Here is a 72,089-nt window from a genome sequence, read left to right on the forward strand (position 1 = left end):
CCCTCTAGCAAAATATTGATTAGAATAACTGTTTTTTCCCCACTTTTGTAGCCGCCAACACCCCTGCTTTCATTTGCCATGATTCCCTCTGGATTTCTATATAAGCAGACATGTGAAACAAGGTGGTCAACAATCCTTAACAAAACAGATTGCTTTTGCTTTCCTGAGTGTTCCTCTGCTTACATGACCAAGTGTGTGTTTGTTGTTGGTACATCAACTGCATGACTTTGGGTAACAGAGGCTCACGTTATACGGATCGATAGATTTTAACTGGATGAATAAACAGGCTGAAAAAAGGCACAATTTAAACGGTCAATTATTAACTATCTTGGCATATAAGCTGTATTATGATGCGAAAGGTACAACCACATTTTGATTGTATTACAATTACGGCTGAAAGAGGGAGATTACATAGAAGATGTTACAATTGTTCTTTCAATTGTGAAGCTGTGAGTGATTTCTACTTTTCTCCGTTTTTGATTAAATACTTATAAGACTAACCGAAAAACCATGCCATTAAAAAAAATAATCAGTTTCAAGGTCCATTTATTGATTGTCAAAGGATATCTTTAAAGTCGATCCCTTTCAGGTTTTTTCTGCATGTTGTTGCGTTCTGTATGTGCGTCTTTCTTGATATTTTTTTCCTTGACTAATTTTTCTCCTCACTTGCTGATGCTTACTGAAGAGAACATTTGGAGAAACAATTGCTGCTGACCTTTTTGACGCCAGGAAGTAAAACCCTTCTGACCGCCTTGATATTGAATGGAGAGGTGCCAATACCCAGCCCTACCGTATTCTGTAGAATCCAACAATATAAAATCAATCAATCAATCAATCTTTATTCATATAGCACCTCCAAGACAAATTCAATTAGGGTTGAATGAGAAAAGTGAATTATTTTAAATGATTCAGAGAGAAATGCACACCTATATGAACTCAATAACATAACAATAAAATATAAGTTGGATGATAAAAATAATAAGGGACCAGAGATAGCAGGAAACTCAGGGTTTAGCTGCGGTCACTGGGCCAGCTAAAGATAGCTGTCTTTGTACAAGGCAGCATTACAGTAGCTCTGTTAAACAATGACAACATGTGATAGCCGTGTATATTGTGCAGGTGTGTGGCTATGATTTGCCAAAATGGATATACAGACAAAGGTGCCATCATTTTAATTTGATAAGGCAAACATTGACGTTGGTGATGACTTTGCTGTCTGATTAGGAATTGTTTTAACAATGTCAAGCAAGGAAGAACTTCAGAAATATAGGTTTGAACTGTTACCAGCAGCAGAAAAAAAAAACAGAAGAGACATAAACATAATTCCTGCAGCAAGTCGGTTGCATAGAATGGTTTGCAAGCTAGATGGACAAATCATATGAGGAAGATATTCTGAGCAGACAAGATAATTCTCTCCACTTTATAGTTCCAAAACTTTTGGATGGTATATTGAAGTGATTGTCAATCATTTGCAGTCTATCACATGGCATTTTTGACAAAACAATATTCACACACAGCTGGAAAGCAAAGCACCAGGAAGCTTTTTGTTGTTGACTGACAAGCAGGTTGGAGTTTTGGCATGAGGCTTCACTGGCCTGACAACCCTTGCAGAGACAGGTTTATGAGCTTTCCTAGAGAGAAAAACACATGAAGGAAAACACACTTTGGCACAATTAAAAAATACACTGAATGTACTCTGAGTTTACTTCAGTGGAAGCTAGCATTTATGTGAAAATCTCTAAAGCTTAGACCCTGGACAAAAATCTATTACTGCTCCGTTTTTTTGACAGATTGAAATCATTAGCTCATTACACACTACAAGCATTTGTAAAAGAAAATACTGTTCATTTTTAACAGATATTACATTGTTCGCACACTTTTACTTACACATTTTGTGACGGTATTATGATTTGTATTGAAGAACCCGAAACAGTGCCAATGCTTCACATTCAACCTACTCAATTGAAAACAGTATTTCTATTCTATTCTAGTCTATTCTATTATTCTTTTCGATCATTAGCTCATGCTACAGTAATTGCTTTAACTCGGCAGATTAGCCACGCTACACCTCCTCATCTTTGCGGCGAGGGCGAGTAGCTGTTGTTAACACAGATAAGAAGCGTGACACTGTGAGCGGCTGACAGGATTTGCTGTCATGCCGGCTCAAATCACAGGGCATATACATGTGTTTACATTGGAGAGATGGAGGCTGCTTGTTACACTCCTCACCTGTGACAGTCATGCCTACAGCATATTGAAGGGAGGCTTCCTCTCTCTCTCTCTCTCTACACATATAGAGCGCGCCACAAGGATGAGTCCTAAAACCCGGAAGTAAGTTAGCATTTGAGCGCCATGGGGTCTAACGTCTAAAAGTCAATGAGGATTTTGAATGGGTTTGTGCTTAGACGTCTGAAATAAAGTCTGTGGTTAACACAAGCTTAAGAGATGTTGGCGTTTTGTTAGATGACATAAACTACGTTAGGTAATACCCCCACTTGTGAATTTTGAAGTTTTTACGCGTCTTTAAAAAGGCGGTTGCTAACAAGTGGTTAAATGTGACTACGGTGGTTGTCGGGGACATTAAACGTCATCACGCCGATGTCTCATGTAGGTTTAATCTTAAGGTTAAAGGTCCCATATTATGCTTTTTCTGGTTTTATATGCCCTTTAGTGTGTTTTCCTACATAGATTAAATATACAAACCCCAAAAAGGGCATAATATGGGCTCTTTAAGACAAATATTAGGTTAGTAAACAATTTATTAAGCTACGCGGATTAGTTTATCGGAGATCGTCTGGAGATTGCTGAGTGTGGCTAACTTTAGTATTCCTTGCACCGCAAGCCTGCAGTCCTTCTTGCGGGTTAACGTCCACATGCTAAATGTGCTCAAGCATGGCTTTGGTTAATGGGCTAGTTTAACTACCAAAAAGCGCTGCTCCTAGGAGATGCTATCTGTTTAATGTGCTTGTTTACATCTAGACAGTAGAACAGCCCCTGCTTTTGGCGGGGGGCTGCGGTACAATTAAAGCACATTTGACTTGCTTTGAGGGCCAACATATTTAAATATTAATACTTTTTTTAACCAACTATTAATCTTGTCGCCGAGTGCCGACAAGTGAGGGTAAATGACCGTTTAGTCAGCTAGTTTTACACATCCCTTACAGGGTGTAGCTTATTGTGGGTTACCCTGTGATTCTCACTCCCATTGTCAATATTCATTTATTATGTTCTGCAGTCAATGCCAGGCCAGCAGCTTCTACAAAACCATCTGAACACTAGAAAACAGAGAATGCACTCTATTGCCAAAGCTGCACAGACTCCAGGATTTGTTGTTGTTACATAAGAAAATGTAAAGAATAAAATCAATGTAGAACAAAAAGCAAAAACAGCCAAATACAAAAATGTGAGATTCTGTATTCCCAACATACATGGCTGAGCTTTATTTCAGATTGAACTGAAACCTGTCTTGACACTTTTGAGATACCCTTCTTAGGAGTACAATGGCACACATTAAGGGAGCGCAAACATAACCTCAGTGGCAGAAGTAATTACACTGAAGGTATGAGGGAGACAGGAGGGTTCCTAATCAGTTTGTCAGCATTAATAAGACCTTGTGCCTGCTGAGAAGAAGTAATCTACTGGAAACTGATTTGACTGATGAACCTCCAAATAAAGCACCAAGCCAGTGACTCCTTCACATTATACAGTACATCACTGCAGTGTTATTATGGTGATCACAGAGGTTAGAGTGTCGAAGTGTCATAACTCTGGCAGTTAGTCTGTCATGTTATTACACCTTAAGATTATTTATGATCCCGCCAATGGCACCTGGTAGGTATGAAATTGTGCAGGTTATAATAAGCTTTGTTATACATACTCCTTTATAGACCTAAATGTAAATTATCTGATTCAAAAGCTGCATTTTTTGGGCACAATTTTATATGAAATGCAAATTTTTTTTTAATTTGAAAATGTATTAGAATGAACTACTATCAGTCTTTTTAAAATCCATGTTGTGAAGGTCATTCAAAAGCAATAATGTTTAAATAATATTCTTCCATATTCAATGTCAAAATGAGTTTCTCCCTGGTGATTTGATATCATCTTTATTCATGGACTACGTTGAACCTGACCTGAATGAAATCAAGGTGAAATGTTAGGCTTGAATTTTGAGGATAAGATGAAATCATGATACTCAGAATAGCATCACTGCAGTTGCTCTCCCCTTCACTACTGCATTTAAAAGCACATTATAGCTATGATTGAAATCTGCTAATCATGATTGCTTAAACTCCCATAATGTAGGTCACACTGACAGAGGTTCCACAAATTAAAAGATCGCCGAGTGTGCAGTGTGACATGATAAACATGCAGTTAAGGGACCATCTGCCCATATGGCGGCCAATTATACCACAGTTTAGGCTCTGTAATGGTGATTAAGTGTGAGAGAGCCTAGAAAGATACACTGTGCATGACAGGTAAATGACCCATGTGGTCAGTGGGTTTAACAGGATGATCCACTGTGGGTAACTTTTTTTTTTTTGCACATGTAAAACATAAAAGTATTTCCTTGTTCAATAATTTTTTTCTGTTTTCTGGCCTTTCCTGAGAAATAATGATAATGATAACCTTTCTCAATTGGTTGCTGCTGTGCTCCGAGAGTTTAATGTTCTCTCTGCAGACATACTGAAAGGACCTGCTGTGTATGTATTCAATTTGAGTGAATGAGACTTGTTAGAATCCTAGTGTCATGTGGCAAATCCTGACAATTGTTTTGGACAGGGAACAGTTGCCTCTTTCCTGGCAGTGTCACACAATATAGCCATCTGCAGCCCACATGTCAGAGAGCAGCGGCCAACATGGTGGCAGACAATCGGTGAGGGGGACGAGCTTAGGCTGGAGCAGGGGTCTAAACACACTGGAATCAATTAGCAAGAGACGGACGAACAAAACAGCCATAAACACATTTAAGTGCGCATGTATATGAAGGCCTATAAATATGGAGCACGTGTGCACACTTGCGGTTCCATTTCGTCCATGTGTACAGCTGGAGAAGCCTTCAGAGTGTGAAGGTCTCTGAGTTATTCATGGCCTGCAGGGGGCCATCATTCTTATACATTTCACTGCACCATTTGCTTCCATTTAACATCGTTCAAGTGAGGTAATGACAAAAGTCAATATGTAAAAAGGAACAAGGAAGCCGTGCAGGACCAGGAATGTTGATTCACACGGTCTTCATGTATTTGCAGTAACAAGTCATGTTACGTAAGCATTTGTAAGAGATATTTATTGCATGCTGGGACTGATAACAACCCATTAACGTAAGTGATTGATTACCCATGCCATGTTGAAACTGATTTTTCTAGGATGCACGCGGTCAATTTGTTGGGTGACATTTTTCAAATGCTGCACATTTGCGTCTGAGGGAATATTCTCCCAACACTTTATTTTGAAGTGACAACATTCTCCCAGAACATCAAGAAACAAAAAACACCCAAATACACACTCACGACACACAGCGACACGCACCCAAAAGCTATCAAATAGCAAATGACAGACAATCTGTCAAAACTTGCGTACGTCTCATTTATCTGGGAATTAAAACAGGGAGACAGCTGAGGAGGCTACGACAGCAATCTCTCCCTCAGACAATATTCCTCCACCACTTGTATGAGCCAAATGATTATTTACAGCCTGCTGTCGGCTCTGAACGTATGAATAAATTCATGCCAGTGCTTTGGAGTGCATGAGGTGCAAGAATCAACTTGCTCGTCTTCCATGCATGAATTTAAGTTATTGATTCGTAGATGAGAATCATGTCCTGGATTCTCATCTTCCCATGATCCAATTAGAAGTGAAAAAATGACTTTTATGATTTATTTTCTTATCCTTGTCTTTATTTCTCATTTGATTTTTATTACTTTCTTTCACTTTGCTTCTCTGAAAATATGCATCTTGTCTTTTTCCCTTGCATAGTTTGACTAGCTAGCTCTCTTAGTGTTGATTTATGTTACCTGTTTGGCAGTTTTGCAAGCTTGATAAAAAGTCAGACAACAGTGTCTGGTCCACAGCGACTCTGTAAGGCTTCTTGCCAAAGTTGTGCGAGCTGGCACACAACAATCTTTTATTATGCAACTGCTCAGGGCTTTCCTCCAAAGGCGGAACAAAGATCAGCCTTTCCAGTTAAACGGTACCCATACATGAAACTGGTTTTTCTTAGTGTCCTTGCACAGAGTTCTTGTTTGTGTACTACAGAAGAATATAGCTCTCACTTTCTTTGATGAGCTGATCCTGTACCTGCCTGAAGACACACAAACAGGAACATTTAGTCGAAAAGTTAAACCTGTTAGCAGAATTTGTGGGATTATGTGAGGGTGTCACTAAATCTGGAAAGCCGCATTGCTTTCATCAGATGTAATCTTTTGCTGAGTTCAAAACTTGAGACGACACTGAGTGCATTGTAATGAGGCCTCAGATTGTAAGCAGAGCCAACACCTGCAACATTTCATTTCAAAGGGTTAGAATAACTATAACCTAATTTGCGCTCCCCCCTTTCTAATGAAGGTCATCCAGAGATGTTTTACTCTTAACAGCTTTTCTGTTTGTAAACTCCCTCTGTGCCGTGTTATTTTTTTCTGTTTACGCTGCAGCAGCTATGTGCATTTTTGAAAGTCATCCAGAAATCTACTTATGTGATGTTTGCTTTATCACAGCCAGCAGCCTTAGATAGAACACTTTTGAAGCTCACAGAGAAGAAAACGTATTTTTCACACAGTGGATTAGAATCAATGCTACACTGTGACTTCAGGATGCATTAATCAAATACTCGCAGCTCGACAGAGAGTTTATTCAAGGGCAACTGTTAAGTCTGCATTCATCAGCTGCAGTATCTCTGGCTGTTCAGCTGAATTAGATAAAAGTCCAGGATGTACACTGTACATATAAGGCCTTTAGTGAATTCGAGATACACATAACATTCTTGTGCCTTAATGAAACGTGCGTATTACCCTATGCGCCTATTCTCTACTGTAAAGTAACTTAATTGGCCTTTTGACCCTTAGTTGCCACAGCAACCAAAACAGCGTTGCCACCTTCAATAATAACTTTATTGAGAGTACACTTCAAAATCCATATTGACAGTTGCTTCACAAAGGCAGCAAAATAAAACACATAAAATCATAAATGCAGTAAGGATTAAGACATAAAAAATACATTTAATTACTAAATTAATTTAAAGTAATTCTAAAAGACATTAAGTTATTTTAAAGTATATTTTAATTGAATAAAATTGAACAAAAAACCAAGATAATTCAGGAAAAAATGGTTCAACAGTAAAATGATGTCTTAAGAAGAGACCTAAAAGAAATGACTCACTCAGATGACCTGATCTCCTATAGGGCAGATTAATAGTAATAATAATTTATTAAAAAAAAAAAAAAACGCTTTACAAAGTGCTTTGACATACAGCAAAATCATAGAAAAGAACAAAGCAAAATAAACTGAACACAGAAGAGCAAACGCAGAAGAACAACCCAACCATCACAAGACCAGTCATACAAACCATCATAAGAACCCAGGCAACACAAGGACCCAACAACACGATCTGAGACCAAGACTTTCACGCTCCTATCTGCGTTCTGCAACGTCCTTATGCCATGTGAATTCACATACTTGGAAATCAATATTGTACTGTTACGGATGCAATATGTAAGCACAAGCGACGCAATGACAGCCACATTTTGTAACAGTGCAGTGTCTTGGGAAAAAAATGCCTACTCTCTCTATGGTCACAGATCTATCCATTTCAGAATCTTTGTCCCGACATTCAGGACAGGAACGAGTACCTGTGGCCTCTGCTCAGTGTAGAATTTCCTTCCTATCCTGGTGGTCTCACAGTCAACTGGTGCTATGAGAAAGTGTCCACTCTGATAATGGAAAGGTTAATACCATAACAGCTGCACAGCATAGGAATCCAAAATAACAAAGCAGACTACAAATAGTAACGCACTTAACCTTTTCCACAGCTTTTGCCTCATTGCCCCCATGAGCATTGCTAAGCTGATTACTTATTTAGAAATGTGTTCGAGTTCTGCATGTGTGCGTTTAAATGGAACACCTTGACCCTCTCGCTCATGAGAGTGATTGACCCTACATTTGTCCTCCAAGCATTTGTGACCCTTAAATGAGGATTTGAAGAATTGATTGACCACTTTAAGGTCTTTATGGGATTAGTAAGACTAGACTTAGTGCAGAGTGAGATCCTCTAGTGGAAAGAAGCAACTAAGCACTTTGTCTTCATTTAAATTACTTTTGAAAAAACGTCATTTTGATTCATAATTATATCCTGCATATCTGTTGATTGACACCATACATTTTTTTTACATTTCATCTATACAATTTTCTTACTGCATTTAAAATAAATAAATAAGAGTGCAGTAAAAGACGAGCTACAAGAAGAAGAAGAAAGTGTATTTATAAAGCACATTTTATTACAGGTAATCTCAATGTGCTTTACACTGATGACACAAACACGGGAAGACAAGAAACAAGCAGTGATTTCAACAATCAGGAATAAGATACAGAAATCAAATGACTTAAACCCTCACCTCCCTGTAGCGTACCTTGCTTCACCCTTGTAGTGGTCAATTCTTAACATAGATATATGTCATCATTCATTGTCTAGTAGTATGATGTTGACCATCTTTGTTTAACTCACTGTTTGGTTATCGCAACACATCCATCATTACAGAAGCAGCAGCAGCAGCAGCAGTGACAAACTTTTCACTGTGACTGACTGGTTTTGCTTCCAGTACTGCCCTCAACTTCAGACTCTGACAGTCCAGTTGAAATATGGATTTAGCTGAAGAGGGACACAAAGAGGAATTCTTCTTTGTATTTTACCAGCTTCGGCCCCTTTGACATACAGAAGGACATCCTGGTGTCGCGCAGAACAGATACCACACACCCCTATCAACTCCCCTTATAGCTTTGATTAATGACACACCTCACACTCTGTCTGTGTCCGCTTTAGAAGGGGGGTTAGATGTGTCCATTCGTGTGTGGTGATATGTGGAAAATATGAATACCAAGACGGATGACAAGGACTACAAATAGTCACGTTCCTGAAACAAAACGTTCAGTCTTTGTTTTCTCTCTCCGTTGACATGTCCTATATGTTAGAGGCATGACCATAAGCCAAATTGATTCTTTACTCCTCCCTTTGTGACATCTTCATGTATAGTGGATTACAAAGGAGACTGATAAATTCACTGTCATCATGTGTCATTCCTCCCTGTCCTCACCAGAGTCATAGTTAACACATCTGAGACAGAAAGATTTCTCTATTTTAAAAGGGCCTGGCAACAAAATAATCTAAGCCAAACCAAATGATGCATAATGCAACATATGTTTTAATTTTTAATGAATGCTTGGCCTGGGGCCTTAAATTATTTTAAAGAGTATATTTAAAAGTATTCATTATTGATGCAGTACATAAAAACAAGACCCAGAAGTGCTGCTGTTGGATCTGCAAGTTTTTTTTTTTTTTAATTCTCATTTAACAGAAAAGGGATAGTGAAGGGTCTACTTTTTCCCACGATGTTCAGCCATAGCTTCACTAGTAGTGTGCCCCAACAGAACTAAAAACATCAGAGCAGAAGTTCAAGAAACAGATGAATCAGGCATTTTGTCTGCTCTTGTAAGTTGTTATTGCCCTGCTGACTAGCTTACAACCCATAACTAAGTATTACTTCCAATGTCGAGGAGCACATAATTAATTCCCATAACCCCCTGGGGTAAGGATAGCCCTGTATTCAACAAAATAATGTATACCCATAGTAAAAGTAGCTACTGGGATTTTACCATCTTGTTGGAGTTGACAGAGAGTGTAGAGTAGCAGAGGGGCATCAAGGTATATAGCTGAGTTTGTGCCAATGGCCAAATCATCAGCTGACTTATTAGAGTTTTACAAGCTTTGCTTACAAGCCAGGTATGGTGAGGGCAGTACTGATTCCTGCTAATTAGTTCTAATATGATAAAGTACTCATACTTATTAGCAGTAAACACTGGAAGACATACAGTTTTGGTTGTAAAATTATCCTAAAGGCTCTAACACCACACACACACACACAGCAGCAGTCCAAGCAAAGGTGACTAGAATAAGCACAAATTAGCTGATGTATAGGGTTTAGCTGACATCTTGTGGCACCCACTCATGACTCAAAGTGTAAGTTAATATGCATAACTTAAAGCCTTAATGTAATTTATTCTTAAGTTATACTTCAGCCCCCCCTCCCAATCGAGACCTACACTTTGTAGCACGGCGTAAATGTGTATATTTTGGCTGTAAAGCTGAACAATGTATCGTGGGATTCATGGTGATTGACTCATGAGTGGCAAATTCTTGAGTTTTCAGCTTACTGTGGTGTTTGAGTAAAGTACCATGTCTGTTGTTGGGATCAACTGGAATAATTTGCCAGTTTTGCTTTGCTTTGTTTTACTGTTGTGCTTCTAGGTGGCAGGCGGCGTGAGTGGAAAAAGGATGGACAACCAGGTGGCAGATTTTCTCAGTTGAAACGGAAATGTTTTCAGACACAAAACAAGAAACATTACGACAAAATTTCTTCCATCCTTCATCAAACGTCTTCTGCAGACAAAGCACAACAGAAGTTAGAAACTGATTCTCCTCACAGCATTCTCCTCTGAAGTGACACACATCTACCAACCTGCTCATCTCACACAACTTATATTCCCTGTTACATGTCCTCTTGTGCCAATCAGAGAGGAACTTCGTAACCAGTGCCACATTGACTTCAGGTGTAATCAATCTCACCTTCCCCTTGGAGTGAATGAGACTCGAGCATGATTGAACAAAGGAAAAATGCAAACCAAATTCCCTTCTGAAGTTTAAACAAAGCGTACAAAGAAATACAGGCATGTAAACATCTTTTACCTAAATCAGGAATACAGATTTAATTCATGGATTACTTTTATTCCTGTTAAAGAACAAAAATCCTCTACACATATTTTTTACATAAACATTGACTTATGAGCGATCTTATGAAATGTATTAAATGCTTTTTATTCCCTTACTTCCTTACCTTTCCCACAGAACTCACCCAATGTTCAAGTCCTCTACTGTGTTGAAGCCATTCATGGACTGCTGTCCATTTCAGACTGATATTGTGAGCTCTGCCCAGCTCTTTATTGGATATAGGGGTGGGCAATTTGACCTCAGATTCATATCACTGTATTTTTTTGCTTTTCGCACTAACATATTTTATCAAGGAATTAAAAGGGATCGCACACATGAACACATATTCACGCACTTTGATCCCCCTTCTCCCCCTCAAACAAGCCTGTTTGATGTGATACTCCACCCCTTTTCTGAGCATGAGACCAAGGAAAGTTTTTTTTTGTAAGTCATCTTTTTTTCAGATCTCAGCAGCAGAACACACCACTAAACAGAACTTACGGTGTTTTGCTGCCATCCTGACACAGCTCCTGGGTGTTTTCACTCCAAATGTCTGTTCACTGCTGTCGTACTCGTGTGGTACGCCAGCTGAATTTAATGACAGTGTGCGTGACTTTTTTTGGCTATGTTTTGCTCCTCGGTGCTCACGCTGCTGTTATTGCATGCCGATGCCGTTGTTGTTGTTGTTGTTGTTGTTGTTGTTGTTGTTGTTGTTGTGTGAATTCTTCTTCTTCCGTTTTAGCGTCTATAGCGATTGGCGGCTAGCTTTCTGGTGCATTACTGCCACCACTGGACTGGAGTGTGGGACAATCTAGTTGTTTGGGACAACATGTCGAAGCAAATTATTCATGTCGACAAATTTATGTCGTTGATGACGTCGACGCGTCGTTCCCAGCTCTAGTTGATGTTATTTGCTGACATTTGGAGAGATGCAAGTTTACCTGATCACTGTGCCACAATTCACTGTCATTGTTAACACTGATACCTGCTCTGACACGAGGCGGAGGCGGTGCCCTTTGATCAGTGAGCATCTGAGGCACCCTCTTCTCCGAGTGTCAGAGCCAAACATGCAGAAGCCTGGGGGGACTCAATCTGAGCCATTGTCTGTCACAAATCATTATTTAACCCTACTTTTAGTTATCCGCCATTGTTGCTAAGCAATAGGTGATTCCTTGTGTACGAACTAGAACCAAACATGTGTATAACACCAGTGATGACGGTATTGCAAAAATCCACATCATGGCTGCATACCCCTAATAAGATTTAATAAATGTTTCACTCTGAAGTGACATGAGGTACCAGATAATACTTGTTCAGTGCAAATAGGCAAAAGACTGTTTTCCCATTATTCAGATATTAATTTTAACATTCAGTAATGTTCATTTCTACTGTTCTAACATTTAAAAAAGCACAAGTTTTAGTCCAAAGCAATGTACATCTGAGAGTAAAAACAACACAAGCAAGGTCTAAACAGGAGGAAACATCAGACCGTGCCAACAATTGGACACCGGTATTGAAAGGCACAGAGGCTATGCACAGGATGTATAGATTGTTCTCATGTTTGTTTGTTTGTTTTTTGGAATTTGTAATGAAAAATAGTTCTAGAAAAAGACTTTCTGTTATAATAAATAACCACCTCATACAAAGTCATATGATTGTCTTGCTTCGTTATAGTAATTAAAGTGTACTCCACGTACAGTTAGATTTTTTGACATCTTAACTCCTAATACTCTGTGCAAGCAAAATCTCTCATTTGACCCAGTTTAGCCCCAATTAACTGATCCTCTGCATGCCGAAAAGGTCAAGTTCTAAATCTCAGGTTGTGTTAGTTCTCACAGGCTTTCTCAAAATACAAAGATTTTGAAACGTAGCCAGTTATTACAGGAGCTGTGATGGATTACAAGAAAATTGTGTATGTCCAGAAAGCATCAGTCAGTTTGGTTTAATGAACTCCAGAGGAGAGAGCTAGAGCAGCACTTTCGGAAGTTCTCTTCAGCTTCACATAAAGTCAAGGGGAGCGGTCCGCAGGAGTGGGTTCATGTTTTACTGACCTTATATCCTGTATATATATATTATTGGTCCAACTGTGGATAAGTCAAAACTGGAAGTTTTGTTCAACTGAGGCTAGGCTTGCAGGCTTTTTCCTGGCTCAAAATGAGGCCGTGGTGTTGGTACCGGTGTATATGAACCGTGCATACAGTGGCAACATTCAAATTCTAATCAGTATGTAATTGAAGAAAAGACAAATCTCACATTAAAACCTAATTTATTGTACAATATGTTCTGTTCAAAAGTAAAAATCAATACAACATAAAAGCTTATGTAGTAATTTCCATTGTTAAAGCAAATATGATGAATTAAATTAAGCATGGGGGTCTGGGAGTCCTTCCCCTGGAAACTAATACTTGTCATTTTTGGGCATCAATTAAAACAAAAAATTATATGTATTTTCCCTTTATTTTTGTAAATGGAGAATTAATAATAACTATCTCGTAGTCCTGCATGGATGTCAAATTTAAAAGTGTAGCAGATTTAAAGTGTCATCAGTTAAATGGAGTCTGATGATGAACATGAAAGAGACAAAGAGATGTTCACTTCTTCACCTTTCTCACCCTTCATAATTATAAATTAGTCAGATTTGAACTCAAGTCACTTTCTATATTTTTAACTGCAGTTAGAAGCTTTTCGAGAAGTTTCTCCACTATAGACATGATCTGATTTCTAACACCGACTGACTGTGTAATGAGGAACTCTTTGTCTCTGAGTGTGAATTATATTTGTGACAATAATGAGTTAGAACTTTTTATCCATTTATCATCAACATTTTTTTGGTTCTTCTACAATACATCGGCATGCCGAAATTTTTTAATCACACGCTACAACGATGTAACCAAGACGTGACGGGGCTGAATAACAAATAAATAGGGGTATTATACTCCGAAGCTGCAGCTGAGAAGGAGGAAAATAATCTGCATCTAAACAGATGTGCAGACACAAAAAGAAAATGTCACATTTAATCAATGACTCTGTGTGACTCTCAGGTCTATCAGTGTAGTTTATTAAATCTGCTGCAGTCTGGATTTTCTAACGGTCACAGATGTCTCAAATGAACGATCCCTCCGCAGGCTGAACATGCATTCAGAGGTCTGCAAAGATGTTTATAATTTTAGGACGTGTGAATGTGTAGGGCATGCTTGTACAGCAGTGAACTGGGAAAAAAAAACACTCTTGAATTAAACTTTTAAGATCTTCCTCTCCTTTCGGTTTTTCTTCCTCTTTTGTAGGTTGGCAGCGGTTTTTCTGGTGCTCTGGACTAGTTACGTCACAGCACCATCACCATGTCAGTGTACATCATGTAATTGCACTTAGAAATGACAAATTCACTAGTCAAACTGTTCTGCATGAAAACATCTGTCTGACTTTGACGAGGGTTAGTGGCTGTGCAAAATTAGGTTGTGGTGGCTGCAAGTTTTGAATGCAGGAAAAATCTGCAACCTGTCAGAAGAGGCTAATGTTTGGCATTTGGATGCTGCATTATTTGACTCATTTCATGAAAAGTCCTTAACCTTGGTTTCATTGCTAAACTTCTCAGAATGGCTTTTCTTAGGAGAATTATTTCAAATTAATTTCAATTACAGCAAGCGATGAAAAGGTCAAATACCTTTCAAAGCCTATTGGTTAATTAAGATAAGAAGTTTATATTTGAACAAGTTACATTACATCGTAAGTTTGGCTATGCACAGAATGCATGCAAAGATAGACCAGATGTCACTTTTTCCTGCATATCAATAAAGACGTAGATCAGTCATAGCATGCACTGCAAAATTATTAACGGTAGAAGGTATTTAACGCTCTTCTGTACCTGTTAACTTCATTCTTATGTACCTGGTGTAACATAACAATAGTGCCTTTCACACATGCACTGCAACCTTGAATTTAACCAGAAAATAACCTGCAGTAGTTGTAACTAAGGACACTGAAGTCCTCAAACAGACCATATTCAGCTTCCTGATGCAAAGTCTGTTTGAGGTTGGCATCAAAGTTGATAGCGAGGCAAGAAATTAGGGAGAAGTCCTCCTCATGCAGGCTTTGCCCAGATACCCACGTAGCACTCAAAGTTATGCAAAGAATGAAGCCAGTTCTCTGAGAGTTACTTTATCCATTAGTACATTTTTTTCACACCCTTTACTTTAGACAATCAGAATGTGAGAGAGGAAAAAAGAAGGTCAGGAGTATCTGACTAGGAGTAACTGTAGAAACAAGAAATTAAAGATGAGGGACTGAGACAGTGTAAATATCCACACGATGAGCCACAGCTTTCAGGTTTTCTCCTTCCCCTCCATCAATTCTAACATTGCACCAGTTCTGTCCTGATTTCAAGTCTCCTTGTAACAATTTATCCACTTCTCCCCCTTTGCAGAGTAAATTTGCTGTCCCTGTGCACCTCCTGTGTCTGATGACTGGGTAGGTGGTCTTGAAATTAATTTGAACACAGCAGCTTTCATCTTTCCTGCTCCTCTCTCCTCGCTGTCTCTTCCTCCTGCTGCTTCACAGGGTTAAATGGTTTTAAGAGATTGCTGGCAGTGGCAGTAAAGCATGCTGACAATGGGAGGCAGGCACAGGGGCTTGCATGACAGGCAAAGGGTATAGGCGCTTTGCTTTGCTAACGTTGAAGTGATGTGGAACTCAAGACCTAATCAAAAAACTGGAAAATAACCACATACAGAGGATTAAACTGCCTCAATTTGAACAAGTTTACACATTAGGGGGGAACAAATCCAGCAGTAGTTTTGATGTCTGGTAAGATAAACTCAAATTCATAATGTGATGAGTTATAATATCATTTTAAGAAGTATCTGTGGTACAATCATAAATATATTCTAATTTTTAGAGGTATTAACCTCGTCTTTGGATGCACTTGCTGTGTTTCACTCCTATGTGACCGCATGCCCTGCCCTGATTGGACATATCTGTGCCAGAGAAGCCTCACCTTCAAAGTGTTCAAAAACAAACAAAAAATAACTGGTTCATGCCCAGTTTCTAGAATTGCTTTCACATTTTCTACACTTTTCCTCACTTTCAGCCCCTCACCCACCAGGGAGACACAAAGAAATCATGCAAGGAGAAATGAGAAGAGGAAATATGTTGGTGGAGAAATGATACTTCCTCTCCTATGAAGCGTCACATGTAGCTGAGGGATTTCCATTTTTGTGACAGTTGATAACGTCTGGATCAGCTGCCAGTCGGCTTCAACAGCTGTTTGTGTCTGCATACATGTGCAAGGGACTTGTGCTAATAAACGCTCAGTTAGCACTATATTATATCCACAAGTCACACAGTTTATCAAATTCAGTGACAGAATGATGCATTTGAAACAGTCAACTGTGAGAGAAAAAAAAATCCACTGTGTTGACACTGCTGCTTTAACTTTTCAAGGTTCATTTTCTTCTAATCTGTGGTTGTAAACTCCAGATCCTTTGTCAAAGCCCTCCGTTTTGTTTCATACTGTTTTTTTTTTCCTTCTTGTAAGCGTTTTATCAAGGTCTGTTCACTTCCTTTCTCCGGTTACAAACTCCAGTGATGTCATAATGAGTAAGCTGCAGCGTCCTATCAGTAACAGATATCCAGTAAGTGGGCATGTCTGCCAGTAAAAGACTTCCATGAAAGCTGCCCTCATGTCACCTTTCTCTTTCCTTCATGGTGCAGAATTATGAAATTAGGGTCAGCTTGCAAGATAGTCTGTCAGGACTTAAAAAACAGATTTGCAATGAACCTAAGGTACAAATTCCTCTTTACTTTGTTCACTCTTTTGTTCACTCCAAATAGGAACTGCAGACAGTGTCCAAAGAACCAGAGTCAGACATTATTCAGAGTTGTCCTTTCATAAATGTAGCACACAAAAAGAGATGGTCCATGTCGGTTGCATACTAGACTATTGTAAATACATTTGATTTACCTGAGGGTTGGCATGCATGAGGAGGCGGAAGATCTGTTATGTTGACTGTTTTAATGCTCATCAATATTCAGTGTAAGGACAATGTCATCATATTACAAATACAGGAACAGAAAGTAATATAAATGCACAGGCAAGCATGCAGAAAAAAAAAAAAAAGCAACTACCCTCAGTTCAATGTCCACTTACTAACTCTGAACGTTCTCCACATTGACTCTCTATGTTCCCACACCTGCGTCATACATGAACTTTGTAGAAGGGAGCTGGATGGGTGAAGTCTTTTTCTGCACACATACAGACACATAAGCCTGGAGAAGGTCAGGGTTGCAGAGGAGGAGAGTCAAGTCTGCATTTAGGTCCTTTCCTCTGCATACATAAAGAACACAACACATTGATTTTTTTTCTTTTCATCCCTTGATCTTACCTGTAAAGCACAATCTGGAAAAAAAACCCAGTTATATTGATCTACTTATATTGCTGCTGACAGCATCCACTCACACTTATGTTTTATTGTTTTGTTGGTGTCATGCTGCTGATAACATTACATTTGACATGTTTCCCACCCAAAATAATTCCTCTGTCATGTTTGTTGTCAACCATCAAAGTAATAAGAAAAAAATATTTCTTTCAAATCCTCACTGAAAGCACTGGATGGACTTTGACTTATAAGTCAAAGGACCTAAGCTTGATCATTTTCTAACAATTAATGATATTATGGTGGACTCTTAAGAACCCCAGGGGAGATAAATCTGTGAATCATTTTTCTGAAACAACCCATCTGTTGAGGAAATCATTAAGACTTGACTCCATACAATAAAACTAAGTTGACTCAGATGGCTTATGTTGATGTCGTCACATTCAAGGGAAAAACAATGAACTGGACCCACATGCAGAATTAACTAAATCTATTCAATAAACAAAAAGCCCATAGGCAAACAAAAACTTACTTCCAAAAGTTAAACAAAAAAAAACCACAAGGACATACAGGAGCACAAGCAAAAACTGACATACAAACAACAATGAACTGAGACTAAATAGACATAGGGTAATCAGACACAGGTGAAGACAATGAGGGCAATCACACTGGAAGGAAAACACACACGAGGCAGGAATAAACACAAGACAAGAAACACTGGAGACTACAACTACTCTGGATCGTCAGGCGGGTGAACTGGAGGCCGACCAAACTCAGGGAAAAGTTCTGGTGGACGGTAGTACTGGAGTTGCCAGAACCTTCAACGAGGGAGAGAGTGCAGGAGTCCTCAGGGCCTCAGACGAGGGTGCAGGAGTGAGCAGGGCCTCTGACGAAGGAGCAGGAGTCAGCAGGGCGGCGCAGAAGTCTGCAGGGCCTCTGACGAGGCCGCAGGAGTCAGCAGGGCCTCTGACGAGGGAAAAGGAGCCGAAAGTAGGACCTCTGACGAGGGTGCAAGAGTCAGCAGGGCCTCCGACGAGGAAGCAGGAGTCAGTAGAGCCTCCGGCGAGGTCGCAGGAGCCGAAAGCAGGACCTCTGACGGAGACACGGGAGTCATAGGAATGGGCAGGGCCTCCCACAGAGACAGAGGAGTGGGCAGAACCTCCCACGCAGACACAGGAGTCAGACGGCACTTGGCCGGAATGGGGGGGCAGACAGCGCTCTGCCGGAACTGGTGGCAGACGGTGCTCTGCCGGAACTGGTGGCAGACAGCCCTCTGCTGGAACAGGAATAGGGAGCAGACAAGGCAAGGTCCAACAGAAAAGTCACCAGAGAGCCTGAAGAGATAGACTTCGGACATCTTGTGCCCCCTTTGACTCTTTCTCCTCCCGCCACGGGAACCAGGAAAAATTGCGAGCCGTGTCCCCTCGTAGTTACAATTTAAAAAATCTGCTGGGTCCATTGCTGGTCAGTTCATTCTGTCACATTCAGGGGAAAAACAAGGACTTGGACCCACGCGCAGAATTAACTAAATATATTCAACAAACCCAAAGGCAAACTAAAACTTACTTCCAGAAGTTCAACAAAAAACTGACCCAGAGGGGAAGAAACACAGAGACTAAATAGACATAGGTTAGACTAATGACACAGGTGAAGACAATGAGGGCAATCACATTGGAGGGAAAACACACAGAGGCAGGAATAAACACAAGACAAGAAACACTGGAGACTAGAACTACAACATAAATCAAGAAACAGTAAGATACACAGAGAACTCAAGAAAGTAACACAAACACACTAGAACATAAAGAAACACTAGGGTACGAAGTTACGAAATAACACACAAAACACTAAAGACTAAACTGTGAAACATTAGGACAAAAACACACAAGGGAAACAAGCAACACTAGGATAAACAGGAGAAATTAAAATATGGAAACCTAAATACTGAAATACAAAACTAAATAAGACCAAATCATGACGGATGAAAGTTTATATATAAGAAGAATACTCATGAGGAGACATGGTTCAACATCACACTTCTGTACTCGTGTCTTGCTCAATCACATCTGCAGAACTTTTCGAAAGGCCTCACCTCTATCCCAAGAGACATTACCATTATCAGGGTCGTGTCACATTGACACACCTAGACTAATCTGTGGCATCAATTACACTGGAGCAGACAACAAGTCTACCAAACATCCTTGTAGATATCAGGAAAAACAGTTGACACTCTCTAAGCTGTACTTGGTGTTCTAATAACAGCTGAACTCTGTCAGCTCTGACTGACATTAGAGAACAGTGAATAAACCTAATGACATCGGTAAATTATACTCTAAATAACTACAGAAATTCGGATTTAACATAATCAAATGCATCATTGAGTTCTGTGTGTGCTTTTAGGTATTTGTCTCAATGACCTACTTCACTGTAATCATCACTTTTAGAAAATATGAGTCACACACACATGACATTTGTCTAGTTTGTGCAACACACTGTAAGAACAATCCTATTATTTATGTCATTTGGCAGCAGCTTTGTTTTTTAGTTTCTCTTTCAAAATTAGCTGAAATTGGAAGATATTCTTTACATCATGTGCAAACCAGGGGATTTTTATTTCAGCCCTGTGACATTACATCTCAAGAAATCTGATTGGCTCTCTACAATTTGATAGTGTATAAAAAGGGATGTGACAAAGGTAAGATAAACAATACATATCTGTGTAATAGATGCACAGAGCAGTTCTGCCTTCAAAGCTACTTCCACTACAACTACTACTGCATGTTGATGAGTACAGAGAGCAGAGAATATGGACACTACAGTCAGAGGAACACTGCAGGCTGACTTTGATACATTTGATATTTCTGAAGAGCTTGGATTTCTGCTTGAAGAACCTCTGGTAAGCTCCCTTGTCATCTTTTCTTTTCCCATTCAACGGAAAATCCCTGTCTTTTAACTATTTTTTTGACATCTAAAACAGGTTAGGCTAGGAGATGTAGCTGTACCTGTGACAGTTCATAATAACATAGAATAGTCATTAGCCTTTATATAGATGTGGGGCCTTTGACTGACACATATAGCTATTGTTTTTGAGTGAGGTAATGAAGCGTTATTGATCCAGTAAAAGCCTATGTCTGTTTTTTTTTTTTTTTGACCTGTTCCTGTGCCTAGCTATTGGTAATTTATTTCTGCATAATAGTTGGTTGAAATTTAAATAGTAAATTAGGATATTCTTATGCCTATGAATGACTTATTTTTAAATACTGCAGAGGTTTTCAGAATATCTACACATGTAGGTGTTAAGCATAGCCCACTTGTCTGTTTATACAGTGACTTCACATTAGGGCATTCCATCTTTTTTTATTTACTTGGGTAATTTTCTCAGTTTATCTCCGCCTCCTCCTCTTTAAATTGCTTTCTGTCTGTGATTGATAGCTGCAGTCATTCCCTGACACGCAGGTCAGGCACCATGGTAAACACAAGCTGATGATATTTATGATTACACTCTACAAGAACATTCCCCCACATGTTAAATATATATATAACACAAATAAATAAGCATGTTATTGTATTCTTATTATCGTCTATAGACACACCTTCCAGACTATTATCAGGTTTGGCTGGACCTGGCTAATAATCTTGAGCATCTGATAGAGACGGGTAAACTAAGGGAGCTGGTTCATAAGGTGAGAATGAACACAAGTCAGTTTTTAAAACTTGTGTATTTGAATGTGAACACCAAAACTACAATATTAACAGTAAATGTGTTCCTTTTCCAGATGCCGCTCTTGAGCACCCACCTTTTGAGTAACCATCGGGAGCTCAGGCTGGCTCATCTAGCTCTGGGATTCATCAGCATGGGATACGTGTGGCAGGAAGGACAACAAGCACCTGCTGAGGTAAATAAGACACAGCACTGGAAGGTAGACTTTTAAGAAAAACATTTCCGTCTCTAATGAACTGACAATCTGACTAATAACTCTAGACATAATACAGATACGCTGTTAGCGCCGTGAGGCTGTAGTGCTTTAATGCCTTAAGCTACATGTTAATCTAAACATGACAACACACTAATGTGTAACAGTCAGGTATTAAAGAATTAAGGAGCTGTGCAGCTGAAGGTAATATAATTTTCTGCAGGTTATGTTCATACATAAGTATTGTAAATCTTTATATTATATGGTACTGGATAGATTCAGGGGTGGTCAAAGACAGGTTAATAACAAAATAGGAAAATAACTAGATTGTATGGCAATCTAATAAACAGCTGTATATTTACTTAGATGGAAAACTTAATTGTGGACCACTGCATCCAGTAAATATGTGAGAGCACACAGGATAACGGAAAAGTTACAACAACAAATGATGCTGGAGGAAAAGTCAGAAGAATACTTTAAGTATTGGACTAACAGACATGAACTATTAGAATGGCTAAAAGCCTCAGAAATGTCAGTAAAGAAGCACTACTTGTTTGAAATTCAACCTTTATGGTTGTTTGACAGATTCTCCCTAAAGCCCTGGCCTGGCCCTTTTGGCTGATATCTCGCAGGCTTGGCCTTCCACCCATCCTAACCTACGCGGACACAGTTTTGGCCAACTGGAAATTAACGGATCCCACAGGGTGAGTAAATATGTTTTGTTGTGATGTTTCAGTGGTTTTAGTCCACAGACCCTCTTTTGTTATAAGAAGAACCTGTTCATAGCTATTAGAACTTGACAGGACAGAGGAAACGCCCCAGAAAGGACAGAGGAAACGCCCCAGAAAGGACTGATTAACTTTAGCTTTTAAGATCAAATTTTAAATATTGTTCTGATGGAGCTCAGAATTTATAAAGAGGACTGCTGTTTCCTTCCAAACTATTTCACTGTATGAACCTTAACTGACTTTGTGAGACATTTTTACCATTAGATTGTGACTGATACTGTTGGCGTGTCTGGATATCTAAATTATATATGAAGTTACGGTGCTGCGTGACTCTTAACCGGGAGATGTAATGATCCTTTCCAACCGCGGAGTTGTCACTATAGTATTTTTTTTATAAATTCAGAAATATGTGCAACTCAACCGCTGTTAATCATTTATGACACGTAAGCCCAGTCCACAGCCATGCATTACCATGATGACACACAAACTTTTGCTGAACAAAGCACTTGAAACGCTATTAAAAACAAACAAAAAAACCCCCCACAGACTTTACTGATAAATAGTCATCCTCTCCATCTTCAGAGTCAGAATGCAGTAAACGAGTCGAGTCCAAGTCTAAGTCCGAGTCATTAGTGCTCGATTCCAAGTCGAGTCAAGAGTCCTGAAAATCAGGACATGAGTTGAACTCGAGTCCCAGTCCTGGACTCAAGTAGTACAACACTGACACTATTTAACTGAATGTTAAATATAACATAGAAAAAAAGCTGGGTACTTCTGTCTCCAACAAAAACTTGAGTTCTCTTCTTCTTCTTTTTTCATTTCAGAGAAATGGAAATCAGGTGAGTTGAAGGGAAAAATAAATCATCTTCTCTGTTTTGCTCAGCTGCACTGTCACATGTTTTTTTGGGGGCAACTCAATCATATGATGTTCAGCTCATTTATTTTCAAAACATCATTTTCGATAAACAGGAACATGGACTTGATATTTTCCTTTCCTGGTGGAGAGAGTTGCAGGGGATTTTTTATAGTGTCACAATTGGTCGAGATGGCTGCCAGTTCAGGCGTAACGGTTAGTACTGACTGCGGCTACTCCTTCCTCTTTCATTTTAACTCTTTCTGAACCTCATCATAATGCCTTTTTTTCCCCATCTGCCCACCTTCTCTTTTAGTGTCTATCCACATACTGTTTGTGTCCTGATCCTTATCATTTAGTATTGAATATTAAACTTTCAACTCTATACAGGGGGTTCTGGAGGTGATGCATGCAATGAAAATCTCAGACCTCAGCGGTGTGCAGAGAGGTCTCAACAAAGTGACTCAGTCTTTGAAGAGGATGAAGGAAACTTTCAAACTCATGCACAGTAAATTTGAATTATAACTTGTCCAATCCGAATTTAATCCATTTACATGCTGTGCATTTTATGAAGGCAGAAGGTAATTACAGTGACTGAATTTGTTCTCTTCTCAGATCATGTGGATCCAACTCTGTTTCATGGAAAATTAAGACTTTTTCTTTCAGGGTGAGTTATAGGGCTTTTAAAACGCCCAATCTCAAAGTTATTAATTAATTTAATATCAATCTTATCTGGTGCAGATAAAAGTCCTAGTGTTATAAGACCTGTTATAAGGATAATACTTGTGTAAATCAGTGTACTTCTAGTGATGAAAGATACAACAGAAAACTCAAAGTGCTTTGTATTTTTTTCGGTTCTCTGAGTTTTTGAAATTTTCAAACTCCAAAACAAAAAACACAAACCAGAATTTATATTTTTTTTCAAATCCATTATTACTCCTTTATCCTTTCTGAAGATTATTTCCTTTTTAACAATAGATGGAAATGGAAATAACACTAAAAGTCCACCCCCCATGCTTCTATTGCTCATATTTCCACTGCTGAACTCTGTGTATTAGCATGTTAAATGGTATCATGTTCTCCTACTCTCATGGTAATGTGCATCTACGAAAAGGAACGTTATAGAACATGTATGTTTGACCTGCTTTAGGTGGCGAGACAACCCTTTGCTTCCATGCGGGTTGTTATATGAAGGTGTGAGCGATGAGCCAATTTTTTTATCAGGCGGGAGTGCAGCCCAGAGTTCAGCCATTCAGTGCTTCGATGCTTTGCTGTGTATCCGACACGAGGATGAGACAGGTGAAGACGCATTTGCCTCAACCTCTGACCCTCTCTGATGTTTCTCATGAATGAATCACTCTGCCTGTGCTGTCACTTGATTGCCCTGACAGAAAATGTTTCCAGCAAAGGTTGTTATTTGCTTCCTTTCTCTTCATTGATTCACCTTATCTAGGTGCCTTCCTGACACGCATGAGGGATTACATGCCTACCGCCCACCGTCATCTGATAGAAACTTTATCCGTCGGTCCATTTCTGAGAGACTTCATCCTATCTCGCTCCAGCTCTGACCTCTGCCAGGCCTACCGATCCTGTGTATCAGCGCTGGTGGATTTACGTAACTATCACCTCAATACCGTCACCAAGTACATCATTGTGCCTGGGAATCGAGCCCGTGCAATCGGCTGCCCGTTCAGAGGTGCGTGTACTGCACTGAACAAGACCGGGTCCGGTGGATCCGTCCTAATGTTCTTTCTTAAGAGTGTTCGTAATAACACCCAAAAAGCACTGATCTTAAAGAGAACACCACAAACTGAAATATGATATAATCGACAGCATATTATACCATATCGTATGCATAATATTCAACAGAGTTGTATTACATCATCTACTTAGTATTGTATGTATTAAAGGTTTAAAATCAGTATCATATATTATTTTTACTTCTCATTTTGCTGCAGTAATGTGAAGAACTACTGCCTTCCATTGGAGGATTATTTTGGCCAGTGGTAAAGAAAATATTAACATGGTAAATGAAAATTCTTACAGTAGCCAAAATCATCAGCAAGCTAAATTAATGGACTTACTACCGCAAACAAAATGCAACTTTTTCTGTTTATATTTGTACTGCTGCCAGTCATGGGCTTCCATAAAAAAAGTTGTTTTTTTATCACTTAGTAAACTAAACTTCACATGTAAACATACATTGTATTATAACATGATATGACTGTATGAAGACCAAGCTACAGCAAATGACTAATGTTGCATTTGAAATTGTTTTTATTAAAATCATGTATTGTTTGCAAAACCAAGACAGAATCTGTGCAAAGCTGAATCTTTTAATTTCTTTAGCTTAATGACTTTATCCCTCCACTATCATAACATTGCCTGATCATGTTGCTTATGACATGTTTTTAACAGTAAGCAACAAAAAAAATGTAATGATTTTCAATAAAGCCGCTAAAGGAAGAAAAGCGTTTTAGTGAATTCACTTATTTTACTTTGGTAAAAACGACATTGAAACTGGGATCTCCTTGGTGCTTGACAGTAAGTAGCAGATGGCAGAGGAGGAAGATAAATGTAGAAAGAACTGTGAGCTGTGGAAAGAAAATAGAGGAAGAAAATGCGAAGGGAAATCAGATGATACAGGACATTAGTTAAATAAAGCACAGGAGAATCAGCTGAGGAGAATGAAAGAGACGGACACAGTAGGGGTAATCTGGGGAGAGGGAGGGATGGATGGATGGATGTGGGATCAGGTCACTCAGCTTGATGGACTGGAACCCCCACTCCCTTGCTGGTCTTGACTTGAAGGTTGTGTCTCTTCTCGCTATTGAAGACTAATCACATTAGAAAGGAAAAGAGGGAGCTGAACCGCACTGCTGCTGAGCCCTGGTCATGGTCCAAGTCTGCTTCACTAAAGCACAAAAGATGTAAAATGTGGGCTGTTTGACAGCTACTGAATGCAGCTCCGGCTGTGCCTACAGCCAGTCCTGGTGCAGCGCTCGACTGTCACATAGGGAAAGTGTTAGAGTAGTGTTTGAACTTTTCCTGTATTTCTAATTCAGTTTTTCCCCTTGAACTAAAAACTCTGTGTTTCTAAACATAGGAGCACAGGACTATCCTGTTTTTACGTAAACTCTGCAATATAAAAAAAGCTTTCCAAAGTGTTTTTTATTTTTTTTAAAATCACGTTTTACAATTTCTATTTTTTAACAAGAATGGTTCTAAATACTACTAAATAACTACAGTTCCCATTAGTCCTTAGCCTCCATTATTGAAAACAGGCCTTTCAGAGACTCAAACTCAATAGTAAATAACTTAAATATCTTTGTCATTGCAGGTTTTGAAATGTTAAAATAGTTGTGATTTCAACTAAAATCAACCCAAAATTGTCTTAACTTCAAAATCGTACACTTCTGCTTGTCTTCAGTGTCCCAAGTCACAGAATCTTAAGCTTGTATAAAAACACACCTTTTTATTCATCATGTACCTCTATTAAAAAAGCTTATAATTATCTTCAACTTTTAGACCTTAGTTTTGGTTATTAATTTATTGACTCATAAGGGAAAATGTGCAACACCTGTGATTTCATGCAACATTTTCCAGGGAAGAAATGTTGAGGACTTTTACTACCAGAAACACGGGCTACCAGGTAAAAGAGTCTGTTCTTTATTATCCTTTTTTTCCAGTTTTGTATTTACATAATTTTTTTGTTCAGTTATCATTTCCTGTTTTCTTTATTACTTCCCTATTTCTAATGTGTAACCCTACTTCCTTCCTTTTCTTTTCCTGTCTATATGCGTGCCCTGCCCTCATTGTTTTCACCTGTGTATGATCAGCGTTACCTCTCCCTGCTACTCCCGTTGTACACAATCTTTGGCTGTGTCGGAAATCAGCCACCACTCAGCCATTTCTTAGTGTTGTCCTAATCATTAGAAACTATATAGTGGACTCATGTATCCTAAAAAGCCTTATGGAAAGTAATAAATTATGGTGGGCAGGGAAAAAAAGTGGATGGAGTTTGTATGGGACAAATAAATAAGAAGTACCGCATAAATAAAGTGATTCTTAAGTGAAAACATGTTCAGTATAATATAAGTTATCACTGAATTCATGACATTATTTATTGTATATTATTTATATATTTATGTCTGGCAATACGAGAACAGTCCGACACTGTTTCTTTTTAGCAGTAAATGAGTCTGTGATTTCGGACACAGCCTTTGTCCTCCCCTTTCTTCAATGCCAGTTTTTTTTTTTTTTTTTTTAACCCCAGTCTCTTGTGTGGATGTTCCTCTACCTGTGTTTGTCACCTGCTTTGTTGGACCTTGAAGTGTTTCCTTGGTATTTTCACTTCCCTGGACACCTCAAAGTAAGCCTAAGGCTTTTCTTTTTGTTGACATAAATTCTTCTTAGTCTGCATCTGGTGCCTCGCTCATGTCTTAACCCAAGAGAGCCATTCTCTTCCCATTTGTCAGCTGTATTGCCTCTAGTGGTCAGTAGAAATAGCAGCACACCGTATCACCTTCAGTTGAAAATGATTTAATAGTGATGTAGAAACAGTAGAAAAATGCATAATATTGCACATATTCATTGAATTGCACTTTCTTAAGATACAGATCTTTGCATGGACATTAGTGACCTGATATATATGTGATCAACTGTCTGATGAGGGGAGCTTAGTATGAGTCTTCCTGACATTTCTTGGAACATTTTACAGTACAACAACCGATATAAGATCCGCTGTTATAAAACTACTTCAAGTATTTGGCAAATACCTGCTTTGTAACAGCGTGCGAATTCAGTATCATTGCTACATTATCGTGTTTGTCTTTTTTTTTTTATCTTATTCTGCACTTGTCCAAAGCTAGTGGCTACAAGTCATCTCTGGGGTAAGATTGCTACCATTTTCCTTTAGCACTGTGTATAGCCCTTCTACTCGTGCAAGTTCAGTGCACAGTTGTTTGTGTTGGTTAGTAGACAGATGTTTGGTGTTCTGTGATGTAAAGTGTTTGTTGAGAAAAAATGAGCTTCATTTTACATGATGAAACTTTCAGCTAAATGACAAAAAAATAAAATAATACAGAGCAACATTTAAAGTGTTAACATGAAACAAATGACAAAGAAGAGTTCAAGAGCGTTTGTGACAGAATGGGTGACTGAGAAGCAAGGCAGATTCTTCATGGACTCCAAGAGAAATGTCAAAATAGCCTTTACTTTTTGTTGTAAATAAAAACAAAACATTGTATAAGTTCTCATAGAAAATACTCTGCCTTAGAAGTAATCAAAACATTATATATTTTCTTTAAAAAAATCAGACTTAACCCAGAGCAATCCATTTCAATAATTGTACCTGCTTCAAGAGGAGGGAACTCAAACACGTTTTTTTTTTTTAATGTTCATTTCATCTTTCTTTGCTAATGATGAAGATACTTTAAAATATAGATTCTGAACATGATGTGTCAGTGTGTAGCCAACTGAAAACGACAGGACGGCTGAGGCAAAGTTGGCTGGCTAGTTGGTCGCTTGCACAGTGAGCTAAATGGAGAGAGAGAGAGAGAGAGAGAGAGAGAGAGATAAAGGGAAAGAGTTACAAAGAGAGGGAGGAGACGGGGGTTATTAACAAAGGCAGGCAGACGTTCAGTCTCACAGACAAACTGAGCAGGATGTTAAGAGATAAGGAGGAAGAGGAGAGAATAGACGAGGTTATAAGAACAGCGCTGACACACTGCAATGTACTCTACTGTGGTTTCGGTCTTTTTAAGCATGTGTCTCTCAAAAGTCAAATGTTTGTGCTTTGCCGCAGGTGGGGCTGATGTCCATTCAAAGATTATAGCTTCAGTCATAAATGGCCCTCCACATGGCGCCTCCTCTTGTTGCCAAGCAATATGCTCTGAGGGGGGAAGCAGACCAAAAAGTGCATTGCATTTGAGGAAGCGATAAGAACACATAAATATAAAGTGAAAGGTGCATTTATCCAGTGTATGAATCATCACATCCTTCCTAAAAAAAGACAGAAATGTATCTCAAAGCTCACCTAGTTTCTGCAGGTGTGTGTCAATCCTCTTCAGCGAATATGCCAGAAAAAGGTTTGACAGAATTTAAAATGTTTTTCGTTTTGTTTTTGTTTTTTGCTTTCCCGTCTTGCAGTCTCAATTTAGAACCCCATATGAACTGATTTCCGTTGTCATCCATTCTCTTATGTTAAATGCTCCCTCTGAATACTCCTTCATCCACTTTTTTTCCGGGAGGATGACTGGGTATTAAAACGCCCAACAAAATAGCTTTTTCCAGAGCTGTGATGTTTGATTCAAAGGAACCAGAGTTTCCAACGAGCATGCTTTTTGGACTCAGTCTTGGACTTGCGTTTGGGGGTGGATGTGAACACTTCATTGGAGTAAGGCAGAGCAGGGCATTGTCGGCTGTCCAGGGGGTAAAGTCTCTTCATGAGGGGCTGTAGCTTATCCTCCTGTAGCTTGAAGTCCAGCTCAACACTGTAAGGCAAAAACAAGAGGAAGTATTTCAGAATACTTTGATTTTTTTGTTGTCGAATATTGTGCTTAAAGGTCCTGTGGAGAACTTTCAGATTGTATAGATTTTGGCAACCCCAGTAGAAAAAAACCCACATCTCTTATGTCTTTTCTGTTATTGTCATGCACAAGCAAGAAAAAAAAAATCTCTCTACTGTCAAATGTATCACTCACAGTGTCTCTATTCTTTGGAAAATGTCTCATGATGTAGTCATGCTTTGTCGGCACAGTGGTAGCAGAGACAGGCATTAAAAAACACCTTTACAAAAATAGCCAGTCTTCTTGATGATGGTATGTTTGCTGTTGTAGGTAATGTGGACGCAACCATAGTTATTTCAGCCTGTTCTTTCATCAATTAGAAACTCCTCACATTCACGTTTACCTTGCAAGAATACATTTCAAATGTCTCAACTGGAAAGTCAAATTTATTCATCTGAAGTTAGCCGTTTGTCTTTTGCATGGCTTTAAAATCTATGACTCAGTTTTTTGCCTTATTTTTCTGTGTTAGCAGTCCACTGATGTCCAGATGGAGGCTGGGAGGAAGGCACACGATTCAAATGCACCGGTAGACACCCTGGCAGCACATATCTCTTGCAGCACATATCCACATTTCAGACTCCTCCGAGTAATAGAGTTCCTTTGCATCATCTCTGTATTTTTTCCCCCCCTCTCCCATGCAGTCAAAGGGGCTTTTCCTGCATAGATTATATTCATACCAAAAAAAAAAAAAAGAGCCAGAATGTGACATCAGACTACCACATGCGCCAGTATAATCCCAGGCTGGTCATCGACTGATTTTGTCCCCGCACCGTAGTTGAACTCTATCTCCGATTAAATCTCTGCGGCCTGGGAGAAATGTGGGGCTTAATCCCATCCAAATGAAACCATGGAGAGGCCAAACAGAACCTGATTAACTGCCTGTATTCAAGCAAAGGATAAATGCATTATTATCCACCATCTCCCTCCACTTTATTACTATTGATCTGTAGAGCACTGTTAATGTATTTATTCCCGGAGTGCTCAATAAATTTTGAAAGCATCATAGCAGAAATAAAGGAGAGTGAATCATATGCGATTTGCCTGCCAAAGTGACACTGCCTGCTTTTTGGGGTTTTTTGGGGGTATTTTTCATTCATCTTCATTTTTTAAAGCCAACATTACTTAACACATCTATGAAGCACAGAGAATACTACATCTTGCAAACCTCATCCCTGCCATTCAAAGTCGATTGGATTAAAGGTAGAAGAGGGGACAGCAGCTGCCAAAAGAGCCGACTTGTGACATGTCAAGGTCAAACATGCCGGTCCTCTCCTTGTCTGCCCGCACGCAAACAGACGTTGAGACACAAAGCTCGGCCTGATAGTGGAAGCCGCTTTGATGGGCAGCGTAATTAGTTCGCTGAAGGATATGCTATACTCAAAGTGACATAATGAATCCCGGGAACTGTCCTCACCCTTAAGATAAGTGTCAGTTAAGAACAGAGCTCTATTAAAGCCTTCGGGGGAGACACAGGATGGAGGGCTGCATAGGAGTTTGGCAGGCTGGAACTACCAATGAATCAATGTTCGGTTAAATGAAAAGCAGGTAGAAAAAGGTACAGGTGTGTGTGTTTTTAACGCCCCTGGTACGCTCTGTAAAATATGATTTTAAGCATGTTTTTAATTGTCAAAAGAGAACCTCTCATTGGAACGCTAATGTGCTCCTTTTTCCCTTTCTAATGTTAATTCCTCCTCTAGAAATGAAAGCAAACACTTGCTGGTTCAGTATGCTGAACAAATGATGAGGAGCTCAGTTTTAAGCAAAGACAGAAGCCCTTATCTGGACAGAAGTGCTGTTTCTTGCAGTTTTGATGCACTTGTTTAACTACATCTCTTATTCATATCATCCATTGTTTCATTTCCTCCTGCTTTTATCTCTATTTGTAATCCCTTTTTGTTTAATGTTGAAATGGTCCGTGCCTTTTACAACTGCTGTTTAAAAATGTTGACTCGACAAAAAGCACTGAGCAGAATCACAGCGCGACACAGAATAGCCTCTGCAATTATTAAGCAATTAATCACTTGGCAGATCACTGCAATTACAGAACCCGGTGGACAAACACCTCAGTGGGAAGCCCGAGGCAGCGCTGTACCGTACGATGCGGGTGGGACTGGGCAGCATGTGCTTCCACTCACAAAAACCCCCTATATCTAAGATCATCTGTACACACAAACAGATTGAAGCGACTGGAGGCAGGGAGGCTTTTCTAGGGCATTCAGTAAAGCAGATTAATCACCTCTTTAGCTATGCAGTGTGAGTAGCTGGGTGCTGTGATCAGCGGCGAGCCGTTTGTTTGTCTGTGGTCGTGGTGTGCTGAGCGCTATTCAATGATTGTTGCTCCTGGGAGGGATTCTGCTGCTATGAGATGTCTTTTTAGCACGGCATACTCAATTCATCCCACAGTGTATACCTGCCTGCTACAGCTCTCTGTTCTCTCTGCCATGAATTTCCCTTCGACCATTCACAGTTCGAGATGTCCCACTTGACAAGAGGAGTGGTTCGGGCCCAGAATAGTGTAACATCTTCAGAACTACATGAGGGGGGCACAGTAAATGAAATCACCAGAGAGTGACACTTATTTCTCCCACTGACAGGCAACAGTTGAAGCAGAAACTCCCCACAGGTTATGTAAATCAGATGCAGAAATTCTCCCCGTCATGTATATCAGATTTAAAAAGCCATTTCCGTCATCTATTACATGGCTTTCTGCACCACGGACGCAGAGAAAAACCCTGATCTCATTAATGAGAACAAAATAAAAAAGGCAATCTTGACAATCGTTCGCCAAAACAACCAGAGCTCCGCCATCGCAGCGTGCAACACAAGTGCTAATTAGCTGCTCGCGTCTTATCATATTGCGTTGCAGTTGTCTTTCCCTGAACTTAACTGTTTTTCAAAGTCATCGTTTGTGAAATTGGAAGCACTACATTGTACACTTTGATTCAAATTCTGGCTGTTATTCAACACAGCATGATGGGATTAAAATCCTCTAATGCTTTGATCTGAGCATGTTGTTAAACTGGGCTCCCTGCTGTACTCTAGGTGGACTCAGTGGTAGGCCACATATACAGTAATTTTCAAATGGTGTTGTTATCAACATGAGCCCTAATAAAGCTTCCTCTTTTCTGACTTTTTATAAAGTCAAGGTGTTTTTGCATTTTTTTAATTTTACAGTGACCACAAATGGTACCAATATTGTATACCCTTGTGAAGCAGAACATTTGTTTCAGATGCTTCTGGTTCAGGGAGTTAAAGTCCCATTTGACCTTTAACCTTTAAACAGTATCATTTGACACATAAAGAGAGCATTGCTTCTCTTCATTACCCCATTCATGTCTTTCAGTCTTTTTATATCTCGCTTTCCTTCAATACTTTATTAATCCCAAGGGGAAATTCAGGTTTACACCCTATGATTGATAGACGTTCTAGTCAGAACACATAGGCCTGAAACACAGACACAAACATTCACAAACGGGACCTGTGAATATGCATTAATGAAGAGATGTCAGGGTGAGGGAGCTACACACAGGCGGCGTCCCAAGCAGTTGGGGGTCAGGCAGTGAACTTGCACCTCTTAAGCAACCAGATCAATTTTCATACTTTTGGCAAGGACTTGGCAGCCAACATGACTAGACACATCCAATGACCAATTCAACTTATTTAATGTGCTTGGCTAAAGATAATAGTGTGTAAAAAAATCCCAAGAACTTAATCTATACATTAGATAAATCGACTTTTAAATTGTGGCACACTTATAAGTAAAAATACAGTAATAATTTTAACAGTTTACACGTCAGTTCACAGGTGATCTGTATAAATCCTTAGCTTTTTTCCAACAGTGGTCTCTTGGCAGGGACTTCAAGCAATGGAGTTAGCAAAGAAGTTTTATGAATTTACGACACTGAAGGTCCCCTGCAATATTCAATGCTCATGGGTATTGTAGTATTATAAGTTGCCCAGCCATGCTTAAATACATTAAAAAATATCTAATACAACTGTTTACTGGTGTTGATTAAAAATCTATGTTTTTGTGTTATTAAAATTTGATCCGATGAAACAACTTAAAGTGGATAACAGAATAGATTGAAACACTTTCTAGAACTCATGACTCCCACTATGATGCAAGTTGACCTATTGACCCTCCTTTACTGGTGGCAATGCTAGATATGCCAGATGGTGGTCTCTCAAAAAGTACCTGCCTACATGTGGATAAAACCCCAAAACTTTCAAAACGCAACAAACAACAAGGGTTATTTAATTTGACTGAAGCCATCCTTTGTAACAATCCCTCTATCCCTGGATGTGATGGACAGCATCATTATAGTTATTTCCCTAATTTATCATCCATACATCCAGACTCCCTCTCCCTTTCTTCTTTCACTTGCCATATGCATGCCCTATTTGTTACAGTGATGTATGAGATGCTGCAGTATACAAGGGGTGGGTGGAGACTGTCAGGGGAGAGCTGAAGTCTGGATAAGACCAATAGATTGACTACCTTAGCTCAGCAGCTGCTAGAGTCCTGAATTTATCAGACACACCAGAGAGGCTGGACTGCACTAAAATTAAGGGCTACATCTCTGGGGCTGCTAATCTTGGTTACAGCTGCAACATGCAGTTGTTGTCTATCTCAGAAGGGTAATTGGTCTTTTGGTCCCATCGTGCTTTTATTTGCTCGTTTTAATTTGCTTCACTGTACTCATGGCCTCCTCACCAAGGTGCCACACAGAGCGGTTTGTCTGGCAAGGTGATTACTGCTACCCTGTCAACAGTAAAACTCCCTGGATTAACAGACTATTAAAATAACAGGGATACTGCTGGTGGGATCATACAGCAGGTCTGATCAGTCTGAGAAGTGAGGAAGCTTTACATGACAGGAAAAAGCACATTTGAAATAGAGAGCAGAATGAAACAAAAAGGAAAAGTTTTTCCTTCTTTTTCAAACATAACTCTGTGCAGCCGGTTTTTCTGTGAAATATTAAACAACATTTGCTGAATTTAATATATTTATTACAATTGCTTTGGCAAGGACTGTGATAGATTACAACCATGCTTGCCAATTGCAGCTCTGCTCTATTCAATGACTGTAAAGAACCAGTTGGATGAACTGAAATAAACGGCTATTTAATGATACAGAGCACAGATGAAAAGATAATCTTCCACATTATTAGTACTCTGCAGAGTGCATCTCTTTATTAGCATACCACATGCTCCGGTTTAGTTACAATAGAATGAAAGCACTTCTTTTGCCATCAGAAATTCCTCAGAGTTTGCTAATTAAGCCAAGCTGCTCCGCTGAAATACCGAGTTGGCAGACTTTGTCTTATCAAGACAGTCCGCTTCTTGGTTCTGTCATACAAATTATGTTGCTGTTACATCTATGATGTGAGATGAAACAAAAACACGCTCCATTTCCCCATTTATCTGCAACAAGACGAATAAACAATAGGTTTGGCCAAAATCACACAATATGGATAATATCCTTCACTCACTCATTCACTATTTGTTTACATAGTTTTATATTTGCTCTCTATTAAACAACAATACTGAAAACCACACTAATTTATAGTTATGGCTTAACACCTGAAAATAAATCAATAAGGAGGCATGCTTGGTCAATAGATAAACAAATGGACACACAAGACAGCACCTTGAAGTCCTCCTGTATTTAATATAGAGAGATGAGATAGGACATGTTTGAAAAATGAAAGAAAAAGGTACAGATAACACCTTGGTTAAGTCTCATTTTGTATGTGAGGAGATAACTTGATGTCATTGCAGGAATCATGAACATTATTATCATGCAGAAGTCATAATCGTGTTCTCTAGAGTTAGCAGATATTTCCTGGCAGCAAAATCTCCTTAACCTCTTCAATGCTAAACTGGGACTGTTGATATTGTAGGTGTATTGTGGGCTAAATATTTTGTAATATTAAGCTCCACAAAAGTATTTAACTTTCAATGTTGTTTCCTCTGATTCACGCTTCAACAGCTTCAAGGGTTATAGGGTCATTAAGTTCACCAAGCTGGATGATAATGGCATTATCTTTATTTTGTTTAAAATGTATCATAGTCTCTACAGTACAAAAATTAACCTGGTTTCCATTTTCCTACATTCTTTAAGGTCATGTAATGAAATTTGAATCAGAGTAATTATAGCATGATTTTACACAGACTGGTAAGCAATACAGTAATGAAGACAATTGACAACAAAAGTGTTCTTTTTGTACTTCTATTACTTTTCATTTGTACTTCTAAATCTTAATCCATATCAGAAACAAATACAATGAAAAAAACAGAGACAGACTAGCATGTGTAAAACAAGATCTGTTTTGTACCTGTTAACCATGTTTTGGATAGTCTGTATCTGCAACATTCACTAAAAGAAAATAATGGGGCCCAGTACTTTACCTTGAGGCACACCACAAAAAAATGGAAATAAAGTTGTATTCTGTTGATCCACTGGGTGAAGGACAATTTAAAGGGAATCAGGCTTAACTGTACCTAATTAAGCAATGAGAACAAGAATTATCATAATGGAAGTTATTTTTTTTTTCTTTTTAAGTATTCTGTTTACTGTTTTGAAGAGAGCCTTCTTTAAAAGACTTTGCCTCTGTTCCTCCATCCTTTCTGATTTTCTGGCTCAGTTAAGTCCTTGGCAATAAGGTAGAAAATGAAGTATTAGGAAAACTGATGCTGGGCCATTACCATGGAGATAGTAATGGTTATTGAACCAAACAACTTTACGGAATTTGGTCAAGTTGGAGCAAAGAAAGAGAAAGGGGCCGTCAACTTGTCTGGGAGACTGGGGCTATTTTTCTTTAATTAAAGACCTTAGCCTTGTTTACTTCAACATCTGATGATTGGCAAGAACAGCTGGGTGAAGGACTATTCTAGGTTAAAGTCCATCTGTTTTAATAACATCATCTAGCACAACGGTAGGCTCTCCAGATTGGTTGGCAAAGATTTGGAGAATCTCTTAGATTAGGTGAGAACAGGTCAGCCGGAAAGCAATTTCCTGACATCTGTCAACATCTCTGATTGCAAAATCTGATTCAGGTCCAATAATTTGGTAATTTTGGTCTGGTATGTTTGAGATTCACCTTAATGAAGATTTTCAATTCAGTTTTTATCAGTTCCTGCTAACGAGTGGTGATCTGCAATTTCTTCCAAAATTTGCCTTGGGAGCTAGTAGAATCTTATTCTCTGATGGCAACTTCCTGATTCTGTAGGCTTTAATCTGTTTTTCCAGTTTTATTGATTATAGTCTACAGCTGCTCTATTTTGAAATGGTGCGAAGGAGTGAGACCTGCTGTCGCTCTAAAGCATTGTGTCTCAGTTATCCTGTTGTGTTTTGAGAGAGATATTGATGGAGGAAAGGCATTTTTGTTAGTGTTTTTGCTTCGAACGAGATCTACATCAAATCAGAGCTCCTGTTTTGTAAAGCCAGGAGTAAAACATGGACACATCTTGATTTCTTGGTATGCAGATCTGGGTCAGTTGTTTTGTTAGTATATAGTAGTTCTTGATTTGTGAAGTGACACGATCAGGTGATGTGTCATAAAAATAATAAGAAGTGCTTGCATTTGAAGATATTATGTATCATCCATAGGAAATGACCCTTTAAACATAAAGTCAAATGGCCTCAAACAAGTGGTGTTAAAATGTTATATCAAAGAAATACTAGTTTGAAGTTTAACAACATTAACCACATGAGCTTAAAGCACAAGGAGAAACCAGCAGAGACAGAAAACAGGCTGTCTGCATCACATCATTTACTAACACTGTAACACACATGTGGTTGTGATGCGAAGAAGATGAGCCTCATGTCCAGACAAGCATATTACTAGAAAAAAAACAGTGACTGAAGATATACTCCCATCAAGTTTTGTGGGAGGAGAAGGCTTCTGCCAGCTAATGGCATTTGTCCAACCAGATTACAAGCCACCATCACGGCTAACAACAGCTATGAGAGTGGAAAAGATGCTGCAGAATTGTGCAGAACATCAAAGTGTCTGTAACTACTGACTCGTGGACAGCCCTTGTTATGGAGTCATATGTTACCATCACTTGTCATTTCCTTCAGAACTGGAATTTGAAGACTGCTGTCCTACAGACATACAGCACTAATGAGTGAAACACAGCGGAAAACATAGCTGACCATCGGGAGATCTGTGTCCGCCTTTTCATTTAGTGGTAAAAAATACAAAACCAGCAAGTACCTCAGTTCTTGTTCTCGAGATAATGCGAGTACTCAAGCATTTAGGTTACTGTAAATGTCAATCTCTACCTAGGATCACTAATTATTTAGAGATTTAAAAACACATGCATTGTCAGCAATGGTATTGGGTTACCTTAAAATGGAGAAACTATGATTACTGCTTTCATAACATATCGCCATCGGAGAGCTACATTAACAGAAGTAAAGAATGGTTTGACATGAATGTAGATGCCAAAATATGGTTTAATCCTTGACTAAGATTGGTGGCAGTCAAGGGTACATGGCAGTCATTGAGAAAGACAAGGGGATACATTACTTATTGGTGATTTCATACTGTCAGGTGCAACAGAGGTGGTTACCATCCAGATTAAGGCTTTATAATGTCCACATCATAACAATTATATTTCCCTGTAGAAAAATGCAGACTATATGTACATGTCTTGTGTGAAGGCCTGGTCTATTTTGGCATTTGTTTGACTAAACCCCCCCCCCCCCAAAAAAAGCAACAACAGGAAAATTGCTGACAGAGCCTTTTTTGTGCCACTCAAGAACAAATCTGTTTGTATAAGTGGTTCTTGCATGCGGCATAGAGATTTCTCATCTCACAATATTTGATATGAAATGTAGATTCTGCTTTTTCATTTTCCACAATGGTCTTACACCACAATCTAGGTCAGCTTGACACAATGCACTTGTCAAGGGAGGAGAGGGAGAGGCCTCTTGAAAATGTTATATAAAGCAAAAATCCTGGAAAACTGTGTCCTGTCCTTGTCCCAGACATGCTTTTCAGGCTATTTTTTCCTGCTCTCTGAAGTACAAAAATGTTCACAGGTATCTGTCCATAGAAATTTGTAATCTTTGTTTAAAATTCAACAGAAAAATAAGTCAAAAATGGACAGCAGATTTGGGAAGCCCTTTTTAGCTTTCTGTGTGCTCATTGCATTTCAGAAGCTATGATATAAAAAGAGAAGAATAAAACCAGAAGTTCTGAAGATCCCTTTACTGCAGCAAAACAAAAAGGAAACAATAGTTACACCTAGAATTTTGTGCGTTTGTGGCTCATGGGAAAACAACTGAAAATCCCCTCTGTACGAATGTGTATATTCTTCCAAGCAGCTGCTTGTTTTCTCTTTGAGAGCACAATGTAACAAGGGGGTTCAGCAGCAGAGGCTTGTGGTTCCAAGTGACAAATGACACAAGGTTACAGCTTGAGTGGATTTCCCACCTGCTTCTGAGCCATTTTTCAGCTGTGAACATATGAGAACACTTACACATTATAAAGTCTCTATATGTTTTGCAAGTGTATAGTATATTACACTTTCCTTTTTTTTTTAAAACATAGACACAGGCACATTTATATATTTTTTTAATTGGGTTGTCCTTAGAAATCATTTGTAAAAACCCACATGAAATTGGACCTGATTAAATACAAGGTCCTCATATATGCTATGACACGGTCAGCTATATTTTCTATCATATCTCTTACACTTCCCCCTGCTGTGTTTGATTACTTATTCATGAGAGGGAGACCACGCATCCACCAGAAACCCTGGGAAATGATACTGGAGGTATTATTTATTCCTTCATCTATTGCAGAAAAGCACGCTATGAGGCAACATTTCATATGTAGACTTTACTGATAGAAGCTGGGCATTAGAGGCTGACACAGGCGAGGTTTTTTCACTCCTGTCCCATCCCATTCCAACAGAAATAATCCCATCCCATTTCTTCATTTGGCCAGTGCGTGGGCAGCACTAATAACAGTTTCCTGTGGTTATTTGCCATTAGGATCTACTGCCTTTATCCAAAAACAAGTTCACAGAAGAGGCACAAAAAACACGTATAAGGACACAATCAATAGTTCTTTGTTAAGAGAACTGGGGATTTTTCACCTACTATTTCACCCCACCTGCTTTGCAAGCCTGTCTCTGGAGGCGACTCATCCCAGAGTCACTTGTATATTTGACAATGAAGTTATATTTTTTTACAAACAGCATACGGTGTCGCATTATCGTTATCTCGGATAACAAGAGCGCGAAGGCTGCAGCGTGCATGACTGTGCGCCGTCGCACACAACATATGTCATGCTAGCTTAACCAGCAAACAGACACCAAAGATGCTCAAAATATAAGCCTTTATTCATTTATTTGTGTGTGCATATAAAACTGGACTATTGTTATTATCATGATTTCAGCTCCCGTTGAATCCCCCCCACCCGGTACCAATCCTGTGATTAGAAATAAAATCCAATCCTGTTGGGCAAGAATCCGCGGGACTCCAGAAAAAATGCCAGCCTCTACTGAGCATATGCATTTTTTTTTTTAGCTATGCTGTACATGTCGTTGTTGCTTATTTTATTATTATTCTCTTTTGAACTCCATTAACTGTAACACAGAGATTTATTCATTTTTTTAACATTTTTGTTATAATTGATAAGCTGTCTTGCTATTGTTTACATGCTTAGATAGTTTATTTCTTAAACATTATCTTCATGTACATCACTGAACTAAAAACCTCTTGAAAGCATTTCTTTCCAGCAGAACAACCACACAGAAACAGCATTTAATGCAGCATTAATGACACTGGCAGTGAAAAGGGGCCCACCTGTAAATGATGCACGCGCTGTTTCGACAAGTGTCACAATTTGCTGTGTCTTGACCTGTTCGGTAGGAGAGCCTGTGAACAGAGAGATGAAAAGGTATAAAGATCTCCAGTGATATGCTTCAGCTTCATATTCCAACACCTGTGGGCATCAGCTATCAGCTAGATTTGTTCTGCCTTTTTTTTTTTTTTCACCCCGTGTTGTTTGTTCCTCACAGTTGAGAATGCAGCAGGAGCTCTGATCCTGCAGTCCTCTCAGATATGCTTAATAAAGTGTGCAGACTTGCTGACTCTACATAATGGGATTACTTCGCTTTGCCATGACTTAGTTGGAAGTATGTTCCCTGTTTCTATTATATCGGGAATAGGAAGTAAGTAGCAGTTAAATGCTGCATGAGTCATGTGTAATGAAAAATCAATGTCTTTACATTCTGCACTGCACTTTTTTGACATTTCTCATCCAACTCAATTTTCTGCAGACACCATGAGCATCAAGGATTCCAAAAAACTAATCAACAAGACAAACTGCAGCTGCTCTGTTCATAGCATAGGTACAAAGCCCTAAGGGTCTGCTGTCTTTAAAGGAGTTGTAATTTGTTATGTTGAACGACCTCCGCAAAGGACCAACTTAAACTATCTCTTGAGGCCCAACAGAAGCTTAAGTGTGCATATGTCAAAGAGGACACCTTAATTAAACATGCTTTAGTCAGATTTTACACTCCCTGTCTCTCATATCGCTTATTTTCCTGCGTATTTCCTGCGTCAGCTTACATAAACATGCAGGTGTGCGTTTTGTTATTCAGGCTATATGTCCCTGCATGCAGTGGCACACTGCAGTAGTAAGAGGACGATGGGAGGGGCTGTATTAGCGGCTGCACATGTAATTGCTTGCTGTCACGGTAGCCCCTCGCCCTGTAGGATGACATGCAGAGGGGTCAGCCCTCGACTGTTCTCGGTGACATGAGAGGTGACCTCATTGGGGAGGAAAAGAACAGCGTCTGTGTGGATCGAAAATGCTGATGGGAGCTCAAGGTCAGCGAGTTCATCCATCCTGTGCCCTGTTCTCAAATGAAGTCTCTTTGAACAGCTGTGAGCAAGGACAGTAACTCACTGCACAGACGAGGTCTATGCTAGTGCTGTGCTGCTGCCTGGCTTTTCCTGTGTAACCTTTAAAAAGCTTTGCTCTAATAATCAAAGCGTATTAACCTAAATTTATAATCACTGTGTAAATTCCTCATGAACAAAACTCTTCTTTTTCCTATTCATGGTAAAATGTTGATGGCCCAGTATAGAGGTCATGCATTAAAGCAAAAGAACGTCATGGAGGAATGATTTCAAAGACTCCTCATAGGGGGAGAAATCTCTGAAAGACGTTCGCTAGGCTCAGTGTTTGTTGGCAGAGATTCAGAGCTGTGTTGTGTGCACACGTCAGCTGTCCTGGGATATGTCCTGTCTTCGTCAGTGTTGTTCCACTGTCCAAACCCCCCCACTCCTCCTGCCTACGTGACCATGATTCTGCCTGCCTGAACACTTTTCTTGTATATTCTCTTGTATATTATTTATGATGACCTGTGAAGCTACGGTCACATCCTCCTATATACTGTAATGGTCATGTTTGTTGTTTAGCATACAGACAGCAGAAACCTGCACAGACTGAATGTACCATTTACTGTGCTATCTCGAAAACAAGTAGATACCTTAATATCGTGCGCGTTATGAATGTCTTATTGATACAGTATGATGTAGGGTTGAATTGCATCACTCTAGTGATGTAGGAGGTGATGAAAAAGCCTGCTAGTCTATGTGAAATTGCAAAGCGTTTTCAATCTTTTCTACAACCACAAGATTATTATCAAGAATAAAAACCACTCAGGGTTTTCAGATAAAAGATCTAATGGATGAATGAGTGAAACTAGAGCAAATATTTAGTTTAGTAGTAATAGTTTTTAATAATTGCATGTATGCAGTTCATTGATGATCACATCAAGAATTAAGTGTCAATGACCCAAATTTTTCACAACTGTGAAACTTCAAAATCTTACGAGAAGTGAAACAGAAAACAAGTCATGCAGTGTTTGTCGAACATTTTTGCAGGATGTTGAAAAGTAAAATGAAAGGAGATGTGAAACAGATTACAAGCACAGACCATTGTTTGAGCTCCTCTTGGACTTTTGGAGGAAATCTATTGCCACGTTTGAATAAAGGGAGAACCCTTACATTTCTAATGTAAACAGGGTAGTGGAGATTATGAATAAAATGTCTTCACAAAAACATTGTGCCTGTCCACTTGCTGTTGGACTTTTCTCCTTTGTCAATGCATGTAAACTAAAATGAGTTGCTTAAAAAAACTCCCTGAACAACATATATTTGTTATAGATAAGAACAGGGAGGCTTTCAGTTTGTATCAAAGTGCAGTTTAAAGAAGGCTTTCTGACTGTTCTACCATGCAATAAAGGGAAGAGCATTTGTGAGCATACTATAGAAAGCAGGCTTTGCATCCTTTAACTGAACCTCTGTAATAGTGCGGATAGAACACAACAGAGTGGAGCCACTATAGCAGGCACAGTTTTGTGGAGATGAAAGGCAAAGTGTTATGAGGCTGCACTAATTGGGCCTTTAAAACAAAGTTCCACGAGCCACACAAGGGTGCCTTGTTCTTCAATAGATATGGATAAGATTTAAACACAATTTACTTTGTGTTGCAGTGTGTTTTAGAGATGGAGTGCATTAAGTCTTACAATTACACTGTGTCTGACTGCGGACATGGCTTGAGGACTTTATACAGCCAGCTTTGCATATTCTCCTCCACCGATACATTATCCTAAGAATTTGGCACATAAAGAGTCATTGGAAGCACAATGGTTTTTGCATCCAAGCGGATTTGCTCTTCCATTTAAATTACCCAGAGAGGAAATTTGTACATGTTGTTTAAAGGCCCCATTAGACCTTTATCTGTGATAATCTTATCACACTACTAATTTTGTTTTTTAGCAATGCTGGCAGGATCACTTCATGATCCTCGGAGTCGTAGTCTTACTCCCTCTTCAAGTTGTGTTAAATTGAACATTTTTGACAAATAGTTACAGATTGTAGTAAAATTTGTTATGATTACACGATTCACTCATTGATTGAAATGTTCCCAAATCTACATGATTGATTTGCATGAAATGGAATTATAATACCTACACAACTTTTTCACTATCTGTTAGATTTGCTACAAACCCTCATGGTATATCTACAGGAGTAAAAAGAGCATTGATCCCCTGACCTTCTGTCCTGCTCCCTAATGATATCTGAATTTTTATTGATGCAATATATCAATTTACGTACAAACAAAAACACGGATGACGTTACCCTCAGCCTTTGCTTTACTTAATTTTTGGTGATAATAGGTTCATTTTCAAAAGTAAACACGCTTAAATAAGATGGTAACCCTTATACTTGCTAAGCATTATCAAGCTAGGATTTACATGCTAGCATGATCAACACGTCCCTGCGCCTAAGTGCTAATCTTAGAGTTGCTAATCTAGTTTTTAACTTTAAGCCTTGGTTGAAAATAATTCCTGTTCTATAAAAAAAGTAACTCTTTGTTTTGTAGCTAAGGCTATCATTTTAATTGCTTATATCATCACTGCATGAATACCAATCTTCCCGCTAAATCTGGTAATCAAATGACAATGCTAACAGGTAATTGGACTGGGTGAATTGTTTTATACAAACTCGTTGGTTAAATCCAAACTTATCTTTGGACAAACCAAAGGTAAACTAACAATTACCAAAAACTGCATTTTGAAACTTCTGTCACCGTTTAAGTCCAACTTCCATGTTCGAACATTGATATTTCTTGTTTTCTGTATTTGTAAAGACATTTAATCCAGCCTATCACCAACATTTTCTTTTTTTAAATCTTTTGTTAAAAACTTGAGATAGGGCAGTTGAATTAACATGGCTGAACTGTTGGCTTGTTTACATCACTGTGGCTGATATTTCCTGGCATTCAACTCTGTTGCTGCTGCTGCTGTGTATTGCAAAGACACTAATAAAGGATTCAAATTTAAAGAAACTTGAACTACCTCTTTCATGTCCTATGTTTCCTCAATGTCATGCCTTTTAGTGTTCATACTATTGTAAATGCTAGAGGTGGGGAGAAAAAATCAATACAGCCTATCACGATATTTTGCATGGTGACATATCGCCTCATGGCTGATAATAATAAAAGCAAAAATGCTTTTTTTAATTTTGATTTGCTGAAGGGGTTGCACAATTACATTTGAACAAGTTGCATTTTTTAAAATAACTGCAGTTGTACAGTCGTCTATACATGTTTGTGTTGAGTTAAGTTAGAGTAGACTAAAATACCGAGTTCAGATTGTCAGGTGCAAGCAGAGTTTTACAGGGTTTGACTTTTATCACAGTCTGTTGGTCAGTCTGTGGGCTTTACTCCCATTGTGTGGAAATAAATAGATTGAAGTGAGATAGACTGAGAATTTTTTCTTATTTGACAGTTATTGATTAAGTTTAATTTTGTGGACATAATATGCAGTCAAAAAAGTTAAATCACAATGTATTGTATCACTATTCTCAGTATATCGTATAATGTTTAAAGTCGCAATAATATCGAATTATGACTCAAGTATCGTGATAGTATCGTATCGTGGGGCCTCTGGTGATTTTCACCCCTAGTATATGCTTTGATTTAACTCTGTAAAGAACTTTGAATCGCTTTTGTACCAATGGTGCTCTATACATAAACGTGCCTGGCCTTGCTTTTATCATCAAGCTATTTCCTTACAGAACACACTGCAGCACACTGTGAAATGTACAGTGCATAATGTACGCTTGGTTGCATGTACAAGGTCTGCACTGTAAGGCGCACAGTACTCACCCCTCTCTATGTGCTTCACCTTTCTCCAGCTCCTGAATAACTCCGAGTAGGACCTTGATGGTCTCCTGGCTTGAGTTTATGAGGCTCTCCATGGCCTGCAGCTGTGCTTTGATATCCTTGTCTCCAGATAAGGGCATTATCTGCTGGCTGCTCCCCATGCCTCGGGCTACCTTGTCTCTTGGAGGAAAGCCCTCATCCCCCCCAACTGTTTGCTGGAGTTTAGAGGAGGCTGACACATGCCTTGTCCGACATTGCCCTTGTGACTGTACAGAACATTTGGCACTATGGGGAAGTGTCTGTGACTGCTGCTCATTTAGCTGTGTACCCTTTTTCCGTTTACAGCTCAAAGACGGGCTTCCTAAAGAGTCCACCTGCGTTAAAGAGTTCCACGCAACGGGGCCCGTTCCCCTTGACTTGTCCTGTGAAAACTCTGAGTTAGCCAGCTGACGTTTTGAGGACGTGCTAGCATCCATGTCTTCTTTGGATAATCCTTTGTGTTTGGTCCGTGTCCCACAAACCTGGTACTCCGGTTCTCTTTTGGAAGGAGGGCTGCATGGATGGCACTCCTCTGAGAAATGCGAAGAGTCTGGACAAGAGGGTCCATCCACACAGTTGGCACTAGAAAGCAAATCCTCTGTATCACTGCTGTCATCAGTGTGGTGAAGCAGTGCTTTTGTCTGCCCCACAATCTTTCCCTTGCACTTAGAGGACTCCCCAACAGGCTGTCTGTCCTCTCCTCCTGTCTTTATATCACTCAAAAAACCATTATTCTGTCCTTTGTAATCTTCCACCAAAGCAGTATGTTTGAAAGTATGTCCTTTTTTCCTCTCAAAAGGAAAAGTCTTGTATCTCTTAGTGAGGTCCGGCGACGTCTGGACACCAGTACTCTTGGTGACGTTTGGAATGGAGCGTCTTGCAGGCATGGTCATGTATTTTCTGTGTGTCACTTTACTTGAAATGGACCGGGAGCGTCTGCCCCGAAACTCATTCTGAGCCTCACAGATATCCTTAAAGCGCACTTGTAAAGCCTTGTTTCTCTTTTTCACCTGCTGCTTGCCTGAATCTTGTCCAGACTGTGTGTCAAGACTGTGTGATGGTTCTGTGTCTGAATCTGAATCATCGGAATTTGAAAGAACAATGCTTTTGGTGTCCTCTTTGCTCACCATATTTCCTGAAAAAGATAAAAGAGAAAGAAATCTGAGTTTTTGCACCAGTAGATATATGATCAGTAATCACTCCCATAAGCTAGTAGAGTAGATGAGATGAATTTCTCCCCATTTTACACTGTAATTTAACAACATGGTAATACATTATATTCATAAAATGGTGAAATGTACCAAAATTTCACTGAAAAAAGAAAGGTTAAAATGATCATTCTATCTTCAAGTCAAACCCTCTAGGTATGAGTGATAACACAAATGATTGATGGGACAATTCAGAGGTGTTTGTGACTCATTCTCATTCTGTATTCCCATTTCAAAAGTTTTAAGTTTTATTTTTATCCTCAATGTTACGTAGCAGAGAAACAGCATTGTCCCTCCTTATGAAATGAATGTATACATGTATACGTATGTAGCCACCATTTTAAGCATTTGGAAATCATCATTCAAACTGGTCAGGGCAGACAGCTCTGAATCCTACAATGCCAACAAGCCGTTGCCGCCTTGATATTGAGAAACAGCCTGTCAGACTGGCCTATAAAGACAGTAAAATCAAGACGACCATCCATTGCAGTTATGAAATAAACAGCTCCATATTTCCAAATTCAACTGAACCCATATGAAAAACTAAAATGTACTTAATCTGAACAATAATCTTTAATTTCCAGCCACCATTTATGGTACATGTAACAAAGGTTAGGATTATTTGCTTCGAGATTCTTTGAGGAACTGCAAATTCTGACTTGTAATTAATTTCCCTCGATATGATCTATCTACAGAAGCTGTAACCTTTCAATTTTTCAATATTTCACCAAGAACCAACAACATTTGTTATTTTCTGTTCTGATGTTTTAACTTGCAGAATGAGATAGTTTTACTAACGTCTCCCTCTAACTTCTACATTCTTTAGTAGTTACTTTCAGAACCAGTTGTGCCTGATATAGCTCCTCCAACGTATGGTCACACAACTCTTTGCCTTGCCCACTTTCTCTGCTCTGCTCATGCCTCTGCTGCTCAGCTCTGCCAACATGTTTAACAACCACTGATTTACAGAAGTTTTCATCAGAAAGCTTGTCCGCCTAAAGTTTTTTTCTTTTTTCCAGAAAACAATTTTGTGACAGTTATTGTGTTTGCGCTGAGCTCTAAATGCTTTCACTATTTTTTATCAGCCGTCAACTTCAACACCTTAAAGTTACAGGCACATTTTTAATGTGAGACGGTGGTGTTATAGTATTTCTAGATCAGTAATTTACTCCACCGTGCATTTATACTTACATGTACATTATGGATGTTAAAGTAGCCTAGCTTGGTAAAAATATCACCTTATTAATACTTATAATGCAATTCTAAAAATATCTCATACTTTAATCAACCTCCTGTTTTTTCCCTTTTGGTTGACGTCAATATTTGGGGTTTCCCGTCAGATCGATGCAAAATCAGGGTAACATGAATTATGAACCTATGCTTAATTAATTTAACCCCAACTGTTGCCTTGCTTACATCCCATTAACTTAGCCTCATGGGAAAGTCCCTTGTTGCACATATATGAGAGTCACATTTACATGTATTTATTTTTATTTTTTTCATATTTATTTGTATTTGTAAAAGTATGGAGCAAGTGAACTTATGCCACACACGACATCATTTAATGCCTAAGCTAATTTGCAATGTCCGTCCCTGGATGGGCTTTTAAAATACATAAAGCTTTGGTCCACACAGATCATACTCTGCTGTACATTAGGGAAATGTTCCAACTCAAGCAAATGGGTTTATGCGACAGCTCGCTGTACTGTTCTTCATATCATAATTACATCTGAACTGCGGAGCTCCTGTTCTCTGCTCTGTGCCGATAGACTCAGTCACACTCATTGCCAGCTTTAAGCTTACTGTATGAGCACCCACTTATGGTCCTTATCAGTGCTACACAACATTTGGTAAGATAATTTTTAAGATTCTTACTTAGGTTGCTTGACAATATTTTACCCAGAACTGTTAGAGGCATGTCGTTGTGGTTGTGGTGTGGTTGGTGGTTTGCCCGCAAGTCGAACATGTTGAATATATTTCCCTTGGTCTGCAGCCCCTAACAGAGGAAAACTCTACACATACAAAAATCCGAAATAGCTGGATTTAGACTCCTCCACCTGTTTCCACCTGTAGGCTCTGAGTCCCTCGAGGGGAAATGTATTATCATTACTCCACTATCTCTGCTAAGCTGAGCAGACTGACGAGGTCGGAGCCAAGACACCAAATATAAACATTGTTTAAACTCTGCTATCGTGTAATCAATCAACTCCAAGTGAATTGGGAGACTGATCCGACTGAAATTTCAACTCAGTCTATCAGTTTTATAAGCACCAAATAACTTAAGTTTTCTCAAGACATTTTACATATACTCTCGGATATATTATTTACAAAAACACAATATTAATCCAACATGAGCAAGTGATGAGCAACATTTTGCAACAGTGGCAAGAGAAAAAAAAAAAGTCTTTCTAAACAGCAATGAGGCAGAACCAGACTCATCGGTAGACAGCAAGAAAGTAGGATAGAGGGAGACAGAGAAAGAGACAGGTGGACAGACAGACAGACAGACAGACAGACAGACAGAAATACACAAATAGGAAGAAAAAAAGTCACTGTAGAATAGGATTATGAAAGTGTTTGATGTATTTTTGTAATTGTATTTAGCCCTAGGTTAAGAAAACATGGGTTTGAGCAATAGTTAACTTATATAATAGAAAAGAATGGCATAGAGCTATTCAAACTATAACATGATCCACTGATCATTTATTGTGTTTTTTTATTTCCCTTTTTGTTTTAGGAACATAGCTCCATATCAGCAACATCAAACAATATAAATATATTTGAAATACAAACCAACACATCAAGTCCACAGTGATTTTGAGCACAGAGACATTTGTTCCAGTGTTTACAAAAGCAGGAGCAATACCTTGTGTCACCCCGTGTGGGCTGAGAATGTGCCATTATGATTTCATTTTTTGAGTCAATTGATGGTGACATAATTTTGTGCATTGCATATGTCAGTACTGCATCGAAGGTGGGAACATTATTAGAAACAAACATATCACTTTCACTCATCAACCTTGGTAGCTTGAGTAAAGATTGTAAAAGCATCATTAAATGCACATTAAGCTTCTTAAATCTTTGCTGAAGTTTGAATACACCACAAGTGAACAGTGAGGAGTGGATTAGATCCAAGAGAACTTCTTTAACATCATCTATGCACACACTAAAAATGTAGATGCTCTTCAAAGTTACAGTTTCTGTGAGTGTAATTGCAGCAGAATGATGAGCGTGAATTGATCATTGATCTCTCTGGATTGACTCTCACTAAGAAAGATATGCTTCTTGTAGAGCTGGTCACCTTTTTTATGGGTCATTCGTCATAATCCATGTCATTATTACAAAGTCTCTCCTAATTTTTTACTCATTTCTAATGACATGGCTTCATTGATTAAGTCATAAATCACATATCGCTCCGATCACATAAACAAGCTCAAAATTTATTTCAAAGTGCAACGAAGTGCCGCCTGTTTTTTTTTTTTTTTTGTGTGTGCAAAGTTTGAGTTTGAAATTAAAGTCCACATAATGAAATGAGAAATATTGCATATTCTGTCTCATCCATAGTGAAACAAATTTCATAGCTAGAGCATGAAATATATCAAGCAGCACAAGGAAATGAAATGATGTCTGATATGGTTGAAAGGAAACATCAGAAAGAGAGCTGGTTAATCATTTTCATAGGACAAGACACCACGCGGTAAATAAACTCCAATGAATCATTTATTAGAACACAGAAAGCGAGCTATTCATGGTGTCGCAGCTTCTCTGAAAGTAATCATGTTTTATCAGGCGGAGACATTGTAAATCCATCAATGTAATTGTCCTAGTGGGGAAATTTATACTGAGGAGACATTTCCTTACTGTCACTTTCACTGCTCCCATGAAATTTGTAAAAGGAAAAGCAAGGGTAGATTTGATTAATGTTAGTTTTCATCTACAGAAAATCTACAGCTGCAGTGCACGGAGAGTTCCTGTGACGTCATCATTAAGTGTGAAACATTGAAGAAAGAACACTCCTATATGACTGAAAAATACAACATTTTATTTTGCAGTTGTGATGTTCCCATGTGCAATAGTCACATCTCTGGTTTGCTCTTTCAAGCAAATGACCGGAAACAAGTTATCCTGCTAATTATTTAGTACATGGTGGAAATAAAATTAGCCAGTCTTGCTTTCGATGATTAATGTATAAGAAAAGCCCTTCTGATATCACAGGAGTGCACCTCTTCAGAGCACACACACAACTGACCTCTGTGCATCTATGTGTCACCTGATTATGTCAAACGTAATGACAACAGGATGAACGAACAGGTTCATAGTTTCACAAAGCAGCGTTAGAGTGAGTGTATTGTGTTATGAGCAGCACCTTTTTGATGCTGGTTAATGCTGTGGCTACATATGTGGACCAATCACAGAGCTGAGATCCTGCAGAATGTGGGCTTCATCTCTGCAGCACATGTGGAGGCAACATTTCTGTACTAGACTTTCATCAGTCACACAATCTTTTTAAACTAGCGGTACATGGGGCGCAGGTGGCATAGCCATTGGGTCGCACCCCGTGAACATGCATGCTGCAGTCTGTCAAGTGGGCGACCTCGGTTCGAGTCCAACTTCTGCTTTCCTGCATGCCATTCCGCACTCTCTCTGCCAGATGTTCTTACTTTATCAGCTGTCCTATCCAAATAAAGGCAAAAAAGACACACAGAAAAACCTTAAAGAAAAGAAGAAAACAGGCAGGACATCCTCAGTAGGAAGTGGTTTAAAGCCTGCAACCAATCAACAAGGATATGTAACTTCTCAACTGGTTAATTATTAAACCAGTGGCTTCCTTCCTGAGAGGACACACATACCAAAAGTTACCTAAGCTAAAGAGTTGATTCATGATAAAGTGTCAACTCTTTATTTTAAGTTAAGGGATCACTTAGAGCCACAAGCAGAGGCCAGAACCAAGCGTAGCAACAATAGGGAAGAGGCTTTGTGTGCAGATAAAAGACTTAAGGTCCCTAATATTAAAAATTATGTTTGTTATGTTATTAACAACAGACTGCACTTATCTGGTGTCATTTCATTCAATCCTATAGGTTCTTAATATTGAGACATACTAAGTAAAGATATTGAAATATCTGTTGAAGTATCATGTAGCCCTTTAAATAACGGCAAAACTGTCTAATGTATATTCATGTAGAACAATGGCTGACGATCGCAAACGGGCTCCAATAAACCAGGGGATTTCCATCAGGCCTGGAGTACTTCCTAGTGAAAACTTGATTTGCTACATTTTTTTGGTTGCAAACATTTTCTTGATTTAAAAAAAAAAAAGATTTTCACTTGTATTGTTTCTGAATTTGCAACCGTTTTACTCTTAATGTGTTGTTTTGACTTTTGCAGAATTTTTTCATTTTCAAACGTTCTGTGCATTCCTGTAATAGCATTTGTTTCGCACTTTCTTACTTGTTTTTTTGAATTTCTAGCCTGTTTCTTCTAATGGAAATCTTTTAAAACGTTGCTGCACATTTGCACTCATCGGCCATCGTAATATTGACATTTCGGTGTTTGTTCACACATCTTCATGCGTGTGTGTTTGAGTGTGTGTATACTTTACCCTAACCCGACAATGGAGGTTTTTGCCCTAGTCTTAAACACACATAAAACAGAAGACAAGGACTGATAATAAAAGCATGAGGTCAGATTTTTTTTGGGAGTCCTATGTGTTTCACCTTGAAGGTTGTCCACAGTAAGTTACCTCACCCTTGGGTCAAACTCTTAATAAAACTTAATATAATTAGAGGCAGTTGTGTTTCTTCTAGCGTCTTATGAATGCCAAAAAACATAAAAAATAAAAAAATAAAATATAACCGCATGCCAACAGCTTTTGGTGTCACGTCAGTCACTGCGCTGCATTCGGTGCCAGATGAGGGAAAAAAAAATAAAAACACAGGCAACTAGCTCAATCTCATTATACACAAACAATATGGTGTGCTGTGTCATGAATTTACACACAGTTGTTTTGGAATTTGGAGCAGCGGAGTTTTATTGGGGGTGGTATTTGTTCTGAAACATAGCTTAGTATGCACTTTGATTTAGCGTAAATTGTTTGTCGGAAGCGGTTGCACGGATAAAAAGAATTTGTTCGGGGCTGATTCACATGGGATCATACTATTTCACACTCAGAAATAGCAATCTCACACCACTGAAAAGGTAATCACATCTGCAGGAAGTCTCCTCTATGAGCGTACAATTTCTTATGCAGCCATGTAAGGCATGTAAAGCAACTAAATGGTAATTCACACAAAGGGGATGAAGAAAAGCTCCTCAATGACTCGTTGGAAGTCAGAGAGTGAGAGCGACGCTGATGCGACACACGGATATATTCAGATAGTTGAGAGAGAATCTCCTTTGCCTCGTCGCCTCCTTTCTCCTCCTCCTCCTCCTCCTCTTCTCAAAGCAAGCTATATCTCTGCTAATGACCTGAGGTCCTTCCCTGATTTGGCCTCAGCTATCCAAAGGATTATGAATAATGCATTGACTCTAAAATTGCAAAAGTAATCCTCTGAAATCTCCTTATGTACCCTGGCAGACCACGTTGTCTGTTCCAATTGCCCTTCAGTTCTTCACGCTAAAATGCTGCGTGCATGAGCAAAAAAAAAAAAGAAGAAAAAAAAAAACACCTCTTAGCAGTATCGTGATTGATTTATCATGACCACAATGTTGCAGAAATGTGGCTGTTTGTAAAGAATGTTAATAGAGGGGTTGGATCTATTTTCCGTGCAATAGCGGGTCCACACAACACTGCTGACTCATGATTTATGCCCCTCGCATAGCAGGGAGGAAAGAGACAGCTTTGCTCGGATCGCCTTACATCCTTGTCAGCTCGCGTCAACGCCATAATTACTGAAGTGCATCTGCAGGATATTTACATATAGGATAACACTGTCTAGCCACTCTCATTAATGGTTAAGTAATGTTATTATGACATCCTCCCACTCCTCAAACACAGTTATCTCCACTGCACCATCTTTACCAACTGACTGCATCCTAAACATTGGATGTTACTTCCATGCAACAGCTCATTATTTGGGGTATAAGTGCTTAAACACTACGAGTTAAGGATGCTGTGCTCATTCGACCTTGTACCCTTCCTGTGTATGCATTGTGACTATGCAATCAATTTTTTTTATACATTGTAGTTTCAAAAAAGCCCCTAAAAAGAGGTTAGAATACTTCTTTTTTCCCCCAATGATGTTTTGTGTGTGCTTATAGTGATTTTCTTTACATAGTGTAAGTTCAGCCCCTACTCACTCCATATGCAGCAATCTTTATCAGCAAACACTATCAATGCCTTTCATCCTGACTGTGAGCCCCTTTGGTCAAAGATTCTCATATTGTCTTTTCTGCAATTCTTGAAAAAACAAGCCCAGGCAGTTTTGAGAGCCTCCCTGTCACGCACAAAATCACACACCATCGTTTTCCAGCTGTCGACCACAGCTATCTGTATCCATCCGGGGCTGCCGGGTACACCTGTGAAAGTTTGCTTTATGACATTGGCTTAAAAGATTTATCACTGGGCAGCACTCCCCCTGTTATGTGGAATAGTTGGAGTTTTTTTTTTTTTTTTTAAGCTGCCATCCCCCTGTATCTCCTTCAAGAGAGCACTGGCTGTGAAAGGGATCTTTGGGATGAGGAAGTTTGGACAGGCTGATATGCAGAAGGGAGTTTTTTTTTTATGTGTTTGTGAGATCACATGCTGTCCTGCTAGTGTGTGGGTCTTTTTTTATATAAAATAATGGAGCAGACAGGCAGGCCCAGGCTTCAACACTTTACAGATTACATCTATAGTGCATCACCCTGATGAGTTCATTGATTAATAAAGGGCTGGGCTACTGGCATACATGTGTACTCAGGTTTTTACTGATGATTAACTGGGGTGTAATGTAGGAGATGATTCATAAGTGAAAAAGATGCTGAGACGGACAAGCTTCAGTGTGTTTGGCACCTTTGAGCTGTGCCCTGTGTGTGTTTCCTGTAAATTTGGGTAGACGAGAGATGACGTGTTGGAAACAGAGGGACAGAAAGAGAGAGAGAGAGAGAGAGAGAGAGAGAAAGAGAGCGAGGGTGCATATATAAGTGCAGCTCTCTGTGTGATGCAGTACTCGAGAGTTTCCCAGATCACGCATGTCATTAGTCACGATAAGACCAAAATCCATCGCTCATCAAATCCAGCCTTGAGGAGCACATCATTCGAAGCATACTAATTTTTGTCACATAGAATCTAATGCACATCGTTCCGACAGTCTCTCACAGCACAGTGTACGATAGTTCATTAGTGATCGATCATCAATATTCTTCACAATTAATCCGGGACATTTTACAAGTACAGCAATCTTGAGAATCAGCCCTCTGCCTCATCAGATAAACACTGCATGTCTGTCACAGGGCTGCAATGGAACGCATTATGATGAAGTGTATTAATCAAAGTGAAATTACATCATCTGCTTTATAAACTGCAAAGAAAAACCTTTGACGTGCCCTTCTGATTAGTCATTAGATGCTGAAACGCCCCCCCCCCCCCCCCCCCTTTCCTTGATGTATCCATATCTTATGCATGCAGGGATCATACACATGCATGTACCACTAACCAGACACTTTAAACAACATTTTATCTTAATTGATGCATGCTTCAGATATCCACTTTGATTGAATTAAGGGGAGATCAGGTATAACCTCCACTCTTTCTGCAATGCAACTCCAAAAAAAAAAAAAAGGGGGGGGCATACTTCTTACCTTGAGAAACAGATCAGAGGTGCAAAGGACAAGAAAGCGCAGATCCCCTGTAGAGCCGGTGTTCATCCATGTATTCAGCGGGCGCCAGGGGACCATCCAGCCACTGGAGCAGCTCTCACAGGCTGCGGGAGGACAGAGTGAGAGGCAGCCGGTGCGGTGACAGCTGGAGGAGTTGTGACACATCCGGCAAAGATTCAGGTTATCGGAATGGGGAAAAAGCAGAAAGACATTCCCTCAAAACCTCATCAGGTCCTCACTGAAACCCCCCCCTCCTGTTGTATACTTTCCTCCCCCCCCCCCGCTTTCTCCCCTTCTACACCTCATTCAAAGCATTACTGACACTCATTCGCTCTCGTCCCCCTGCACTCACCGGGAATAGGCACTCACACATGCAGGGGAGATCTCCATCTCGCGGTGCTGCTGCTGCTGTTGCTGCAATCCTTGTGCGTTCGTGATTGAGTGTATGTGTGTATGTGTGTGTAAGAGAGAGGCAGGGAGAGGGTGGGCTGGTGGGTGGATGGGTGGGTGGATATGGCAAAAGGAGGAAGGATGAGGAGGAGGAGGAGAGAGAGAGGAGGAGGAGTGAGGAGTAGTACGCAAGCTGCTGGGGAAAGTCCAGAGTCGCTGAGCTGCATCATCGGCAGAGAAAGAAGACCCCCTCAACTTGTCCTCCACAGACTGGCTGGCTGTGTTGACACGGAGCTGTTATGTAATCTGAAGGGCTTCTGGACACGGCAGAGAGGGGGAGCTGTGAAATAATCATACATTGTGCTTTTAATTGGATGTCTTCTACCCTCCCGTTACTTTCATACATCTTGCACATTGTTTAAGAGAGGTGATGAAGGGGGCTGAATGGAGTGAAGGAAAGGAGAAGTTGTGTGTGGCTGCACATGGGGGGGAGGGGGGGGGGGGGGGGGGGGGGGCAGAGGAGATGAAAGAGCCAACAGGGCAGCAGTTTTAATGAGAATCTGAGATTGAAGAGAAAATGAAATGACGACAGGGAGAAGTATAGAGACAATGAGAGAAGGAGAGGAGAGAGGCAGATTCATATACTTCACTGGAAACAGGATATATTGATTTTGCCAGTGTCTTATTATTTATTGATTTCTTTACATTTCTTAGAAGTTCATGGCTTGATGATGTGTAAACTCCTTTTATTACAGGGCATTGATGTTATACCAATGCAATCTGAGGTATGTAATAATAACTAGATTCTTAAAAGTGGGATTACTTCAGGTTTGTACAACACAATCTTCAAAATCAATAGGAACAACATGAAAACTTGACACACAAGAGGGAGGTCTGGAAAATGACTCTTTTAAATGTAGGTTTGGTCATTTTCTCCAGATACATATTTTAAGATATTTGTTGAAAATGTCATAGGTCCTGACATAAATTAATAATTCATTGATAAGCATGTAAAAACTTTGACCAATGTCTGCCACGAGGTACTAATTTGATAAACCAATCATGTCTCCCTGCTCGTGCTCAACCCTTGCGTGCACTAGCCCACACTCAAAGGGTATTCAAAAAGGACCAACCCTGCCTTTAAATATACAAATATATGGTGTGAGATAGAGATGCATGATATTGTTACGGTATTTTAACTTTCTGCGATAGATATTGTGATAAAAAAAGGAAATTAAATCAGATAAATGCAGTGTCTTATCATATACATCACTTAACATATCAATCAAATACATTTTTATCATTTGGGTCCTTAAGTCATTTCCTGATTTCAAGTCTCTGCCCTCTCTTACCTTCATCACACACTGGGTCCCTCCCTCTGACAGAGACTGACACACACACACACACACACACACACACACACACACACACTAGTAGAAGGACGAAAGCTGTGGAGAGGTCAAGTGGAGCGTCGTTACAAATAAACCTGTAGCTTGTTTTTGTGTTACCATACATCATGAACCATTTCTAACGTTGTTCAAAGTTACTTCATGACCAGCCCTGCGATTGTAACTTCTGATTTAATGAAACTCTCAGTCTTGAGCTGCCTGTGACTCACACAGCACTTTTCCTGTGTGCGCTGGGAGTGTAGATGCTAAAAGTCAACAATCTGCAGCCTATCTGCTCAGCTAATAGTCCATGTATGTGGCCAGAGCTGTAATTAGCACCGTGACAAGGTGCTGCTGATAGCAGGAATATTCATTTCAAATCTGTAATTGAGGGTCAGCCTTGAGTGTAATGGCGATGAATCTGTGACCGCAGCATCATCTGTAGTCTGTACTTTTGAACATGCAGGGGCCACAGACTCTGCATGCTCGGTGGTCCAGCTCTCTGACTACTGATGGTGGTATCAGACTTTTATTGTAGATTAGACATGGAAACGAGAAAACTGGTAGTTTTGATTTGCATCAAACAACACAAAAGTGGCAGCATGACATGCTTTCGGTCAATACTAGACTGACATCCCACATCCTGTGGTGAGACTATTACGCATAGGCATTAGGCACACTGCAATTGTGATGGTAAAACGATGTTTTGTTTAGCACTAGTGTGGGAAAATGTTGGTGTCACAGTATAGTGAAAAAAAAAAGCTGTTATCTTCTGGGTGAAACTTCAATATTTAGACCCAATAATTCATTATATTGAGGCAACAAGATAATGTTGCCAATAAAGTGGTTTTGTTGTTGCTCTGTCCTATTGTTTTTAATGAACATCTCTGAGATAAAGTTGCATTATTTAGTATACGTCTTGGCTCTTCTGTTAGAAATTTATTTTTTATGAACAATTTTCTCCAATTTGTCTAATTTCTGTCATTTTTTTTATTGTTTGGATACTTTTACAATTAAATGCAATGCTCAAAGTGGCAATTTATTTTCAGGGACAATTTGAAATCACTACCGTTGTAATACTAACAATAATGTCTTAAATTAACAGATAGCTTTTTGCTGACAAGACTGAGAGAAGTGCAAAGAGCTGTTCTGCTAAAATCCTGTTTTCAAGCTGCTTCAGGGAAGACTTACCTTAAAAGACCAATGCAACCTTGTCTGGTGAAGAGAGTCAAGGATTTATAAAATCAGATATTCTCAGGTCTTGGCAGACTGAAGAAAAATGGGATTACTAAGCAATCCAAAGTTGTCCTCTTGGTGCAAAGCCCCCAACTCCACTCTGGTCCCCAGTATATATTTTTTTTACAAATCTTTATTGATACTATGGATTAATAATTACTTAACATATCTCCAGTGTCCTTTCTACATCATGTCATGCCTCCTATTAGCTCCGCCCCTCTCCCTGAGGGGAGGTACATGTGTGAGGCCATCCTAAAATTTTCCTAGAACTTTTCAAGACTGTTTGTGTAAACAGCTTAAGAGAGCTGGCAGTAAATTGAGAGAACTTTGACACTTTTTTTTGTAAAATTGTCCTGAAGATGGAAGTCTTTCATATACAGGACTTTACCAATGCACCTTTCACAGTTCAATTTTATTGAAGTGCAAAGTCGAATTTAGTCATTTACTGCAGAAGAAAGGTCGTATAGCTCTATAGCCTTAAGGCGTTAAAAAGTTAAGTCTTTGTTTTCAGGCACACTTTGTTTTGTCGATCTGTTGAACCCAATTGACTTTTGAGATACAGGTAGGAGATGACTGATGACCAAATTGTTACTTTCCTTCACTTCTGTAAGAGAACTGATGGTTTTTCATACACGTTTTTCTTCAGGAGCAGTAGCCAGTGCAGTGATCTGCTGACTGCTATGGTATTGATTTAATAGTCTGTTCACCTCCCGGCCCTGCCTGTTCATAGGCCTATGACAAAATTCTGACTGTGCCAACTGTGTGCATACTGATCCAACACGCCAGTAACCACAGCTCCCCCTCAGTATCAACTCCAGCATAATCTCACTGTGCTTAATGAGTGGAACAACACAGAGTTGACAAGTAGGAAAAATGCCCCTCCTCCAACACTTTCCCCAATCCCTTCTCTACTTTGCTGTTTATTGACCTGCCAAAGGCTGTGTTGGGAGTGTCCAGATTTATGCAAAAAAAAAGCCCTCACTGCTTGCTGATGACTGTCAGCTTAGCCATCCATTATGCTTGGATCCCCAAGGACAGCTTGAGCCTCTGGGCCACTGTACATGCAGAGACTGTAAAGCGGTTACACTTTATTGAAACTGAATGAAGACTTTGGAAAGTGAGAATGTGTGAACAGAAAAACAGCAGATGTTGCATAAAAGATTTAGGGGAAATGTTGTAGTTCTGACACAAACACTATTCTATTTCTTCCGGTTGATTTCCACAGTCTCTATTGGGTTCCTCGAAGTCTCGAAGGTGAGGAAAGTATGCTCTGTCAAATGATTCTCTCAGATCCACAGAGCATCCCTAGGTAAGAGAGTCATGTTTGCATTAGCATATGAAACAGCCAAAGCAGTAAACATAAATTTTTATCTTTTATCTAAATTATTCATGACTATTTTCCAACTGTATGCAGCAGACACATGGGGATTGCAACAATTGAGATCACTGGATATAGTAGTGAATTAACAAGGACTTTCTTACTATGAGAGGATGCTTCACAGTTTTGACTCCACCTGCTAAAAAAAAAATGTGGACAATGATTTGGAGCCTATGGGACAAGTTGCACAGCAATGGTCTAACACTTATGCCTCAAGGATATTAAGGATGGCAAGGTCAGACAGTCAAGTCAGTTTGGCCAGTCCACCACTTTGTAACAGATGAAAAAAAATCAAAAACGATTAGATCAGCTGTCATGAAGGTTTGTACAGTTGCCCCCAAAGGATGATTCCTTACGACTTTAGTGACCTCCTTACAGTACTTTCCCCTTGTGATACAAGGCAGATTCAGTTTCCTCTTTATTCTCTTACTATCTCAATATTTTCTGGATAGACAGGCACAACATTTTTCTAGGCTACAGTTTGTGATCCCCTGACTTTTCTGATTGATTACATTTATAATCCACATACTGTGGTTAAGCCTGGGCGGTGAAACGATAACGATAATTATTGCGATATAACAAATGTTTGATTAGATCTAAACCTATAATTATACCAAAAGACATGTGAGGTTAAAATGGGCAACACCACAAACATTTTCCACCATTTGAAACAATATCCCCTGTTTGAACACACCGAAAGCAAGAAATTACCAAATGTCCAGAAATGAGTGTTAGTGGACCGTCAGCAAACAGCGGGCCAGTAAGTCGCAGACTCTAATATCAGCGTTTTCCAGCACTGTGCTCATGACTGTGAAATGTTCCTCTGTTCAAGTATAGTTTATCATGGACTGACAATAAAGAATAATTAAACCACAATTAACAATCTGTTTCTTCAACTTTCACTCATGGACAAAAATCTGACTTTAAATTTGGAAGTGATAATCATTTGACATTTTTCGGGATAATTATCGATATCGACATTTCTTATCGTGATAAGATTTTTGTCATATCGCCCATTTGAAATGAAAAGGCAAATTAGAACTTCAAATTGAGCAATATCTTTACTCTTAAAATAAGATAAAAATATCACATAATAAATTCAAACTAACCCAACTGCAATAAATTTAAACTTTCTACAAACTTCTCTACCCTCTACTCTCAACTAAATCATTTGATCATTGAGTTATTATTCTTTTTGATGATGTAAAATATTAAATTTAACATTCTATCTTTAAACATATCTTTAAAACCATTTCATATAAACTCGTAATTCTAAAACAATTCTTTAAGATCTTATGAGATGTGCACTCCTGGCATCAATAACCCAAGGAGGAAGGGCCCAATTGTAAACTTGTGTTTACAAGATGAAACATTTTTACTGACTCCCTTAACCAAACTTCACTAGTATAAGAGAGACATTGATATTGGCCAATACTCATATGTAGGTATCAGAATCAGAATGGGGGAGAAAAGTTATCAAGACGTCGCAAAACATCAGAATAGCAAAGGAATGGCTTTAGATATTAAGTCCAGCATTATTCATCTCTGCCAATCACTGAATAACCATGCTGTCTGGAGTTTTTGTGTATGTGAACACACACGCATCATCCACCTCCCACTCAGACCACATAGACAATAACACATTAACACACGACCCCTGCATGCTTCGTTAAATACAGACAGACGGTGGTCATTTTCCAAAGGGTCATACTGATAAATGATATTGTCCTTGTCAAGCACATAGATGGTTGCAGCGCTTTGACTCCTGCTCTATTTTCAAAGTATTTTGATCAAACTGCCACTCCAGTATTATCTCAACAAATGGCATTAAAAACACAGCATCATTAATCACTACTAATGTCTCTGGAAAATTGGCTTAACTGTCTGTAAAAACTCCCACAGAGAAGCCAACGCTAATGCTGTTTAACTCATTTCCATTATACAACACAGGCACATAAACAAGCAACAAATAATCAATGTTATAGTACCTCATTTTTATATAACACATAATTTCCCTTTTGGCTTAAGATGATAAGCGGATAACTATTTATCATTGTGTACACAGACTGACAAATAAGTCATAGTATTTGTGTGCCATTCTTAACCATACCAATGGCATGACTCAGCCAGAATATGATCCAAATGATATTCTTATCCAAACTTAAATTTCACTCTTTGCCTTCTCCATGCTGAAATGACAGGTCTTTCCTCTGGGGCATACTCTTGTTTGAGGAGTTTTCAGTGTAATTGCTTGTCTGTAAATCTATTTGCATATGCACCCTGTGCCCAGTCCTCCTGTGACCACATTCAAACACAGCTAATCTGGCATTTGGGACTCAGAGCTGCACATGAGCTGCATGCTTTCACTGGATCAACAAATGACAGATTGAGAATGAGAAACTGTTTTTTTTTTCCCTATAAGGACAAGCTTATCTGTAATAGTTACCCTCAGATATATCATGGGTGAAAACTGATTTAAATATTAGATGACAAGATTTGAAGAAGACTTGTACTTTAGGATAGTTGCAGCAGCTTTCAAGAGAAGTATTGGCTGATATTTTCTATTGACTTTTACTGTTGAAACATAAGCTATCTTAGGTGTGCTAACTATTTTCAAAATGAAAGCAGAGATTTCTGGGAATATTGTGTCATGTATTTAGAAAGAAGCAGAAACTGAGATTTGGACCCATGGCATAAGTGAATCTTAATTTTCAACATTTATTCCTAGATTGACAATCAAGGGCAATTCCATATTGCCTGGAAACCGATCCAATAGGTTTTGATATATCAACCTAATGCATGGGCTGGAGCAAGTCATCCGAATTGGTTGTGTGGGTAACACAGGGCACCCTCAGGGTCTTAAAAGTCTTAAATTATTTTTCCTTAAATTAAGACCTTAAAAGTCTTACATTTGGTTTGAAAGTCTATTATTTTGTCCATATAGGTCTTAGTTTACTCCTGGTCTTGCATATGATAAATAAATACTTTAACCATAATAATAATTAACAATGCCAAACGTAAAAAGGGTTTCGTCTCCCTGTAAGCATCATCTTAACTGCCATGAACCACCGATTTAGGTAACTCCTGTTAGCTCGCCTGCGAGAACTGCGGTTAGCTTGCCTGCTACATGTGTCATTCAGCACCCAGGGTAGTTTTTAGAGTGGTAACGTGAGCCATAGTATTTTTCCTCGAGCAGCTTTTCAGTCACGCCGCATAGCAGGTAATTCATAGTTTGCACATCATGCACATATTGCCCTCAATATTGCTCTTTATTTGTGAGTCCCTGCAGCAGTGCTAACATTCTGCCCACAGAGCATAGAGAGAAACAGTTTCAGGACAGGGGCTTTTGGGTTATGGTTGGACGAGTGTGTTTCCTCTTCATTTTCACTCATTAAATACATAATGGCCCAGATTTTATGTGCTCCCAGTGTGTGTCAAAACCAACAGCGGGCTCTGGTCGACAACACACTTCAAAGTGAGAAATGATCTCCGAGCCCCCGTGATGCTAGATGTGCTTGGCTCTCGTTTCTCATCACATGAACTACTTCAAACTTGAAGGTGTTTGTTTCCATGGCAGCCCATATTGTTGTGACTTACCAGATGTGATTAGCTCTGCCGTGGTTTTATCTCATCAAAAAAAAAAAGTATGCTTCTCGAAATAGCACAGAAGTGCAGAACATATTATGTGGAATTAGAGAAAGGATATGCACTGTTTGTTGCTCTGTATAAGATATCAGCTTGGAACAATATTCAATAAGGGAGATTAAAAAACTAGTTAATCACACATGTATAGTTAGGGCTTTGATATATCTTGGCTAATACAAAAACCCCAGAACACCAATCTCATTGGGCTGTCATCTGTGAGTCACCAAATAAGACTTTGAAGATTCCTCATGCGTGAAGAAGTCATCTCTGCTCATCCAAATTAAATCACTGTTACTCATCAGATTTTCCATTTAAGCTCATGTGCTATCTCAGTGGTCTCTAACCCCACTGGCCATTTAGTGAACCAGACACATACACTGCACTGTATGCTGCTGGATATATCAGGAGATTAAACCCTTGACACAGCGTCTTTGAGCCATGATTCACAAAACTTCACTGCCCAAGAATGCAGTATGTCATGACTCCCAAACAATCAGTAGTCTCTTTAATCTTGTAGGTCACATAGGTAAGGTATTTACATGAGATTTATGGGGCTTTCACACTTGCAGAAATCTCCTGAAAAACTCAGGATATTTGCAGGAGGCCCTACTGTATGTCGTATCATGGACTCTGTTGCTTCTTCCGCTACTTCTGCGTTGTTATTTTTACGTCATGTCGGCCTGTTGGCAATATCAATCTTTTCTTAAATAATGTAAATTCTAAAACCTTTTATTTTTAAGTTTGAACAAGTGGCAACCTCTGGTGTTAGAAAATTAAGCCTATGTGGAAGTGTAAGAACCTGCAGTTTCTCTAGTGTCCACTGAAGGCTAGTTTGAAAGATTGAAAGTCTAAAATAGAGAGCTTTACAACCTGGTACTAAGAACGGGTTTGGTCTTTAGCTCATTTTCTGGGTAAAAACTGTATTTGGGGTATAAAGAAACTATAACTCATCTGTTTTGATGATATTAAGTACAAGTGTTTCGCATAATTAGTGGCGTGGCTTATTTAACTGACAGGCTGGATTTGACATATTGACAGGAGGCTAAACACCCATCTCAGACCCCCCCCCCCCCCCCCCTTTTGCCTGTTGGTTCAATGTAAGCGAGACTATTAGAGTATTCAATGTTAGGTAGAGTAGGCATTTCCAATATGGCGCCCACCATCATTGGTATTCATAACGCCCCTTCAGAAACCAAATGGCTAACGTCATTGAGACTACGTAGGTTTTTAAAATTCAGTTTATAGGTTTGACGAGACACATTTTATCTAAACTTTAAATACAAAATAGTCAGTATAATAATAAAATATCGTCACTTGCTAGAACTTTAAGAGCCCACTGTTTTTCTGTTGTTTCAATGAATTTGCATTTTCATTTTTTGAGGACTTTTTTTGTAAAATGTAACTTATCATTGAATTTTTGACTACTGAACCAAACTGTATCATCTACAACTGCCTATCCATAAAATTCAGAAAGTATTTCAATTTTTTTGTTGGCTAAGCCCCTAAAGCTCTTGTTACAAATCCCAATTACTGCTGGGCTACTTACCGACATAGAGGGCCAATTATTTTGGGGCCAAATTACACTGTGCGGGAAGTTAACTGAGCTCCTCCATTGTCTCTTGTGAAATTGAAAACAGCTTAAGTCAATGGAGTGTGTTAGGGTGGTACAACATTCTTTCAAGCAGTGGGTGCTCAAAAATAATAGTCAACAAATGCAGGAAACACTCTTAATGAAATTTGTGTTTATTTAAAAAAAAAAAATCATATGATCTCTGTCTCCACAGCTATAATAATAATATTCAGCTTAACATATGGCAGTCTTTTTCAAATGGAAACTTAATATGATGCGTGATGACCTGTAGCCAGCCAGCCATTATGACATGGTGAGCTTTAGGCACACATGCCAACATCACAACACATCCAAATTCACATCACAGGCTGCATTTAATATCATATTATATGCACTCAGTGATTCACTTGCATACACGTACCTGCAAATACACATTACCTGGAACAGAAGAAACTGCTGTTAGGACTGCAGTAGCGAAATAGAAATTCTAATCACGGGAATGCATGAATATATCAGCTGCTCTAGGGTTGAAACCACTTCTTTCCAGCTTTCTAGCTCACTCGCTATCCCTTCATTTTTTTCAGTTCTCCATCTCCCTGCATTCTCGACTTCCCGTATGCTCAGTCATAATAATCTGTGCTGAACCACATGTAGTGGAACATTGATTTTACCTCTGAAATGCCCCTTGCTTTGCTACATCAGCTGGGATAGTTTTCAGACTCTCAGAACCTCTGTTCAAGACAGTCCCATCGAATCAAAGCAGATTGCATTGAAGACTTAATAATGGCAGTTCTGAATCACTCTCCCAATAATCTGTCTAAATTCATACACCCTTGAGATGAAGTTTCTGCTCGGTATTACTGGAGAGAAGCTGTCAGATCTGTCAAGAGCAATAGTGGAAGTGCTTACTCATCACTGGGTTTACACAGTATGCTCTTCAACAGTCAATGCGGATCTCTCTGCAGACTGGACATAAAAAAAAACCACTGCTAATTACAGTCCAATGCCCATTGACATATTTGTGTACAAATATGTACACTGTATCGTAGCTTATGATTTTCTACAATGTCCTGCTAGTAGTTTGTTAAAAAGCAGACTGCAATAAAAAGGAAACTAAATCAGTTTTTCTTTGTCTTCCAGAGTGATGAACTATGGTTGTCATATCCTTTGGGAATATCTACAATTCAATAAATACAGGTCATAATTGAATTATTGGAGTCGTAACTAGCATTAATCATTATTCTGATATCTAGAATTGCATTTCAGATAGCTGCAATACAGTTTTCCATATTCATCCACCCATCCATCCATTTCTGTAGATGACATGGCAGAGCAATGAACCACCAAACCCGATGTTACTTGCTCTGTCCGTCGATCTCACATTTCAACCTAACATTTCGAAATCCAACTCATTTCTCACCCAGGGAAGCAATCCTGAATTTCCCGGCAGAGTACCATTTGCTTTGGCAAGAAAATGCTCTAATCAGGACCACTTCACACTCGTCAAAGAAACACCCCTGTACCTGTTGGAACTGTGAGTTTAAGGAATCCCACAACATTGGGCCCCAAATCAGACATTCTCCTCCCCATCCTTGAAAATAACAAAAAGAATCCCTGACATGGGACGAACCTGATGGGAGGCCAACACAGTGTGGAACATGATCTAATTTGTGCTGCCTCGATGATTTCCGCAGTCTTGCAGGGTTATTTTATTAACAAAACATTTGAGGATAAATGTTCTTCAATGACCATTTTCCATGACTAAGATGATACCTTGATGAGTTCTTTGATTATATAAACTCTGACGACATGTAAGTTTTGTTTCCGTTAACGAGATGGGACAGGACTGAAATGTTAGTGGTGGGCTCTCAGACCTTCAAATCCACATTTTCTCCCATTGGGATCTTAATAGTTTTTCAAAATATAAGCATGAGAATAGATAGGTGTGTGCTCTGCCAGGTAGGCATCAGATGGAGCATGTGTGTATGTGGATCTTAATGAGAGCACAAACTGATGCAAGTTAACAAGTTTTCCAGGTAGCAATCGTCTCAAGAAGAGAGTGACTACCGTACATTTTAAATATAAGCTCATCCCAATTTAAGGCCCAGTCTCTTTTACTAGCCTGGTGTCATATATTTTGAAAAATTAAAAAACATCTTAATTCGAGATCGCTTTGCATTTAACGTCTTACCAGTTTGTGGATCAAAAAAAAAGGGAGAAAAACCAGCAAGTCCAAAAAAACAAAGATGAACTACAACATCTGTCCCAGAAAGACATTATAATGTTTGAAGAAGGTTTGCCTACTGTTTAACAAAGCAAGATCCAATCAGTGATTTATTGAATATGTTAATTGGTATCTTGATTTTGTTCACAGTTACAAATTATTTCTGGTGTAAATTTGCAATTTCATGGTTTTGTCTTTTCTTACTTTGCTGTGCACAAGTTTTATTTGAAAACGAATAATGTTTTACTGAAGCCTGTCCCAAAGAAAAGCAGGGTCATTTCATAGACTGAAGTAAATAAAAGCCTGGGTTATTAATATATTTTTCATGGCTCTATAGTATCATAATACTATTATCATTATTAAGCTGAGGTTCTCTTTAAGAGAAGGGTACAATGAGATTTAAAAAAAAAAATGGTTTAAAGTTGAAATCTGTAGATCCTCTGTGCTAAAAGGAATGCCAGAGGTAGTATGTACTCTTACCACAATGAGAAAATATTCTTCCCCAAAACAACTAAAAGTCCTTCATTTAAAGTATATCATTTTTTGTCATTAGAATGGTGTTAAAGTACTGATTAAAGTATCGATAGTGCAGTAATGTGTTTCCTATTAATTTCACAGCTGTATTGCTTTAGGTTTTTCATTATGAGTTCAGAAAACAGCTAATGCAACCTGTCTCACAGTTCTGATACCTGTTTTAGGCTAATCTAAGTATTTTAAAAGATAAACATTTCATCTAAAAGTAGTGACTAAAACATGATTATTTTATCTAAAACTTGGCTGGAATGATTTGAGTTGTATAAAACTGTATTTAATAAAACTTAAACTATTCAAGGTAAAAAATGACTAAAACATTTTTTTGTCGAAACACTAAGACTAAATCTAAAATAGTTGCCAAAACTAACACAACTCACTGGATCAGTATTCTCCCTCCCATGTGTAAACAGCCTGAGCCAAGCCCTGAGAGTTTGTTTTCTTCTGTGAACACCAACCCTGTAGCCTGTTGCTATCTCAAATGTCTCTAATTAAATTCCAAATTGAAATTTCAACCTTTAAAAATATAGCAAATGTTAAAACTGTTGAAGAGACATCTTAAATTCACTGTTTAAATCAATCAAAATTTTACATTTTGCATTGTATGTTCAACTCGGACACTGAATTTCTAGTCCGCCCTGCTGATTAAATGTTAGGGCTTTAAGGGTTTACTACAGATGTTCACCCACATTTACATTTTTGGTCCAGCTGCTGTGACTCAGCAGAAAAATCCCCAATTTAGACTTTTTGGGGGGCAGGGACCATGATTGGCATGGACGACACAATCCTGATTCAAAGAGCTAAAATCAAAAAGAGAACATCCCTGGCAAAATAAATTCACAGTACCAGCTGTAGGCTGAGCTAAAGATCTGTCTCTCTAATTGGCTGGAGATAATTATAGTTGTGTGACACAGGTCGCAGGCAAATTGGCTGTTCCGGCATGAGAAGCAGGAGGTTTCCAATTATGTAACCATGAAGGCAGTGTTTTCGCCAGCCTTTGCTTCTTTGTTCTCCCCCTTTGTACAGGGGATGTTGTAATAACAATAAGACATTAGACAGATAACTTTAGACACTGGGTTTCATGAAATAAAGATCAAATAAGAAAATGATAAAGAAAACACTGTCCAGTTGTTTCAAGTTTTCTGAGTGGTTCAAAAGTTCAATATGGAAAAAAAAACCAATATCAGATATGAGATTCTCTGATGTTGGTGAGACTAAATTACTAAATTACACCATTTGTCCATTATGTCAAATTGGTTTCAAAGCAAGGTATCCTTCCTTGAGGCTTTGGCCCAATCACAAACTAAAGCCTAAGTATTGAACCCTCACACACTTTAATATGTCAGGTGTGTCGTGTGTGAGTTTACATGGCCTTAAGATGGTGCCAAAATTAAATAATGAGACACATTCTTGTGATCGAACATTTCCAAGGGAAACAAGAAGAAATCACACTTCCTGCATGTATTTCTGTCATCACAGTTTTTCTACAGTCAAAAGTCAGAAAAAAAACATGAAATATTAATACCTTGTGAATGTTTTGAAAAAAAAGCAACTTTTCCAACATGCTTTAAATAACCACAAAAGTGGTTAACTTTTCCACACATCGTCACTTAAACTTGTTTGCATTTGTCCGTCAAGTCCATGCTTGCGTTGATCGCTTTTTATTTTTTATTTTTTTTTTTTTTACAGACTTTATTGAATACTGCTTCAACACAGGAACATTTGTTTACACTTAGTGGGGGACTGGATGGTCAAGTCCTACACATTACCAAGTTTGCAAGTTTGCCTGAATGTAGGAGTCCTTTGAATCATCTTTAATCAGTTAGAGGTGGCAGTGATCAAAATCTCAGAGGGAATCATGGGGGAATGGTGCTTTTCAGAAACTAATAGCCCAAAATCCTGCATTAGTAAGTGGGAGTGAGATTAAACCAAAAAGAGTCCTGCTTAAACCCTCTTGTCTCCTCTTTATTGTATGACAAAGATGAATCAGTGCACGGACTGTTCATCAGTATGCTTCTCCCTTACATGAGCAGACACACACGCACAAACACAATCATTCAAATACATAAACATGCACCATTCCCTGGTACTCTGATCAGCTGTCAACCAATATCAGCTGTTATTTTTTTTTTTTAAAGAGATCTCTTCATTTATTCATGAGATGAGGGGACAGGAGCTGCAGGGAGTCCCTCGATGCTGCATTTACACGTGACCCATGAGGCAAGCCTAGAAACACTACGGCTGCTCTAATTGCCTCTTGCGGTGCTGTCCTGTTTGCAGACTTTTATCTTACCTGGGCTCACTCATGCAGAAATAAATACTGCCTGAATATGTTATACAGAAAGGATGATATAATGGAGATGGATACAGCAGGGTTCTCTTGAATTAATAATTATTCTGTAGCTGTGTAGTAACAATATGCACTCTGTCATCTTTCACTTTGTCAAGCTCATTACATCGCAATACAAATCTCTCTTTTGTTGGATAAAGGAAATGGCCATCCTTTACAGTGTTTTCTTTTTCAAAGTGTCTATACTTAATGGCAATTACGCAAATAACTTACTTTATATTTTTTAACTTTTATATCCAGTCCACATTGTTGCATGCCTTCTGTCAAGAGACCAATCATCAGAAAAGCTCCTAAGGACAAAAAAAAAAGAGCAGTGGTCATGTCTGTGCCCAAAAAGCTCAACTGTATCAGGAAAAAATATAAACACAGAGGCTATTTTAGCTTTTAATAAGCTCCCCAGATGGAAACAAAGAGCGTACCTTTCCGGCTCCCCTCTTCCACTTGCTCCCCTTGTGGCTGCATTGATGTAAATGAAAGGCAGGCTTTTCATTTAGTCTGTGTTGAGTAATAGCCCACTGAGCATATACCTCTAAATTGTTCCTGTCAGGCTTGTAAATCATGCTAGTCTACCCTCCTCTCCATCACACGCAGTCTCGTCTTGCATAATCCTATTAGGTGCAACACTATCAGACTGGAGGGAGCAATTTCGCTTTAAGGGGAGAGGATTCTCTTTTTATATTTTGTGGGGGGGGGAAATCCCTCACTGGAATTTGCAACATGCCAAAAACATTGACACCAATTTGCTGAATATTTTCTTTTCAATATCTTCCCATGAAAGTTCACAACAAAGTTCTCCAATACAAAGTACCCAATTCATACAACTTCCAGATATAACAAGAACTGGTGATTACGAGGTGACCTCGTTTTTATTTGTTTTTGTTAGATTCATTTTTGTGTCTCCTTACCCTCGCTTCATTGTTGGCTCACTGTATGACCTTGCATCCCTGAAAATAACACCACTGTGCAATATAGTATCTTTGACTCATTGAAGTACATTTTGCATAGACATGGTTTTTACATTTGCTGAAAATGATTCAGCCAACAAATATCAATAACAAAGATAATAATAGTGCAGCACATGATGAGAAATCCATAAAACATTAATAAGCCAAATATCTCATTTACAGTTTTTTGATACATTTGTTCAGTCTAAAGGAATCAACAAGTCATTCAATTATTTGTTTTTAATTCACCAGTTCATTTAGTTTCTTAAAGTAAGGCTTCATGCAGAGTTAGTGATGCAATAGAAATGAATGTCAAAACAATAATTGGATTGGATGAAAAGTTAAAAAAAGTTGAACTATACTGGCACTTACAGGTGGGGTTTAATAATATGATGACCAACCTCTGGCTCCAGATCGCAATTCTGTTGACCTACATCAAGTTAAGTTGATCCAATCCCATCCTGATCAGTAGCCAGGAAATTGCGTTAGGATGTTGGCTGCCCCAGACAGTTTGTGACAGGTCACTTTTTCCTCCTGTAAAGAGCTCCAAACACTTAAGCTATTAACCTTTTTTTGTTTGGACAACCACGATGGATTTCCCTATCTGCTTCTTTTCCTCAATGTGTTTTATTTTAAGTTGCACCAAGATTGAAACGACTTTTTATTGTTTTATGCTGAATGGGGAGACATACTTAAAAATCCCCTCAAGCCATCTCCCAGAGACAGGCATGTGCTTGGATAGCCTGAGAGAGCCAAATGACTCCATTTCGAGTCCATTTGAGCCAATTGAGAAGAAAGCTATTGGATGCCTGCACTGATGTTGTTGCAGTGGGTTTTTATTTTAGCTGCTTGGCTAAAACAGATTCCTCACTGTGAATTTACAGGAAAAAGCCAGCTAAGACTTAGTCTCATCTGGTAAACTCATACTCCTTTTTTGTAAAACATCTTCTCTTTTTGGGGTTTATTTTGTTTATTTGATGCATCTAATATGGAAATATTAAGCAAACTAAGTCAAAGGATAGAAAAAATGAGTATTGCCTTGGGGCTCTGGGGTCTCTTTACGGCAGTGGAGGTACAATGATCCTCCTTTCATAACTTCCCCTGAGAGGTGTTTACATCCTTTTTGCCATGGATTAACACAAATAGAATTTCTCACACCCACAAAGTCAGAGTAACAAACCTGTTTCCCTTTTTGAAGACTGAACAAAGACACATTTCTTTGAAGTCAAAATCAAAACCTGGAGGGAAGCCACTTACTTAGCCATTAAAACTCATTATT

General features: G+C 39.0%; 2 protein-coding genes across 2 annotated transcripts; one reads left to right on the top strand and one right to left on the bottom strand.

The window, feature by feature from the left end:
* The first annotated feature begins 20,075 nt into the window (after nt 1–20,075).
* Nucleotides 20,076–25,144, top strand: LOC109987923 (indoleamine 2,3-dioxygenase 2-like). Its single transcript, XM_020639201.3, has 10 exons — nt 20,076–20,236; nt 20,928–21,023; nt 21,117–21,236; nt 21,840–21,958; nt 22,807–22,821; nt 22,952–23,051; nt 23,226–23,343; nt 23,451–23,502; nt 23,986–24,134; nt 24,289–25,144. The coding sequence occupies exons 1-10, from the start codon at nt 20,147–20,149 to the stop codon at nt 24,654–24,656; spliced, it is 1,227 nt and encodes a 408-aa protein (XP_020494857.1). The 5' UTR covers nt 20,076–20,146; the 3' UTR covers nt 24,657–25,144.
* Nucleotides 25,145–28,293: 3,149 nt separating this feature from the next.
* LOC109987918 (inhibitory synaptic factor 2A-like) lies at nt 28,294–55,738 on the bottom strand. The gene is made up of 6 exons (XM_065959803.1): nt 55,507–55,738; nt 55,137–55,299; nt 45,112–46,282; nt 40,230–40,301; nt 28,873–29,329; nt 28,294–28,728 (listed from the first exon to the last, which is right to left on the bottom strand). Exons 3-5 carry the CDS (start codon nt 46,275–46,277, stop codon nt 29,146–29,148), a joined length of 1,422 nt encoding a protein of 473 aa, XP_065815875.1. The 5' UTR covers nt 46,278–46,282; nt 55,137–55,299; nt 55,507–55,738; the 3' UTR covers nt 28,294–28,728; nt 28,873–29,145.
* Between the last annotated feature and the right edge of the window lie 16,351 nt (nt 55,739–72,089).

This window comes from Labrus bergylta, chromosome 10 (genome assembly GCF_963930695.1).
Source record: "Labrus bergylta chromosome 10, fLabBer1.1, whole genome shotgun sequence".
Classification (NCBI taxonomy): Eukaryota; Metazoa; Chordata; class Actinopteri; order Labriformes; family Labridae; genus Labrus; species Labrus bergylta.

Coding starts and splice junctions, on each gene's coding strand:
- LOC109987923 (XM_020639201.3), top strand. CDS start 20,147: ATGGACACTACAGTCAGAGGAACACTGCAGGCTGACTTTGATACATTT. Junction 23,344..23,450: donor AACTTTCAAACTCATGCACA/GTAAATTTGAAT, acceptor TTCTCTTCTCAG/ATCATGTGGATCCAACTCTG. Junction 24,135..24,288: donor CCGACACGAGGATGAGACAG/GTGAAGACGCAT, acceptor CACCTTATCTAG/GTGCCTTCCTGACACGCATG.
- LOC109987918 (XM_065959803.1), bottom strand. CDS start 46,277: ATGGTGAGCAAAGAGGACACCAAAAGCATTGTTCTTTCAAATTCCGAT. Junction 40,302..45,111: donor GGTGAAGCACATAGAGAGGG/GTGAGTACTGTG, acceptor CTCTGTTCACAG/GCTCTCCTACCGAACAGGTC. Junction 29,330..40,229: donor AGCGCGTGCATCATTTACAG/GTGGGCCCCTTT, acceptor TTTGCCTTACAG/TGTTGAGCTGGACTTCAAGC.